Source organism: Magnolia sinica, chromosome 13 (assembly GCF_029962835.1).
Source record: "Magnolia sinica isolate HGM2019 chromosome 13, MsV1, whole genome shotgun sequence".
Lineage (NCBI taxonomy): Eukaryota > Viridiplantae > Streptophyta > Magnoliopsida > Magnoliales > Magnoliaceae > Magnolia > Magnolia sinica.
This window is the reverse complement of record NC_080585.1, coordinates 15,837,090-15,909,178: the sequence shown is the minus strand read 5'-3', so window position 1 is coordinate 15,909,178 and position 72,089 is coordinate 15,837,090. Positions and strand designations below refer to the sequence as shown.

Below are 72,089 nucleotides of genomic sequence, written 5' to 3'. Positions count from 1 at the left end.
CTGGCCCATGGTGAAATTCGTTTCATTTGGTACAAGATTTCATCACACATCAGCAATCGAGATACACATTTCAAAAGACTGAAAGCCGAATCTCCCATTATCTTACCCTTGTCCACTACCATTCCAAGTGTTAGGAGCTTGTACGAGATTTGGTTTGACTGCCCTAACTGTGGTGGAATATTTTCGGATATTAAGTGCAGACCATATAATTTAAGATGAAGCTTCAAACTTTGCCAATTGACAAAATAAGGTATCTTCTAATTGTAAGAAGTTTTCAAAGTCCCATAGAACATGCTAGTATCATGCAAACCGTCTTATCTAGAGCAAAAGTACTCATTATTGAAGTTGATACACCTTGTTCTTAATGCCCTAAATGATGAGAAAAAAAAAATAATAATAAATCTCAGTGGAGGTTACAGTATGATTGATTATAGGTAATTATAAATAGGCAGCAGCAGGCCGTAGGCACATAGGTAGTGTTGAGCATTTTTACAAATAGAAGAAGAAAGATAGTTATTAGGTCCATGTGACCTATTATTTGATTTGATTCAGGTTGAAGTTTTTAGCTAGACTCATGTTATGATTTTGGCTTTATGAATTGACTTGAGTACCAAAGGAAATTAGAGGTATCATTAAATCTCTGACCATGGATAAGAAGTGAAAAGAAATAAAAGTCAGGTCATTCACTCAAAAATCTCAACAAAGAAAAACACATACATTTGTATGAGATCTAAAATTACCAATCCAATTGCTGTTTTAATGGATTGGCTGGGAGATTGACATCTCCATGCACATGTGCATGTACAAGTTAGCTAATGCACATGCTACCATATATGCTAGTGTGGAAGATAGATACGATACCTGTTTGCCAAGCATATGTGCCAACTTGCGCATTTGGTGACTTATACAGGCGTGTGACCTTGGCAAATCTCTAGGGTTGAAAGCCATCTACTCACTATTTATTTATTATTATTTATTAAATTATTATTATTATTATTATTATTTTTTAACACACGCACACACACCCCACATACTCACGCTAGTGGAATTTCACCACCTATGGTTACTCGAACCCTCGATCAAGTGTTGAAACTCCTGAGAGTCTACCACCCGAGCAAGAGTAAGGACCCCGCCATCTACTCACTGTATTGTGAACTCTTCTAGCTAGAGTGGGCTTTTGGTAGATGAACTTTTTATTTTGGTGGGCCAAACAAAAAGAGAGTGAATTCTTCTGTGTGAATTGAAGCATAAAAGGTCATTCTCTACTAATTTTTTGGCGCTCACGCGTAAATGGTGTACAACATCCAGGCCATCTAAAAGATGGGCCTCACATGTAAAGAAATTCAATGGTGGTGAAACCAAGATGGTAACTAATTAGCAAGCTATAGCACCAAAATCTAATAGAGATTTGATGGTCTGACTCAACATATTGGTGTGGTCCACCTAATAAGTGGATTGGTCCAGATTTTTACCCAAGTGATCTTTGTTGTATGTCCTGACTTTTGTACGGCTCGGATGTGATGTTCTACGCAAGAAAGCGACATGTTACCAGCAATGAAAACATTGGATGTGAAAGTTCATATACAAAGTTGAATGTGATATTTGCAGGGCAACACATCACATGTATGGGACACCTAAGCGCTGCATATTTGGGAGGTGTGTCCCACTGCGAAGGTAACATGGGGTAAGATCAACCAGTAAAATCATCAGGTGGGCCACCCTGTACAAAACAGTGGACATCTTTGAAACTCTCCGAGGGCCCACATGACACCACCTGATCAGTTCACTAGCCGGCGTTTTCTGCAAGATCGTCTTAACTGTGGCTCCCTGCTTATGGATGGTTCAGATGTCCCACACTTCGGCCACGTAGACACGTGTCTCGAGTATCAGGGGGACCATGGGGCTGGATAATTTTCGTCCAAAATAGACCACAAGCAGATCACCAGGACATCCCGTTTGCATGGACCCGGTTTCGGTAGTGACTGGCCCCTCCATTGCCGACTTCGGTGCAGGAAAAGCTCTGTGGGCCAACCATGATCTATGCTTTAATCCACTCCGTCCATCCATTTTTCCAGATGATGTTTGGACATAAACCCAAAAATGAGGCAGTTAAAAGTCTTAGGTGGACCACACCACAGGAAACAGTGATGATTTAACACCCACCATTAAAAAAATCAAAGGGCCCACAGTGATGTTTTATTTACGATCCAACCTATTCATATGGTCACACAAACCTGGACGAAGGAAAACACAAATATCATCTTGACCCCGAGAAGTTTTTAATGGCGGGCATTCAATCACTACCTTTTCCTGTGGTGTTGTTCACCTGAGATTTCGATCTACCTCATTTTTTGGATCATGCATTAAAATGAGCTGGAAAAATGGATGGACAGCGTCGATAAAAAATAAAAAATAACATAAGTCATGGTAGGGCCCACATAGCTTTTCCACCGAGCAGCAGAGACATGGGTACCCGAAGGGTGACTGCCGAATCCGAGTCTCGTTCACATGGCTACATTCATTGCAGATTATTAGCACACAGCCCCCAGTACTGGTGGCATGCATGCAGCTCGATCCCAACCATTTAAATCATCGGGCCCATATTCATAACTAAAAACCACTAAAACTATGATCCCACCTGCTTGTTTTATGTCGATGTGGTGGATGATCTTAACGAGAAATCGTCAGCCATTCAAATTTAACAAACAACTAAAATTCAATGGGAGATTAAGATCATCCAATCGTTCTGGCCCATCTAAATTGGGACCCATCATATGGACGGTTTGTATTAGAGTTACACACGTGCTAGGTGTATGATAGTTTTGCATGTGCGTGTGGGAATCAGGAATATAAATTCTTTTGTGAAGTGATATCTATACTCCAAAGCTGATTGTGTCCTGCCCCACCTACACCATAATCCATCTAGGCAGGAGCTCTATAGGGCCCACCGTTATATATGGGTTTTATCCACGCTTGGCATCCATATTTTCGGATCATTCGATGATATGACCCAAAAAATGAGGCAGATCTAAAGCTTCAGTGGACCACACCATAAGAAGCAACAGTTACAATGACACTTTATGATGTTTATTTGCCATCCAAAACTTCTGTAGCCCCAAATAAAATTTCAATTGTTGGTATTTAATCCCCACCGTGTGGTCCACTTGAGCCTTGGAACTGACTCATTTTTTGGCTTGTAACCTAAAATGATATGTTGAAGTAGGTGGATAGCATGGATGATACCCAGACATAATGGTGGACTCCACATAGCCTGCCTGGAAGGATTATCATCAACCTCCCTTCATTTCTTACTTTGGAATAAAGTTTCTTTTAGCCTTTTCCTCATTTTCCTCTTCAAACTCTTTAAAAAAAATTCTTGTTAGGATTAGGCATTAAAGAGCCTTCTTATATATATATATATATTGCATGTGTGGACGGTTGGACTAGGCAATAAGCAAGCTGAACAACATCAGACGGTCCGTATTGCATGTGTTCAGCCCTAAAAAGTAAGGATGGGCTAAAGTAAGGCCAACAGGCCCATCTCATGAGCGGCGCATGTACACCACATGCACGTTCTTTGGCTATCATTTTCTTTACTGTCAATTTCATATTGCAACTGTAGCCACCTGTTAAAAAGGGGCTGGACAGTTGGGCTTGGGAGCATTCCCTCGTGACTACCACCTAATGAATATACTGGATATCTGGCACACATGTGAAACGCTGGCACGTGCTAGGCAATTGCATTTGGTGGACGTTGGAATTTGCATGCATGGTCTGATAAACACTACGATCAATGCTTCGGTATCCACAATGTAAATATGCTTGAAGGAGCCAAGTGGATGGGACTGGAATGTCTACCAAATCGACTAGATTGCCGATCAGTGGAGGCTGTAGAAATCCTTTGGTGGCTTCGACATTACTTAAAAGCACCACATGTGCCTTTCATATGCAGGTTTAAAACAGTTTCTTTCGTTTAAATGATGATTTTTTCATTTTTACTGTATGCACTATATCAAATAAGTGCACATGAATTTTATTTTTATTGAGTATTATATTTTTATCATCTTCCATGACAACAATTTATATGAAGTATTAATTTTAATCAAAATTCTATTGAAATATGAAATTGCATATGTATATATGCTCATGCACATACAAAAGATCATCTCAATGAAAAAGGCTTACATGGTCATTCTGATTAAATGAAAAAAAAAGAAAAAGAATAAAGCTCATATAACCTAAACTAATGTGAACACTTGTGGGACCTTGGCCGGTCTAAGTTTTGTTTCCAGCTGATTATTATTATTATTATTTATTCTGAATTTGATTTTCCCTTTATCCGCCATTCTATGATGCCCGATATACAAACCAATGGTTGAGGCATCATTTCCATTTTCTGTGGTGTCTGAGTTTATATAAGTCTTTTGGACAGCGCTTGTATATTTGAAACATGTATATAGATTTTCTTCATGCTTGATTAGTTAATCATTTGCTAAGTTGCAAACTCTTTTAAATAAATTATATATATATAATTTGATTATTTTTAAAGATTAATACTCAGATTTTTAGAGAACGAGTCGTATGCTCAGATTTTGAAACGTTACAATGTGTGTTCCCATCTCTAATGTCCCTCATGGCATAGCCCACTTGAGTTATAGATCAGGCTGGATTTTGGGATTCAGGCCTAAGAAATGAGAGTGGGCCACATAGCTGGAACTTACGATAATTACCATAAATACGTAATTACAGTAGTAGGTTGGGAAGTATGTAGCCATTTCTAGTATATATATGTGCTTTGTCGGATTATGATGAGAAAGAGATGGTAAGCAGGCTCACACATGAAAAAGCCTGCGCATGCTGGTGGCACCATCTGCCCATCACATGATGATGGCGATCGTTTAGGTCCCACCATAGATGGCCACAAGCCAAAAGTGTCGGTGATCAGAGATCGGTTGCATCAGTACAAAAGCTGACTTAGAAACAATCAACGAAAGCTGTTTCTGGTCAGCGTTTTTTTGCCACTTGGTGTCCACGCCATCTCCTCTCAGATGAACGGTCTAAATCACCACATTGTGGGGGCAGAAGAGTCCAGGGAAGTGACATGATAGAGCCGAATACATGTTATAAAAAAAAAAACTGACCACACTTCAGGACCGTACGTGCATCTAATGAATATCCGACTGTTAGTGTCCAAGGGTTAGAATTTCATCGAAAAAGCATACATGGATAGTAAAACGGGAGAGTAGATAATGGTTGAAATTAGCAGGATAAATGTGAAAGAAATCGATGGCGAGGATTGTATCCTACAATTGAGATTTATTTTTTGCCTATATACTAATAAAGGATGTACCCACCAAGTGGACGGTTCGGATCTACGCCTACCCTGACATATTTACGGTAGAAGGCATTGATTTCCCGTGGTGAATGCACAAAGCAAAAGATTGCGGACGCGAATTAAGTAGAGAGGAGCTGGCCGGGCTATAGCGTGGAGTGGATACTCTTCTGAGGTGGACCTTAATGTATATGTTTTATCCACGCCGTCCATCTCTCTCTGTTTTATTTATTTATTTATTTTATTTTTAAGCTTAATTTAGGGCTTAATTCCAAAATTAAAGTATATTCAAATCTCAAGTGGACCACACCATAGGAAACAGTAGGAATTAAATGTCCATGGTTGAAAACTTCCCAAAGACTACATAAGCTTTTGATCAAGATGATATTTATGTTTTGCCTTCGTTGAGATCCGTGTGACCTTATGGCTATGTTGGCTGACAAATAGGCATCACTGCTAACCCTAGATACATATCAATGGCGAGTGTTATTATCCCCACTTTTTTTTTTTTTTCTTTTTTTGGTGTGGTCCACTTGAACCTCGGATATGCTTAAGTTTTGGGATAATTCCTGAAATGAACTAGAAAACGTGGACATCGAGGATAAAACCTCTAATTCACATGGAGTGGCGCTCCTGGTATTTTGATCAGGATGTTTTTTGTTTTTGAACTAAATCCCGGTGAGTTACACCTAGACCAAGAGTTTGATGAAAGATACACAACGTGGTTGCTCTACACACAAACCTACCGTTGGCATCCCATCTCCATTGTTCCCTGTGGTGTGGCTCATATCACTTTCGGTTTTCCCTATTTTTTGTTGCAGATCTTAGAATCAATGATAAAATCTGATAAACGGAGTGGATTTAACACACACATCGAGGATAAAATCTGATAGACAGTGGATTCAACAAACAACGTGGTGGGCCTTGCAAGGTTGAGGTGCTTTAAGATCCATGGGATTGCTACATTGAGTCTGTTCGGCAGGCCCACCCAATCCCGTGATTAAACCTTCCCATCTCTTCCAATCCCACGAACCAAACATATCCCACATATCCCAGGCAAATTTAAACGGATTAGGGTGGATTGGATGGGATTTAAAGGTAATAATGGTGTTGCCAGTGGATTGTCTTGAGATCCATAGGATTGCTATATCCTGGGATCAGGTCACCCAGTCTGTTTGGCACGCCCAGCCAACTTCCAATCCCTTCCAATACCATCCAATCCCTTCCAATCCGCCTGGCCAAACGGGCCTTAGCGTACTAAGTAACTCAATATGCTAAGCGGACTCAGTAAACTCTGTAAGGTCCACCGTGATTTACATTGTTTATCCACTTCATCCATCCATTTCATCAAATAATTTTAGGGCTTAATACTAAAGATTAAGCATATAAATAGCTCAATTGGGCCACATCATAGGAAACAGTGTGAATTGAATGTCTACCATTGAAAAATTCTTGAGCGTTACAGAAGTTTTTGATCAAGCTGATATTTGGATTTTACCTTCATCCATGTCTGTGTGATCTTATTTACAGGTTAGTTGACATATAAACATCATTGTGAGCCTTAGAAAGGTTTTAATATTGGAAATTATTATTTTCACTATTTCGTGTGGTACGGTTTTGGGCTCAACGCCTAAAATGAGCTGAAAAGAACGGATGGACGGCTTGATAAATCAAATGCATCAAAGGTGGGCTCAACAGAGTTTACTAAGTACGATAGAAGCTTCCCGAGTAACTGAGCAGGCAATCCAATTTCAGATGGCAGCGACCCCAAGTCCGTCAAGAGTACTATCGTTGGTTTTACCTCTGTCGCAACTGAGGAGAATGCAGCGTGTCGCCGCACACTGGGACCATGTGCTGACTGGCTCAGTGATGGGACCGTCATGCTGTGATCACAAGCAGAGCGGATGATTGCGAAATCGCAGGATTGGCTACTCCCCCTGCCAACAGCCCCGTGGCTGATGGTCTGTGTTCTGTGGGGCCCACCATGATGTATGTGTTTCATCCATTCCGTTAATCCATTATTACAGATCATTTTAGGGCTTCATTCCAAAAATAAGATGGATATAAATCTCAGTTGAACCACACCACAGGAAAAAAAAAATAGTGATTGGATATCCACCATTTAAATCCTCCTAAGGCTCAATGTACTGTTTATTTGACATCCAATACATTGATTAGGTCATACAGACCCAGATGAAGGGAAAAAACAAAGATCAGCTTGATCCAAAACTTTTATGGCCCTCGAAATTTTTTAATGGTTGACGCTGAATTCATTCAACGCTCTTTCCTGTAATGTAGTCCTTTTGAGGTTAGAATATACCTCATTTTTTGTTTAATATTATAAAATGATCTAAAAAAAATAGATGGATGGCATGGATGAAACGTATACATCATGAGGGGCTCACAGAGCACTAATGGCTGGTGGCAGGGAGAGTAGCCAATCAGTTTCCTAAATCTCCGTCTATTTATAAATCTTGAATAAAGGTATAAATTTCAATGTCTTGCATCCATGCGAACTGTCGGTGCGGACACAGAAGTGGTTGAGGGGAGCCGACTAGGTGTTACCCGGGTAACAACTTAGTGGGTGTTTCAGTGACAGTTGGGCCCACCTTGATGTAAGAGTTGTATATCGGCTCTGTTCATCGGTTTTTCCAGATTATTTTACACTATGGTTTAAAAAATGAAGCGGATCCAGATCTCAGAGCGGACCACATGACAGGAAGCAGTGGTATGCGAACGTCCACTATTTAAAACTTTCTAGGGCCCACTGTAATATTTATTTGCCATCCAACCCATTCATAGGGTCACAGAGACCTGGACGAGGAAAAACACAGACATCAGCTTGATGCAAAACTTGTGGCCTCCAATAAGCTTTTAATGGTGGACATTAAATCCTTACTCGGCTCCCAGGTGACCCCTCCTGTACCGAGCTAGGTACTGGTCGAAGCTATGTGGGCACTATTATGGTGTATGTATTTTATCCACACCGTCCATCCAATTTTTCAGATCATTTAATAATACAGTTGGAAAATGAGGTATATCCACATCTCTAATGGACCACACCACAGGAAACATTGAGGAATACATGCGTACCATTGAAAACTTCTTATGAGCCACAAAAGTTTTGGATGAAGCTGATTTTCATATTTTCCCTGCATCAATGTCTTTGTAACCTTATGAACAGGTTGGATGACAAATAAACATGGTGATGGCCCCAAGAAAGCTTCAACTGGGCGTTCAATCCCCACGAATTCCTGTTGTGTGGTCCACTTGAGCTGTGGATCTGCCTATTAGGCTCATTCCTTAAAATGAACTCCAACATGAAGGGATGGAGTTGATAAAACACAAACATAATAGTGCCGCACACATAGATCTTCCTGTACCGATCAGTACCGATCTCAGTACTACCGAATTCGAGATCCTCCTTCGCCGTTCGATGCTTTTCTGCGAAAGACAATAAGCCACAGTAATAAAAGATAAAGCAAAAAGGATGGTGCATGCAGTTAAAATATGGGGGTGCAAAAACCGAGCTGGTTTGTCTCCGCTACCCAAGATCTACCTTGTGTGACCGCTACCGCTCACTGGGCTCCGCACATTGTGATAATACGACCCTTTGAACCGTCCACAATCTCATTATTACCATACGCTTGTGTGACTGCTCACTGGGTCCCACAAGTTGTGATACGTCCATAATCTCATTATTACCATAAATAAGCTATTAGCCTATAGTCACGCTTTAATGATGATCTTGATGTTTAGACGTTAATGTAATCCATTGAAAAATTTCTTTTCATCATTCTAAATCTAGTCACAATCATCCTTCAATGTTAAATTTCCTTAGATGATCTTTTTAGTATATATATAGTCCACAACATGGATGGTTTTGATCGTTGAACCACTCAACATATGGCCCATTGTGCAGCCGCACCAGTTGGATCTAAGTCACCATAGAAGCAAAACAAACAGTTAAAAATTGGCTTCGATGCAATTTGGGACATAAAAGACAGTTGATACTTTGGTAGAGTAAAATGTAAGATAAAAGAACTTAGAATATTACAAGTAATTCAAGCTAAATTATCCAAACTAAGGGTCTTAGTTTGTATGTATCATGACCTAAAATTATGCACATTTAATTATTTTAGTACTGGGTTAGTAGATATAATTAGGAGGCCGGATGGACAATAAAGGCAAAGTTGGAGCATTTTAGGTGTTTTGATTGAGGGATTTCTGAAATAAGAGATGGTTCGTGACTTCATTATTATTATTGTTTGTTTATTTTTAATGAGAGGAGAATATGGTGGTCACTCTGATCTAGCTCTGATATCATGAAGAAATTTAAAAATAGCACGAAAGAGAAATAGATTATCATACAATCTAATAGTGATATTCACGCAAATCGTCTGCCTCTCGTTTCGATGAATTTTTTATATATAAAATTCAACAATAAAAGTAGAGTGCAAGTAAAGGAAGATCAAATGAGTAATGGGAAGAAGTAAAGGAGTAAGAAAGTAGATGAGTAATGGTAGAAAAGTAGGTAAAAGAGTCTTTCATGTGACTTTCTCCACATGTGTAACCACACGTGTGTTACATATGCGGAGAACTTAAAAGTCTTCTTCCTTTATCATTTTGGTCCTATTTCAACAGATAAGCGTCCATGGACTATGGTCAGCAACCTTAAATTCTGCGATTTAGTCGGTTTAATTTGAATTTGGTTTTGCCACCGTGAATAATTCTTGAGTGCATATATATTAAGCGAGTCCAATCCAGGCGGGTGTAAATATCATTTCTCCCACAAACGAATGAAGGAAACGTTAAAAAGATGAAAAAGCTGTAATTCATATATAAGATTTTAAGTTATTTACATTTTTACACTCCTTCCTATGTATAACAAACAAAACTTGGATTACACTCATGTGAAATCATTATATCAAAAAAGAAACACATTGAGAGAGAGAGAGAGAGAGGAGATAAGTAAAAACAGGGAAAAGAAAAATGAAAGGAAAGAAAGAAAAAAGAAAAGAACTAGAAAGCTAAATAGGTACTGGAAATTTCATTCTTGAAACCCAACAGCCATCAGACCTTCCAACGGATTCTAGGGTTTTCAAGACGTCGGCCGTGGAAGGTCTGGCGGTGGGGTCCACTGCAGTGCATTGGATGGCCAGGCTCATGGTCTTCACGATCTCATTCTGGTGTCCTGACACGTCTCCTTTCATCGCCGGTTCAATCCACGTGTCGAGATGGCACTCTGAGTAGCAGTAGCGGGCCCACTCGACGACGCTAACGTGAGCGCCGAGCTCAGGATCGACTGTGCATTTCCCGGTGAGTAGTTCGATCAAGAGAACGCCGAAACTGTATATCTCGCTCTTGTCCGTGACTTCCTTGCTTTCTACGATTTCTGCCACGCAAATAAAATATTACGAAGATGTAGGGGCATTTCCGACATTTTAGCTTTAAGGGATGAAATTCAACCAAGCATGCCATAATAGTATAATTAATGCAGCAAAATGACTGGAATACCCTCTGAGAACAAAAACCATGGCGTCGAGTGGCTAGAGGTTATTATGGCCATTTCGAAATGTTTAACGATTTTACTGTGGCTGGCGTAATCACGTAGTTAGAATCCAACAGCACTTTTGCCTTCCGTAAAGTACTTAGTAGCAACTCATCCATCGTACACGTGGCATACATCATATACCGACATTCAGACTAATGATAGGCATTCCCAAATACCGATGTTTCAAACAAATTTAGACAGCTCTCTTTGACGTGCATTTCGTTACACATCCACGATGGGGTTCATTATCTGAACGGTCTGGATGTGCGTGAGTGCTGCCACGTGTAAGAGGATGGCACAATTTAGCGAACGGTAAGAAACGCATTATAAAATTTAAACTAGAGCATCCAAGGTTAAAATTTCCATCTGCAGATACCGAAAGAGCACAACTTTAAACTAGGAATGCATGTTTGATTGTCACACCATCGGCTTGGCGGATATTCATTGGACGGTTAAAATGAAAAATATCCTATGGTCCTATTTCCACACAAAAAATCGGGTGTTAGGATTATTCGACTATGATTTTGGGACTGTGACTTAGAGACAGTGCGTTCCACTGTTAAATCGGTTTAATTTGAATGAATATATGACGTGCAATTTCTGAGTGCCTGTATATCAAGTGTCATGAGCTAGAAGTGTATAAATATCCCCTTACCGAAATACCCTCAGAAGAAGTGTTAATAAAAAAGATCAGACGAGAAGGACAATTCGGTCATTTACCTGGCGCAACGTAGCCGGAGGAAACGAACCCTTTCGAATCAGATATGGGAAACCCGGGCAGCACCAGCTTTAGGTGAGGCTCGCCTTTTCCGTCGATAATAATTCTCTCCGGCAACAGGATCCCCTGAAAAGCTGCCGGAAAAGACCCACGATGCAAGAATCTCAGGCCTTTTGCTACCCCGAAGGCGATTTTCCACCGATTTTCCCAACCTAATTCCCGCCCAAAAACCCCACGTAAAACCTCGCTCAAACTCCTGCCATCGATATATTCATACACCAAAAACCCTTCATTCCCCGATTTGCATATTCCCAGCAGCTTCACAATGTTGGGATGACGGAGATTCCCAAGCCCAACGATTTCCGTCCAAAAATTCGACGAACGAGACGAAATCTCCGATAACTCCTTAACGGCGAAAGGGAACTCCTTCACGGAAGACTGGCCTTTGTACAAAACCCCGTTCCTTCCTTTAGAAATCGCGTTACCCTCTTTCACGGTCGTTAAAACGTCGTCTACGGAAATGAAATTCAACATCCTTTTATCGAATACCTGCAAGTTCCAGACTCCGTCTTCGTTCTCGACTTTCTTCAGCTGAAGCTCCTTTCGTCTTCGCAAAGCGACAAAAGCGGATAAAACCAATAACAGCAGCAGAGAAACCGCCGCGGCTGACAAGAGAAACCACCGAACCGGCCTTTTCCCGGCTTTGCATGACGGCAAACCGCTCCCGCTGCCACCCCCGCAGAGGCCGTCATTCCCCGCGACCTCGCTCGAGTTAACTGCGAGGAATGCTCCCGTTAACGGCAAACCGTCTCGGAGGTGGTTATAAGAGATATTGACCAAAACCAGAGATTCCACCTTCCCCAAATCCGGCGGTATTTGGCCAGAGAATCGGTTTTCCGACAGGTCGAGCTCGCCGAGAACCGGCATTTCCGACAACGCGGTCGGGATTCCACCGGAGAGCTCGTTTCTGTTGACGTCGAGGCTCACCAGCTTCTTACACGTGGCGATTTCCTCCGGGATGGCACCGGTGAGCTGGTTCTTACTCAGCTTCAGCTGCATCAGCTCCGTAAAACCACCGAAACTTGCCGGGATGCGGCCGGAGAAGCGGTTTTCCGACAGGTCGAGAGTCTCGAGCTTTCTGCTCCCAAAAGATTCCGGTAGGCTCCCAACGAAGCGGTTCCTCGCCAAATTCAGCATCTGAAGAGAATTCATCCGCCATCTACGGTCGTCGATCCTTCCGGACAGATCATTTCCAGAGAGATCAAGGTAGTAAACTAGTGGCAGTTTGGTAAATTCATCTGGCAATTCGCCGGTGAGGAGGTTATCCTGGAGACGAATTCGCTGCAGGCTTCTACAGGAGCTCAAATGCTCGGAGATTCTCCCTTCGAGAGAGTTTGAGAAGAGGATGAGCTTAAACAGCCGGCCAGAACTGCATAAACCTGCCGGAATCTTTCCCGTGAGATAGTTTGTTGAGAGATCAACTACCGTTAGGTTATTCTTGTAGCCGAGATTCTCCGGAATCTCGCCGGAGATTCTGTTCGACCAGAGCGCGAGGACCTGCAGGCGAGGGAGAGAAGATATAGCTCTTGGAATTGGTCCGCTGAGATTGTTAGAGAATAGCTGGAGGACCTCGAGGTTTTGCAGCTGAATTATCGATTCGGAAATTTCACCAGATAACAAGTTGTCGCTGAGATCGAGAGAGATTAGTTTTCTCAGGCTGTAGATTGACAACGGGATCAAGCCGGAGAGCTTGTTCTGATAGAGAAAGAGGTAATGAAGATTGCTGAGATGTCCGAGGGATGAAGGAATTTCTCCGCTGAGATTGTTGTAGACAAGATCGAGATGATTGAGACCCGACAGATTGCCGATCTCAGCCGGAATTCTGCCGGAAAGATTGTTGTAGCCTAAGTATATCCACTCCAGATTTTTCATCTGGCCTAGCTCCGGCAGAATCACGCCGGAAATCTCGTTTCCGGCCAACGTCAAGAACCGCAGGTTCTTGAGATTGGTGATCGATCCCGGAATTACGCCTCTCAGGGCGTTTCCGCCGAGATCGAGAGATTTCAGCTCCGTCACTGATCCGATTGTGGACGGGATCTCGCCGGAGAGAATGTTGCTGGAGAGATCTAGGGTTTCGAGGGCGGGGATCTGGCCACGAGGGATACGAATCGGGCCGGAGAAATTGTTGTTGGGGAGCTTGATGGTTTGGATGAAGGGAAGGCGGAAAAGAGAGGGAGGCAGGCTGCCGGACAAGTTCTTTCCGGAGAGCTCGATTCCGATGACATGAGAGGCATTGCTGCAGGAGATTCCATGCCATTTGCAGATATCGGATGAGGAATTCCAGCTCGAGAGAGACCCAAGCCGATCGATCACAGAAGCTTTCAAAGACAGGAGAATTTCCACTTCTCGTCCACCGATTTCAGCAGCAGAAAAGCGGAAAAACAAGAAAACGACCAGCAGAAAGCATGTTTGAGCTCCTTTATCCGCCATCTCTCGTCACAGAAGTGTCTTTTCAGAGAGAAATTCGACCTAATCGAGAAGACGGCTCTTTGCTTTCGATTCAAATAGCTTTTACTAGCTGAAAAACCAAGAACTGAAAAGAAGAAACAGAAGAAGAAAAGAGAAAAAAAATTAAAATAAAATCAATAGAAGCTTCTAGGAATTTCTATACATAATTGTAAGAAAATCAACTCCTTACCGTATTTCTCTCAATCATATAGCTCGTCGACTTCGTTTTCGGTGAAATCCTCTATACTCCAGTCTTTTCAATGGAGAAAAAGGCGAATTTCTGCGAAGATTTGAGAGGGGAGAGGAGCGAGTAACGAGAAGAATCTGAGACCGGAAAGGAGTGTTTTCACTTCTACGAGCTTTTTTATAGGAAGGATTAGAGAGAAATATTCATCGACGCTTTGGTAGGAGAGAAAACGTCGGATTCCTACTGAAATCGCTTCGTTTCTCAGCTAAAAAGCCAGAAAAAAGAAAAATCTATGGAAGCGTGGATTGAAAGAGAAGCTTCAATGAGAGAGAGAGGTGGAGGCGAGCTGACGGAGTAGGAGCTCTTTATATAGAGGTGATCGATGAGGGGGAGATAATGGACCTCAAGTTGCCAGAAATTACGAGAATACCCCTTGACTTGCTTTGAAGTTTGAACGGAGCAGAGGGTCCGCAACGGTTAAAAGGAGATGGGTGCAGGCGCAGAAAAGCTTCTTAGCTGGTCGGTTTTGCCAAAATGCGGTTTGACTGCCTTTGATAGGGACAAAAGGTCCTGCAACGGTTGAAAATGCAGGAACTGAGCTTACAGGCTTCAGCTGAGAGAATCAGAAATAGCCCCCGTGATGTACAAAATTACAGTATTGCACCTTAACACAAAAAATAGGATGGAAACATGTACGTACGGAGAAAGAGGAATGACCGTACGTCCCCATGGTTCTAAACTCATCCACCACACACGTGGCATATAAATAAGCTAATCCGGAACGTCTAAATCGTGGCCCCAGTTTGGATGGAGCGTAGGGTTGAAATCTAACGGACCAGATGGCTTTTGTAATCCAATGGACAAGATTGTCTAATTACTTTGATTTAGGTATGTTCTCTTTTCGTAACGGGTCCCACATTTGGAAGGTACAAATAGGCGTGCATGTATGTGAATAGTACACTTATTGAGTGGGTTGTACCGTTGTAGCTCCAATAATTCTTCGGCTAGAGAGGACCACACCTTACAAAAATTTAGAAATAGAAAATAACCTACAAACAAACCAATCAGGACCGTCCCGTCGGTGGGCCACGTCGTGAAAGGGGCGTAGGACTAAATTGACACCGATCCGATGACCTTACCTGTCCAATTGGTTAGCTACTATGGACTTCAAAAGGGAAATGCTTAGCCAGTGGGTGCTTGGGTTTGATTTGAGTGTTTCTTGATAGATGGTGACAGCTCATGAAAGTGCTCACATGATGGACGGTTAGGATTAATCATGGACCATTTCCGTCATAATTAATCTTGACCATGCATTTTAGCCGCTTTTGTAGAAATGGTCAGGATTGTCTCATCAAAATATTCTTCAGAGATGATAATATCATGCACACATGGGACACGGATTTCCGGCCACAGGTGGCTCATTGTGATGCTTGTGAGAAATCCACTCCATCCATCTATTTTTGGAGATCATTTTATGACATGTGACAGAAAATGAGGCATATCGAAAACTTAATTGAGACACACGATAGTAAAAAGTAGGTAGGGAAATGCCTACCGTTGAAATTTCTTTGGGTCCACTATGATATTTATATGCCATCCATACCGTGGATAAGGTCATTCCTATTGGGATGAACTGAAAACGAAAAATATTAGCCTGATTCAAAACTTCCGTGGCCCTACAAATGTTGCAACGGTAGATGTTAAATCCTCACCGTTTCCTTTTCGTGCGGCCCACTTAAGTTTTGGATCTACCTCGTTTTTCTGTCCCATTTTTCTAAAATGATCCGGAAAAATGCATGGACGGAGTGGATTTTTCACAAACATCATGGTGGGCCCCAACTTACCTTCCCGTGCAGGAACTTCCTCCAAAAGGCTTTCCAGTAAATCCGCGTCCAGTACAGGCAATAGAAGGTGGTGCCCACGTGATGGACGATTCAAATATATGGCTGAACCTTTTCGGGTTTTTTTAATCTGTAGTGTTCGTATCAGTTGCCATTGTTAGATGATTAGGACTGTCTCATCAAAATGAGATATCGGAAATCGAAGGTAGAGGCCGCAGTAACCATTTCATTTCGTAATTGATGTAAACAATTCGTTTTGATGGCCATTAATGTAATCACAGGCGTGGGCCAGATGGTGTATGGTCCATACTATGTTGTATTCAATTTGGAGCGTTTGTTTTGGTGGCCATTGATTGGAATACTAGAATCAATGGACCAAATTAATTCTCAAAAAGCTCGATCAACCAAAATGGCAAACCACAAGGTTGATAATCTACGTCCATTACTCCCACTACAATCAACGTTTGGATTGTGCATCGTATCAAAGCAATGATGTATCCCGATGCAGCTTCTGAATATATGTGAGTTTCTTGTGGTATTGGAATGAATTCTCAATGCAGCTATGATTTTGCTACCGTGCTGTGCTTGAGTCGATCCATCGATGATACACAGTACTTTTGGTGCATTCCCTATTGCACTAATGACGTTTGACTCGTGATGTTCGTATTTCATATCTGGTTGATTTGTGTTATACATCCCATCCATTCAACTACGATATTTCAGACCTTTATTAAGATGTCCAAATGGCCCACTTATCAAACGGTTTCAGTCAGCTGACCCCTTAACCAGCCAATTTCCATAACAGAATGGTTCCGGTCACGGTTCACTTGAGTCTGAGATGAATTGGCCTGATTCGGCTGAGTTGCAGGTGACTCGTGTCAAACCATGCACATCAGGTCTGACTGGTCCTAGTCGACTTGGAGGGGTCTAGAGGACCCGTGCTAGTCTTAAAACCATGGACCACAGTCCCCAGTGTGCTTTTTATGGTCTTATGGACCTCACAAGGGAAGGGCATGACATGATGGCAACAATGGTTAACTAGCATATGGACATAGTTTACACATAGGGATTTGAGCCACTCATGAGTTGGGGTCATCATGTTGTTGCCTAAAAATCAAATAGGTCCATACATCAGGTAGCCACACGTATAATAAAACAACACAGGTGTCATATCCTTGTAGAACTCCTATATTTCTCTCCTATGGGTAGGGCTAACTAGATGAGTTTTAGAACTTGCTAAAAACCTCAATTATGTCAATAGGAGGTGAGTTCTATGATATTCAAGGAGTCATAAATTGAACATTTGGCATACATTAACTTACATTAATTAACTGACTAAATTGTGGACCCCACTGTTGTGAAGGCATAGTCCTAAAATTAGATTGTTTGAACAGTACTGACCACTGATTTGATAGACGCTTGAAATAGGATCACCGGATACTTTTCAATTGGGCGGGCTCGGGCCTGAAAATGAATTTTTAAAAAGGTTAGACTGATGGGCCGGCCCGAAACAGTTCACAATCCGAGCAGAGGCCTACCTCAGGACTGACCCATGGAGAACCCTAGCGATGACCATGAGTGACGTTAGAGGTGTACATGGTTCGGTTTGGTATAGTTCTGGGGTGAAATCAGAACCGAATTGTTCCCAATGGTTCCAGGAAAAGCAGAATCAAAATTGGACTGTTTACACCCTAGAACTGAATTGGAACATACTGTAAAAAAACCAGTTCGATTCTAATTTAGTTCTACTGTTTTGGGCTTTTTTATAATTTAGTCCATTGCATAGTTTGTTTTTATAATCCAACCTAATTGCAGGATTTTTTTTCAATAACCCAATCCAATTTCATGGTTTTTTAGAGACAGAGAGAAGCCTTAAAAGAGAGGGAGAATAAATAAAGATAAGTGTTTTTTATTTTTTACATGTTTTAAAAAATTTAAAATTAAATATTTATTGACTAAGGGATCTGGCTTCAAGTTCGAATTTAAGCTTCAATTTTATGGTCCGGTTCACGGTTCAATTCAGCTCGAATTGAACCGAACTAACTAGCTCTTTGATTTTCATATCTAAAACCAGTGCACTTCATAACCAAATCAAACCTTGCACCGATCCGATTTATTGGTTTGTGTGCACCCCTAAGGGTGTGTTTGGTCCATAGAATTGAATGGTATTGAATTGTATTATATGGGATTAACATTATTATTGCACAATAATTACATATTTAGAAATACCATAGTATTGTAGCTATGTAATCCCATGTTTGGGATACAAATTTCGCTATCGGAAAGCATTTGATTAAGCAAAATCATGTTTGGTGGACTGTGGAATTATAATCAACAGACCAAATTCACAACGTATGTCGTTCACTTGTACACATGTATAACTACAATGTCACATGTAAATAAGGTACATGGATGAACGGCATGGATAAATGCATGCATCAATGTAGGGCTCATATACGCGTGTGATTTAAAAATCCATGGAAATCATACATGGGACCAAATGTAACTCCTGAGTAAATTAAATTCTATCCAACCCAATCCATCCTCCTCTCCCAATGCGGGATGAAATTAGTTGTGGGGGGGGGGGGGGCGACCTAGCGCCAAACGTCCCCCGAGCGACATGATGGGAGGCAGATTGGTTACAACCGGGTTGGACAGAGCTCTGCACAGGCAGGAGATTTGAGGGGCCACCATGATGTATGGGTTCCATCCACACCGTCCTACCATTTTCCCATATCACTTTAGGGAAAATGCCCAAAAATCAGGCATTTCCAAGCCTCAAGTGGACCACACCACAGGAAATAGCCGTGATAATGACACCAACAGTCGAAACCTTCTCAGGCCCCACCGTGATGGATAATTGTCTCCAACTTATTCATAAGGTCACATAAACCTGTATGAAGGGAAAATACAAGTATCAACTTGATTCAAAATTTATGTTGCCCCAAGAAGTCTTCAACGGTCGGCATTAAATCCCCACTTTATAATCTGCTTGAACCTTAGATCTATCTCATTTTTGGCCTTTCCCATAAAACGATATAGAAAAAATGGATGGACAGTGTGGATTAAAAAACCAATACATCACGGTTCCAATCTCGGGATGGGCGGGATAGTACCAAATGCGCGTGCATCCCAATCCACAGGGGCAGCTTCGTAAAATTTGGAAAGAAGCAAGGTCAGTCTGCATAGAAAGGCACGCTTCATGCATGTAAATGCAATATTCTCCGTACCTTTTAGCGAGAGTGCTTTGAATATTTATCCATGTCTGAGATACGAAAGGTTGCGGCAATCGGAATGGAATGGGAATGGAATGGACACATGCAAGAGACTCTGCCCAAACAGATGAGAAAAGCAAAAAAGAGAAAAAGTGGTATGTCTTTACGTTACTGCTCGTGCGCCCACACCCTCCTAGCCTGGACCCACATCCACCCTTCTTTCTCGAACGGAATATACAGTGTGCTGTCTTTGTCGCTTCGAGCATGCATGCCCCTGCCCTAATACCCCATTTTCTAGCTATTCTCGTTCTCCCCACCTCTTCTTTTTCTTTCCCCTTCCTTCTCTCAGTATATAAATCATTCTCTTTAGTACTCTTTCCTACTCCAAAGCTAATATTATTTTCTTTTGTGATTATTCCACTACCCCACTCTACTTTAGAAAGCCATTAGATCTCCACAACCTTCTACAGTCTTTTGGTGGCCCACCACCATTTTCTCCTCACATGGGGGACTCATGTTCAGACATCCACACCATACATATTGTGAGGCAACTTTGTTGATGGAGCATAGTTTCTAAATCACATTGATCAAGGTACCAGAACCATATAATTCGTAGCCACTAATTGGATGGTTATGATTTATTGATGAGTGTGATTTAAGAGATATGGTAGATAGAGTGGAATGGCGGAAGAAGATTTGTGTAGATGATCTTCATGAGTTGAGATAATGGTTAAATGATGTTAATGATGATATCAATGGTTAAAAGCAAAATATCGAGTGGGCTAACTTTGAACGGCAAAATCAGGTGGTTATTGTCATCTTCTCGGGTGTTATGATATCTCGATCAATGGTTAAAAGCCCAGTGAGTGTTACCCTATGTGGGCCCACCTTGATTTATTTATTATATATCCATGTTGTCCATCTGTTTGTTATTATTATTATTATTATTATTATTATTATTATTATTTTTAAATTTTATTTTAGATCACAAAGATGATCCAATATGAGGTATACCATACCAATAGAAACTTTGATGGATAATTATTAAAAACTATTTGTGGGCCATAAAAGTTTTGTATCAAGTTGATATTTATATTTTTCTTTAATTCAAATCTTCTTGAAATTATTAACAAGTTAGATTGCAAATAATCATTATCAAAACCTTAGGAAGGGCTCTTTGTAATTTTTAATGGTGAGTCATTCAATCCCCATTATTTCCTATGGTGTGGTGCACCTTATATTTGAATTTGCATAATTGTTGGATCGCTGTCCTAAAATGCACTGTGGAAATGGATGGATGGTACGGATATACAACACATCATCAAGGCAGGCCCCACGTTAAGGGTAACACCCACTAAGGTATTATCCGGGTAACACCTAATCCATTTCCGACTAATATTAAGTTAAATTAAACCATCTTAATTGGATAATCGACCATGGGTATGTCATCAACCATCAAAATATTTGATTGAATGGATATTTGATCATTGAATTGAAATGTTGACTACAATCCTCTATTAAACATCATCGATTATTGAACACTAAATTCGTTTGAACTTTGGTTTATGATCTAATCTAAATTAAGGCAAGTGATTTGGACGGTTTGATTTGAGTAATATGCACTCCACATGTACACTGTCTTAATACCTGAGTATGAACCAGCAAACTCTCCCAGAGTATCTGTGTTTTTCTGTTATGGAATGGCCGCATCTTAGGCTTGCAATATAGCTAGTTACTTTGGACACTTGGATGAAGAAATCATGGATCTGAACCGACCATACATTATGTAACACTACTGGAAAGACATAATGCAAAGTTCATGATACCGTTTGATTGATCCTGGCCCTTTGAATGTTGGCCATCTGTTCCGCTAGCCATAGATTGGGTGTCTAATATCATCTAATCCAAGCATATCTTTCGAATTATAAAGAATCCAAAGTGGGGTACATCCAGGATTTTACATGTTAACGGTGAGATCCATTGTTATCTACTTCATCTTATATATCCTTTTTTCATCCTATTGATCAGATGGTTAGGATTGCCTGATTAGGGCGATTCTTGCGTGGTCACTTGCCAAGAGCTATTGGAATGATTGGACGTTTCAGATTGATGGATGGATTGCCTGTGTCCAAAATCTACCAGTTGCATCGAGAACCATTAATACAATTAGTTCCATTCGATCGCATACCACGAGGAATTATATATCGAGTCCCCTTGAATGTGAATTTTGTAAAGGTGGGCCTGTTTGTACACGTGTCGACCATGATCCGGTGATCCGCACTGTTGATCTAATGGGCCCCACTATGGATGGGTTTTGTCTGAAAATTTTCCAGATTTGGATTCCACACTATGAATATTTTTCCTTTTCTTTTTTTGGCTGCATCAGTCATCCAAAGTTATGCCCCATCCAATCAACGCCCTGCATCACCCAAACAGACCAGGCTTGTGTAGAGCGACTGCGTCGAGACAGTACCCACGGGGAACGGATTGGCTACTCCCCTGCCACCCGTCAATGGCTGATGGTCGGCGCTCTGTGGGCCCACCATGATGTATGTATTTCATCCATGCTGTCCATCTATTTTCCTAGATCATTTTAGGGCATGAGACCAAAATGATGTATTTATCATTCTCAATGGACCACATTACAGGAAACAGTGTTGAAAGAGTGTCAACATTAAAAAAATTTAGGGCCATAAAAGTTTTAGATCAAGCTGATATTTTTTATTTTTTTATTTACCTTATTATAGGTCTGTATGATCTAATGAACAGATTGGATGCCAAATAAAAGTACAGTGGGCCTTAGGAGGATTTTAATGGTAGATATCCAATAACTATTGTTTTCCTGTAGTGTGGTCCATGAGATTTCTGTCCCTCTCATTTTTGGGATCAAGCACTACAATGATCTGTGAAAATGGATGAACGGAATGGATGAAATACATACATCATGGTGGGGTCCACATAGCACCGACTATCAGCCACCGGGCGAGTGGCAGGGGGAGTACCCAATCCGTTTCCGTACTCATGTTTTGATTCATGAGTACCTCGTCTGCATTTGCACATGCACGTGTGTAATATGTACACGTGGTTTGCTACAGAAGTTACGCAGCCATGTATGCAGAAATATATGAAGCTATCACCCACTTGTGAGACGAAGATGCAATCACCCACGTGTGAGACACAAGTTGTTCAGTTACATATGCGGTAATCGAAAAGATAATTAGCACGCCATGCTTACGCCATGTGTAGCTTGCTAGAAAAAGGTTTTTTTTTTTTAGTCTGAAAATTATTTTTCAAATCTTGAGTGCACTTGGTCAGTGACTTAATTAATCAATTTTCAAAAATATATTTTCAATTTTTACATGATGCCTACCTCTTTGTTTCTTGCATCGTTTATGCTCCTGTCAACTTACGAAAAGAATTCATAGAATACAAAGTTTCTCTTGTTAGAAGGTTTTGTTGGCTGAATTCAATCAAACATGAGGCCACATCTATGTTCAAAGGCCTGTATTTAGATTTAGTATGTGGTTAAAAATTGTTGGTATGCTTGAGTCATACTTAATTGACTTAATGTATAATTGAACGTTAGTGCTCCTACAGAATTTTTAGGGATTGGATGCAGGATTCAATTATCATCTCAACCATCAAGACAATACTTACCCAACATAGGCCAATAGTTCAAATATAGTGTCCTTTACAAGCATGCTTGGCTCATATTAATAGTAACATTTACAACTAGTAGCTTATTATGATACAACAAGTAAAACTTAACATCACAAGTTTAGACAAAAATAGTTCATCAAAGCTACATTGGGCGGTGAGTTTATTAAAGGATACATAAAAAATGGATAAACCTAAAAGCACGCAGGCATAAAGATCCACAAGATGGTGTGTCTACAACCTAATTTCCATTTAATCCATTCTATAAAGGGCCACTAGTGCAATGAATATCCAATAATTTCCAAGTAGCAATCCACAACATATATCAAAGAAATTCTCTCATCAATTCATTTACTCACAATCTTCAATTGCAACACACGCGTAAGATATTCTACTTAACAAGATTGGAGAAATAAATTCCATGATTTAAAGCATATTAGATTCTGCTGAAAGTAAATAGATTATCTATGTAAGTAAGCATGAATAATAGACTAAGTATTGAAGATAAAAAGAAAGGAAACTAATCTAATTATTAAAATTGGGAAAGCTTGAAGTATGATCCTCACCTTTTAATTTGTATTGCATTCTAGATGAGTGTAAGTGCTTTGCATCAGATCCTCGACGCATCCGACTCAAAATGACTAAAACGACCACGTCCAAAAGTGAAACCTCCCTGCATAAGATGTCCACCAGGTTTAATCCAGCAATTGTCAACCATATGGTTGGTATGTTTGCAATGAGTGCAAAAAAGAGAACCATGATCACAGCCTCGAGTTCCACGACCACGGCCCCAATCATCAGAAAAATGAGCATCAAGCTGTAAAGCAGACTGCATGATCGAGGCATGTGGAATCATAATCTGCTTTCGTTTTTCTTCTCTTGTAAGCTGAGCATAAACTTGATTCAAGGTCATCGTCTAAGTGTTGTAGACGATTTGTTGTCGGAGTATCTCGTACTCATTATTAAGGCCATTTAAGAATTTGAAGATCCGGCGTCGCTTCTGACATTTCTTGATAAGAATCACATATCAAGAACAGTAGGTATTTTCTTCATCATGATAGGTGAGCTCCTCCTATAAACTCCAGAGTTTAACATAGTACTTTGTGAGGCTTTTGTCGTTTTGTTGGAGAGAAGTGATTTCCTTCTCTAATCGAAAGATGCGTGACATGTTGTGCGCATCACTATAGAGTTCATAGACCATGTCCTATATTTCTTTCACTGTCTTTAAGAAAAGAAGGCCACTCTGGACATTGTCGGCCATGGAGTTCTATAACCATGACATGACAATTATGTCGTCAGATTCTCACTTTGCTTTTTTGGAGTCTCCTCGACTGGACAAGAAAGGGTCCCAATGATGTGGCCAAGTTTTCACTTGCCGCCAATAAAGATGTGGACAGCCTGTTGCCATTGGAAAAAATTGGGTCCTGTGAGAGGAGATGATGTGATCTTTAGACCTGGATTTTCAGACTGTCCGAAATCCTCATCATGAGACGAAGAAATATCGTCAAAGTCCTTTGACGATGCCATAGAGAAATATCAAGGTTGAGGGGCACCAAACCTTTTTTTTTTTGGAACACTAGACTGACATTTCTTTTTGAAATCTGGCCATTAACCGGTTCCCATTACAACCGTCCATTAAATGTCCACCAAGCAACTATTTTGGTAATGCCACATGTACAGTCTCTTAAAACTAGCACATCAACCATCGCGGAGCCGAGTATCAAGTCTCCTGGGCCCTCTCCTCTGTACATGTTCCACACACTTGCTGTGTGTACGTGTGGAACTTCCCAACCTTATTAAAAAAAAAAAAACTCAGAGTCTTGTGTATGTGTGGGACTTCCAAACCTTATTTTAAAAAATAAAATAAAAATAAATCAGGCACTTATGTACATGTGGAACTACCCAACCTTAAAATAAATAAATAAATAACTCGGACTCTTATCTTCCTAAAGGTGAGAGAGAGAGAGAGAGAGAGAGAGAGAGAGAGAGAGAGAGAGATGGTTGCTGCTGCTGCTACTGCGATTTCAAGGATTAAATTTTCATAGAAGAATTCGAATCTGTCTCTCATCTTCCCATCTTCTTCTTCTTTGAATCTTTCTTGATTCCTTATCAAGATGCAAGATGTTTCCGTCAAGAAGAAGATCTTCACTCCCCAGAGATGGTGGTGTTGCGCTTGATAGAGAAGAAAGTAGTAATAATGCAGCGGCATACAGAGATGGTGGTGCTACGCCGGTGGAACTCACGTCTCCCCGAGAACAACCTGCTTTGATACCATGTTATAAGACACGATTTGAGAATGGAGATTGTATATCTTTTTAGCCACACACAACCATATTTATGCTAGAATTGAGGAAAAGTAAAAATAGAAAACAATGAAGAAGAAAAAGATACAGAGATATAAATGAGCTGGAATGGATGCGCTCATATCATGAAGAAAATACAAATGAACTGGAATGGATGCACTCCTATCACGAGTCCGATGGGTTTGGCATCAGACTCAGACTCGTTCCTTCAACAGAATCTAAGTGTGGGAATGATACGAGAGATCGTGATCTCCTACAAAGTAATCAACTAATTATCTAAAAAAATAGATGAAATTAAAAATCCTCAAATTATTAAAGGTTGACTCACCTTAAACACCAATCTTACAAGACCCGAAACGCTTCAACTTGGAGCAAATCCAATCAAATATAACCCGATCGAATAGCTTTACGTGGGGCTTAGAGAATCTAAATTTCTCGACTTAATAAAACTAAATCCAAATAATTCTAAAATTGGAATAAAGCTCTACTCAGTACTATGAAGATTAAATTAACTTAAATCGAGTGATTCAAGTCGACTTTATAATATAATCAACTCGGACGCTCAACTCGACTTGATTAAACTAGAAAACCTAAACTTCACAACCTAATTGTTGTGTTGTTAGTTGGAACGACTAAAAAACAGCTCCCAACAAAGGCTAGACTCAGTGTAATTCATTGAGTTAACTCAACTTTCAGAATTGGATGTCACAAATAGTCATTCCATGAATAAATAGTGTCACGTAATTCATCTGATTCATGTGTTGTATCGTCTTGACGTATTTATGTAAATCCGCGGTAGTGTCAGACACACCAATGAATCTCCGTAGTTATGGGATATGAAGTGAGCCAGATTTTTATGAATTATAATTCACAATGTGGTGATTACTACGTATGATGGGTCACACACACTATGCTAAGCATGCATTCATGTAAGTTGGTTGCACGTACTGATACTATTCGTAATGTTGGAGTACGAGAAGTATCGGAACACTTATATTGTTTTACTTTGAGAAATTACTTGAACTGTATTAATATTAAAGGATAACCATCAGTACGAGTAGGGCGTTGACCCTCTCTAACCATACAGATGTTGCAGGTGATGCACATGTTAAAGATATGGGCAATGCATGATCTCCGTATGAATACTACGAGTGACGTCGGATGATGTTGCTGATGCTTTCACCTTAGTGTAGTTTCATTTACGTTTCATACTACTAATTTAGATATTTGTAATAAGATGATCAGTTGAACTTTTACATTTAAATGAAATAACATTTATAGTATGGTTGGTTTTATTCTCGTGAATGGTTACCTTCATGAATTTAAGTGAATGTAAAAAAGGGATAGGTCTATAAACTATTTCTTATTTTATTGCTTTCGTTTAGTTAATTTAATCAAACACAAGGCTACACATGTGAGCGAGGGTTTATATTCAGTTTTTATGTGTGGGTATGATGTGTGAGCGCTAGAGTCTACTTAACTCAAGGTTTGATTGAATTGTTGGTGTTTTCCTATGTTGAGACAAACAAATTGGAGACCAGACACAGGATCTAGTTATCCTCTCAACCATCGATTGCGCTCAACATTCACGCGATTTGTAAAAGGGTAGGGATTAGCCCTTCCAAATGAATTCTTTTTGCCACATGAGAGTAGATGTGCATCTACGGACTTAAAGACTTGTTCTTTTGGCATGATCTACTACTATAGTTCAATATTTAAAATAAAGAAAGAAGATATAAGTTAAAAGTGCTTTTCTATTAATAATTTTTACAATAATACGTTCACAATTACCTTAAGGGATGACTATTCGTTCGTTGTCTAATCGGGACTAAGTTTTGTAGCGAGACAGTTGTGATGTGTGGATGGTCGTCTGTTTGTTGCTCGATTAGAAATCGGATCTTAGGGTGAGATGACTGACGGAGGGTGGATCTTCAACAATTTATTTATTGCTCAGTTGGAATCAGGCTTCGTGGCAAGATGGCCGAAGAGGTGATAACATGTTTATGGTTTTGACGGGAACCAAGCATATGATAAGATAGTCTTGAATCGATAATCCGTTCGTCGTTTGGTGTGGACCAAACTTCATGAAAGATTACTTACAGAGTCACCTAGTATGTAATAGGAAAGCCTCGTAACCTTCTATTAAAAACCAAGCGATCTTACTTAGGATCCAGAGGGATGCCGTTAATGAAGGGTGGAGAGATAACCAAAGTATTAAAAACTATGGGCCCAAGATATGAGCAGCGATTGGGCTAAACTAAACCAAAATAAAAAGATTAAAAAATGTCCATGGTGAACGGATAAATAAAGCTGGATTTGGTTGTAATAGTGTGAGGCATGTAGCCCTTCATGGAGTGCTGTTTATTTAGGCTTCTGGGAGGCAGTGGCCTTAGTCTTTAGCATCATAAAGGATTTGGATGGTCGATTATGAAAATATCTTTGATTCTTCCATGTTAGCGTGGCTTGTTACGTACGGTCATGTGTACAAGAAATATACTCTCGTGTGCATAGGTTGAAATTATCATGTATCTAGACTCCCACATTAGAAAGTTGTTGTGATCATTATGTTACTTTGGTTTGACATCCGTAAAGAGTTGCTTTTGGCAAGGCTCTAGTATTTAATGTTAGATGGAGATTTCTTTCCATGAGATTCTGGCATTTAATGCTGGGAATGAAACTTGCTTTAATGAGACTCTTACTTTTTATGAATAGTATTTTTTATATAACTCTATCATTTAATGCTTTATCATATGAAGTCTCTGATTCCTCATTTTGAAGTCATTTACACCACAGATGACATGGCTGTCACGTGGCATCTTCTGAATAATTTGATATGTCAGGCCAAATGTAAATAATATTCTTGGTACACAAGTAGGATTTCGTCCATCATTTAACGTATACTGTTGAGACGTGGCGGCATCTCATTGGCCCATGTATTTGTGCCAAAAATAGGTATATGCAACTTTTCTATAAGTGTGTAAGGTGCAGAAGATCATGACAATCGTCATTGACAATAGCTTACCAATCAAGTATATATGGTTTCGATTCAATTATTCAACATTCATATAGGATGCATAATTTGATCATCTTCATTTTTATAAATTCTAGTTTACACAAGGTAGGAAATATAAAAAAAACAATCTTTTTCTCCCTCCGCATGTGTGTGCCCACACACACACACACACATATATATATAGCACTTGTCGAGGCTCACTGGAGTTTTGAATATGGTTGAAAGTTGGTGTGATCCTTCATCCAAGTGGCACACACACAATTGATGAGATGGATTTCTAATTAAACCACATCTTAGTGAGCCTTATAAATGATCACAATGGATGAGTTGTATTTCTAAACCACATCTTATTAAGCCCTACAAAGGATCACAATGGATAGGTTGGATTTCTAAATCACATCTTAGTGAGCCCGATAAATAATGGGAAGGTTTCAATGGGTGAATATCCATTCTCAACTGTTATCTATGATGTGATTACCCAAGTCATGGATTGGCCTTCTTTTTAAGCCTACGGCCCACCATGGAAGAGTACATCTCATTGATGAGGTGGATGTCCAACATACATCATGGTGGGTCCCTCACAGCTTGACCTCATGGTACCATTTCGTATCCTTAGCAGATTCGTATCCTTTTCAATCATTTACCACCTAAAACGCTGCTCTAAGCAACTTGTGTCTTCTTATTTTTATAACTCATTACTTTGAAGCCAACTTCCAGTAGAGATACCCATCATCAACCTAAGGAGTTTTAAAGAGTTTTTGTTTTTCTATTTTAATGCATTCTACATATAAACAATATCCAAAAACTCAATAAAACCTCAACATCGCTGTCACCAACTCCCCACTTCATCTCCCTTTCATACTTATAAAAATATATATATATTTTTAAAAAATTAATACTTCCATCAATCTTGTCTTATAAGGCCATTAGACATTTCAAATTAGGTTTTGGTGCCTTACACATTATTATTATTATTATTATTATTTTAATTAGCTTTTTCTAATCCATCCTTTTATTCACTTTTTCATCTAATGTGATGCTTCTTTTCCTTGATTTAGTGAGGTACGCATGACGAAAACGCATCCCGGATCCGATGGATACAGAAACATGGCTCGAACCATAGATCAAAGTACCGACTGGTCCAGCTGAATAAACCAATGAAGTTTTGCACATGTGGCATCTATTTACCTCCATCTACACCGTCCAAATCGCTTAGATGGGACATAATCGAACAATAGACTCCATAGATATCCTGACTTTAAGGTTGGTCACTAACCAAGAATGATGAATTTACATTTTGACGGTTCGGATCAAGGTAAATATATGACATGTGTAAAAATACGTGTCTGCATGTGTATGGATAGTCATACTTTGCCAGAGTATCAATGTTTTTCTTTTTCTTTTGAATGGTTACCAGTTGTTCCATCGTTCTAGATTATGTTTTTCTTTAGGAAAATGCTATGATGACTCGGCAATGAAGGTGGCCACCATGGGTCGTTGTCCCCATAATAGATGGCACATTACGCTGTTTGATTGGGACCGTTGATCTAGTGAGCCACCATTTGAATGAACCATAGATCACAAATCTTTCTGATTGGACACCCAACTTTCTTCCAACTAAAATCTAATTTTGTTTTTAACGGTCCACCGCAGGATGCTACGATGGTCGGTTAAGATTAAATGTTCACTAGATTTATGGACCTTGAATCATCTCAAAGATTGTGTGGAATCGATGGCCGAATATCTTTTGACTCGTGCACTAACATGCCGCAACTTTCATGTAACTAGGGCTGACATGCTTTGGAGCTTTCAAACCCTGGAGCAAGGGGGAACGCACGTGTCTGAATCAATGAATTAAGACCCATGTAGGGATGGACCCGTTTCATCGGGTCGGGTCTGACCTGGTACAAGTGGGTTGACCGGTGACGTTTTATTAGAATAAAAATATTTTAAGGTATAAATATTGATTTAAGGGATTTTTTTATGAAATTCTGCTGGCTTTTATGCATAATTAGCACGGGGCGGCAATGGGTCAGGTCAACTTACCTAACCTACCTTTTGAGGTGGGTTAGGGCCAAGCTAAATGGGTTGCAAGTGAGTTTTATGTTATAAATATGACCTAAATGAGTTATAGGCTTGAGTTGAACAGAATAGGATGAATCAATTCATTTATCTCATCTCTCAGGCCCGTATCCCATGGGTTAGGATATCGGTTGAACTCTCCTCTTGGACGCCACTTCACATGTGTTTCGCTTCACACTAGCTACCCACTTTACATGGGTGGGGCCTACCTTACATGGGCCACCTACCTCACATGGGCTGCCCATGCACCCTGAGTGTGTCCCTTCATTTCACAGGCGATCCCACTCAAGCCTAGTATGAAAATATTCCTACATTATGAATTCTAACTAACCAGACACAACCTATCGGCTTAGGTTGTTCAATGGGTTAAGCCACCCAAAATCCAAAACAAAATAAAGAAGAAAAGTATAGATTTATTTATTTATTTAAAGTATATGTATGTTACCATTGTCTGGGCTTTGCTGTGCATGCCCAGAGTTTCATATTCAATTCTCAAATTAACCTGAGTTGACTCCTCTTGGGTTGGGTTGGGTCAGTAGAATTGGGTCGGGCTTGATGAATTTTTAAGTAGGTCAAGTGGACCAGAGGCTAATGGGTTGTGGGTCGAGTGGATAATGGATCATGGCCCGACCCACCCATTTCTATCTTTAATAATTTGACAGGAGCTGAAGTGTACGTGCTAGTGCAGCAAAGCTCATGTACATGCCACACATGTGTCAACATGGCACCTTACATGTGAGATTTAATCCATCCACCAGTTTGGTCTGTTCTTTCAATTCTTATTTTTTAAAAAATATAAATACGGTCCAATCATCTTGTGACCCACCGGTGGAAATAGGTGTACATGTGGTTTAGAGAACTTCCACCAAGTTTTTCAGAAGAGCCATACATTTTTCTTGCAAACTATATATAGCCCACATGACCAGTGATTCAGCCTTATTCTTGGACTAGGGCTTCAATCTAGCTATTGGTGCCATTTTGATGGATGGATTAGATCTCAGCCCTATGGTGCCATGCTGGCGCGTGTGTCATATACATGAGTATTATTGTCCATACATGTAGGTAGTAAAGCTCATTACACAACGACCAATATATTTTTTATTTACATGTGAGCACCTATATCCTGAGGGTTTCTTTATTTTACAATTTTTCATCAAATCTAGATAAGGATCATTATCTTATTTTGAAAGAGAGGAAAATAATCTCATAAGTAGTGAACATATCTTTGCATATATTGATGGAATACAGATCTTTGTCGAGGATTTTGGAGTGATAGTGCAGATCACTATCCATCTGCTCTCGAACGGTCTAGGTCATTGTCAACTCTCTTGGAAATGGTCTAAATGGTTGTTCAAGTACTTTTGAACGGCTTAGATAGCAGTGCACTTACTTTTGAGCAATCTAAATCACTACCCACCTAATGTTAGAGGATATAAATTGTTGTTATAAAACACTACGTGCTTTTGAACGGTTTAGATTGTTGTCCATGATTATATTTTTAAGAGGTATTATCGTCATTTTAAAGATTAAGCTAATGGTCATTATTTTGATTTAATGGAAAGTGATAAAACAAAAATATGAGTGGTGGGACGCGGATTGCATCCTACCCCTTCCCGGATGGTAATCTGTCCGAGCATGGCTCTGTGGCGCCTAACGTGATGTAAGTGTTTTATCCAAGCTGTTCAACACTTTTCTCAGATTATTTTAAGAAATGAGTAAAGAAACGAGGCACGTTCAAGGCTTCATTGAACCACAAAGTGGGGATTGAACTTCCACTATTAAAAACTTCTCGGGAGCCGGAGAAGTTTGATCAAGCTGATATTTGTGTTTTCACTTCATCCACGTATGTATTACCTTATGAATAGGTTGGATGTTAAAAAAACAATACGTTGGCCCTTAGAAAGGTTTCAACTGCGAGTGTCATTACCAGTGCATCTTCCTTTGGTGTGGTCCACTAGAGCTGTGGACCTGCCTCATTTTTAGTATCAAACCTAAAAATGATCTGAGAAAAGTGGTGAATGGCGTGTATAAGATACTTACATCATGGTGGGGCCCACAGATCCCTGCCCGGATGGATTACGGGTAGGACGCAATCCACGTCCATGAGTGGTGACATCCAAATAAAATTTTTTTGGTAGTTTTGTGTAATTAGGCTAGCAAAAAGGTGGCGTATCTTAAAAAATCTCTCAATGTTACTAAAAAAGAAAGAAGAAGAAGAAGAAGAATGAAGAGGAAAGATAGCATGCTGTCTTTTGCCAAGCATTGAAAAGGAGAGGTGTGGAAGATCACCAAGGCTAGTTACACGCCTACAACCACCACAGCTAGTATCGCTTTCATTTTCGAATCACAAATGAGTGTACCAGGCGTCTCATCTACACGCCAGCTGATGTGCTACCTTGTTAAAGAGGCATCAGTTCAAAGCCGTCTATTTAAGTCTCTTCCATAATTTCAATGCTATAATTCAGGCCAAATACGTCTTCAGATTGACCATATTTCACAAAATAAATGATTAGTGTAAACGGTTCCGTTAAATTTTCTAAGCTAGACGGGCTTTTGACAATTTTTGAACATGATTAATATAAATGAGACGCACATTAGGAAGTTATTTTGAGGCGATTATCAAGCTTAAAGATTTATTTGAATCCCTCCAAAGCAATAAGAATGCTTGAGATTAACCTTCTTGAAGCCCAAAGCCCCTATGGCATGGTTCTATTTTGTCAAATGCGATGGCCTTATTGGCTAGCTAGTCAAATCTAAAAGCAGGTTAAAAATTAATACTTTGAATTTGGGTCTTCTTTTCCACCTTACTTTTCTTTGTATTTTTTGGGTTGTTTTATCTTTGATAGGTAATAAAATTTACTTGCCTTTAAAGAGGGGATAAAAAAGGAAAAGGAAAAAAGGAAAATCGAGGTGTTGCTTTACAGAAGATAGACGGCCTCGAATTCAGATTATTATTCTTTTATTCATTTGAGTTAATAAGTGAGTGCATATGAAAGTTCTTAGATCTACTTAGATAGAGGAAAGTGTTGGGGTTTGGTCTGCGGAATCACACATATATGAATCTAGGATAGCAATCGAAGAGCACCAAACAAACACGAGAGAACACATAAATTTAACATGAAAAATCCTTTCGAAAAAAGCCACGGCACAAAGTGACAAAATTAAATTAGAAATTACAAAGAAAAATGACTTAACCAATTCGAACAACCTTGAATTTCATCCTTATTACACCCTTTAGAAACCCTAAAACTCTTTTACGAACCCTAGGAACCCCTTTAGAAAGCCTTAGCATGCCTGAGAATGGCTATAAGGACTCCTATTTATAGATGGAAAAATCCCACTTATGCACCTCCTTAGAAACTGCCTCAAATTTATGCAGTCCACGCACAAACTGCGCACTGTCTATGTAACCCTCGACTAGTCGAGCCTGGGCTTCGACTGGTTGAAGGACCCCTTCAACTGGTCGAGCCTGTCCCTCGACTGGTCGAGTGCCCCATAATTTTCAAATACACTGTTGCTGGACTTCGAGTCGAATTGTCTTCGAACAGTCGAAGGGACCTTCGACTAGTTGAGCCAATCCCTCAACCGGTCGAGCATCATGGTGAACTAAGATTTAAGATATCTGTTTTACAACAATCTTCATTATGCCTTCAATTTTTAACCGTGTAGCTTCTTGACCTCTTCTCTTATCTCTACATCGCATCATAGCTTTAATTAGCGCTTCTCATGCACACTCCGTCCTTCTTTTACTCTATCACCAAGCCTAAAGAAGTTTCACAGAACTTGAACCTCTTTACAAGAATGACCTTGGTGATCATGTCTTCCGAATTCACGCCGGTGTGAATCTTCTCTTGTGTTACGCATCCTTCCTCAAACACCTGTCAAATAACATGAACATCCAACTAATTTCTCCACCCGCTAGTACAAACGAGTAACCTGAAGTCGACTTCCTGAAATCCATACGGCCTGCTTAATCTGAATCCACATACCATACCAACTTTGTCCCTGTCTTTCCAAAAGTAAAGACGTAGTCTTCTTACCATCTCACCGCTACCCAATATTGCTTGCGGGGGTATTTTCTCACAATGATAGCCTATGAAATAATCGATCTAATCAAGACCATGACATGCACTGCCAACCGCATTCGAATAAGGTTCATGAGATATATATGCGCAGCCTGGAGTTCTTGGAACATGAAGCACAAACGTACCTGTCGACTGAAATGAAAGAGAACTAGCATATGTATATATATACATACATATACATGACCAAAAAAATAAAAGGTCGCACGTGTCGTCACCCAACAAAATCACAAAAGAATAATATGTCCAAAAAGAATAGAGCTGAGCCCTCTGCGCAGCGATCCAGCGTGCCATCTACAGGTCCGATGAGGGCCCGTACATCGGCTGGAAGTAAGAGAACTCGTCCTCCTCCTCGAGGCTCGCGTCGTCAGGCTCCACGAAATCTGTATCACCTGCATCTATGAACGGGTCTGGTTGGGGTTTTAAAACACCGTCCCAGAGTGGGAGTGAGTGATCAACTCAGTGGGTGCTATTAGTCATAAGTTGTAACAAGCATCAATTATGATAAGAATTTAATGAAAAGGAATCAATCATAAACATCTATCTAGTCTTGTTAATGCGTATGCATGCAAGATGATATGATGTATGCCCTCGCCACAACGCTCCCTCAAGCGACTCCATGTAACGATCGCGTTTGACAACACTCCCTCAGTGCGACCTCGATTGCTGAGTCACCAACCTAGCTAATGTCATGCAATGATGATGTTAACCGGCTTCTAAGTTAAGTTCATTCATACAGCAGATTTGGGAATCTGATACACTCCACGTATCAAATGCCCTGAACTAGTTGCGAGGCCAAGGCCCCCCAATGTGTGAAGCCGAGACCCCGCGATCCTTAACCCCGTCGGATTTTCCCCATCCCCGACTTCAAGCACATGAGGGGTGCTGAATGTGGGGTCACTCGCGGTCACTACGGGGAAGCGCGTCACCCCAGCGTAGGCCGACAGCTGGGACAGTGTCCCATTCCACCATGCCCGGCTCACGAGACAGTGGATCGATATTCAATTCGTTATTATCGATGGGCTACAACGGTGGTAGGGTATTCCAGTTTTCATACATATGTGAACAAATAAGGTTAATGAACCAGGTGGGTCAGACAATGGACTAAACCGTACGAGCCCAAGCAAGTACGTGGCGGAACGACATCGGGTACAAGCGTCCTATGTAGTCTAACTACTGCCGCCCACACGCACTCGCCCAAACTCATGGGTTTAGCCTCAATGTGGTCCTACCAACAGAACCACCTTCGCTCTCCTCATGTTCCTGACGAACCCAAGGGTAGGAATAGTGATTCATAGCATGCCAACTACCAATGTAACATCAAGCATATTCAACACCATGTTCTCATGTTACTTAACATACAATTCAAATTTATCTAGCAAACAAACTATTAATATCATGAATAAGGTGTATGTGTGTGGTGTGGGTTGATGAGGAAGTTAAGCACTTCCCACACCTCAAGGGATTAAATACATAAGAGCAAATGAATCATACACAATATGAAGTAACACATATGAGAAAAAGAAATTAACCAAACATGAGCATGTAATCATCCATACACTAGATCATGAGAATGGCAAGATTAACATCAAAGAGAAATAAACATGCAAATCATACAATTCCAACAACATGTCATCCCTAGGTTCCTCTAGATTCTTCTATACAACATACCAAGCAAACAAAATCATTAAACTCCAACTATAATTGGTGCTAGGCCACCTAAGGATAATAGTCCGCACCTATGGATCGTTGAGATCTTGGAAAACGACCTAAAAACGCCAAACTCGATGTTGATCGGCCGGAATCCTAAGACAATGCACTTGCATGTTAGGATTTCATACAAATCCTCAACACAAAAGATTACAAAAAGGATGGGTGCTTACCTCCCCAATCAGATGAAATCACTTGTATTTGTGGATGTGGGATTTCTTAAGCAAAGGGAAGAGGGGTTTCTAGATCTCACCTCCCTTGGGCCCACCTTTCTCTCCCTTCTTCCTTCTCTCCTTCTTTCTTTCTCCTCTTTTCTCCTCTTTCTCTCTTTCTCTCTTTCTTTTTTCTAGGGCAAATTCGTATAGGGAGAGGGGTGCCCCAAATGAGGCCCTTTTATAATGCCAGATTTGGTGACAATGGCCCCAAGTGTTGGATTTTTACTATACTAGACCTATGAGAGGGTCTTTTTAGCCTCTAGGGCCCACTATGGGGTGTACAAGTCAATATACACCATAGAATAGCTAGCCCTAATGATGATCTACGTATGGATATGAACGGTCCGCCATTTGGATGCGCCGATCGACAGATATGATAAGAAGTCTGTTCAACGGTCACCGATAGTCGATCAGGGCCGCGGCTATACAGATATGAGCAGGGAAATATCCTTACTTCATAGGTAAAGTTTGGTCGCAAACCGACGGTCCGAAATCCTCAAGTTTGCATAAGAGTGGACGACTCAATTCACTTAAGTTCCAACTCCTTCCTTTAGGGTATTTGCACTTCTCATGCACTCGTCCTTTGGCTCAAGTTGACCGGTTCTGGACCGTACCCACGTCTGATTCCCACGATGGACGTCAAGCCCAATGAGACGGACATTATTCTATAGTTTTGGAACTAGTGGTCCACCAACGAGCGGTCTAAAGCTTGTTTGAATAACCGGGGCAATTCTAGTGGCCCTTTGACCATGAGACTTATAGGATAGGTGCTCCATGGCTCGATGAAGGGCTTGCAAAATTTGGGGATGATCAAATATGGGGTTTGGTCACAAGGGTCTGATTCGCGATCAACGGTCACCGTGCCACGATCGGGACCCAGATTTTGTGGGCGGACGTAGAAAAATACATTAGACCTTTACCGTAAATCTGGAAGAAATCCAACAGCTGAAATGTCTGAAATCTCAGTTTTATATACTAGTGCCAGATTCCAATTCTGGCATTGGTGGGTTGCATTTGGCAAGTGTCGTTGGGACGACCTGAATAGTTTATTTTTGGTTATCCACTGGGTCCGTGATCCGTGATGGTCTCCAAGCCCAGTGAGATCTATGCTCCCTTGAATTTTTATAATTTTCTGACCTTCCCGGGTCGCTGTATAGCCCGCACGGGCTGTCGCTAAGTGTAAACGGCCATCTGGCTTGGAGGCCCGCACCAGGTTCTATTAAGGCTCGTCTGGTCTATTCAATTGGGTTAATCTTAGTCTAATTTATTTGTGATACCTCACTATGAGTAGCCTAAATGAACGGTCCTGTGGCAAATCCTACGTGGACGCCCCAGGACACTGTTCTGGTTGGGCGGGACGTTACACTACACCTGATGTTCAAGTGATCGGGCGAATTCATTGGCTTCCTATGGCTGATTAATCGAACTGGTGCAGCTCTTTACTGATACCACCCCTGTATACACTGACATTGAGTGCTAATGGTCATTAAGTAATATTTAGGTTAATTAAATAAAATTTAAAAAAAATTGATGGATTTTTGGAAATCCAAAACAGTGAAAATCAAGGATGTTACAGATTGCCAGGGTAATTGCTCACAACACCAATAGCCTGTGAAATAACCGATCTAATACAGACCATGTCATGCACTGTCAACCGCATTCGAATAAGGCCCATGAGACATATCTTGCTTTTCCTCATCTTTTTAGGACATGTCCTGAGGAAAACTTGAGAAGAGACGTGTAGCGAACTGTAACGCCTCGAGTTTTCAGGACCCGAGCATACGACCCGTTTTTCAAAAACTCGAGTTTTAATTTATAAAGAGCCAAAGTCCATATATATATATATATATATTTTTTCTTTCATCAGAGTAAGCAGATGAGCGTAGTATGCACAAATCAGCATAAAGGAAAATTTTATTTACATTTGGAATATACAAGAAGTTGCCCATAATGACTTATACAAACCAATGTCCCCACTCTTACAATACAAAATGAAATAATATTACATGTGAAATAAAGTAAACTATAATAATCTTGAGATGTGAAATCCTGTAGCAACCCTGTGAACAGCATCGACTTGCTCTATACCTGCATTAACCGTTACAATTTGATAGCGTCAATGGCTATCACAGTGAGGAGCACCCTCTAAGATTACGCACTCATCATTCATAATCCAATATAGATTACAAGTCATGAAATTATATACACTAAATAGGGCATTTCATAGTCATACTCATGTTAAGAAAGTCAAACCAATCAGCAGAATTTCATCATAAGCAAAATATGTTGGCAGTCACAATACAAGGAAATATGTCCAGGTAACCAAACAATTAAACATACGATTTTCTATTACGTCTGAATCACATTGTACGTGAACTCCACAAGATGACTAGAAAATCGATAAGCGAACTTCAGATCCACCCGAAAATCATGGTACAAGTGGAATTCGCAAGGCGAATAGAAAATCATCCTTTAAACCTCTTCTTCATCTAGAGATCATGTAGTACGTGAACACCGCAAGATGGTTAGAAAATCGCTAAGCGAACACCCGCTCCACCCGAAAATCATAATACGACTGAACACCATAAGATGAAGAGAGAACAACATACTGACGTCTACTTCACCCGAAAATCATATCGTACGTGAACACCACAAGATGGCTAGGAAATCGCTAAGTGAACACCCACTCCATCCGAAAATCATGGTATGACTGAACACCGTAAGATGAAGAGACAAGCAACATACAAACTCTAGACCACCCGAAAATCAAATCGTACGTGAACACCGCAAGATGGCTAGAAAATCGCTAAGCGAACACCCACTCCACCCGAAAATCATGGTACGACTGAACACCACAAGATGGCTAGAAAACCAACATATAAACTCTAGACCACTCGAAAATCGTATCGTATGTGAACTCCACAGATAACTAGGAAATCGCCAAGCGAACACCCGCTCCATCCGAAAATCACAATATGACCGAACACCGTAAGATGGAGTCCACAACAAGTCTCATTCTATCCATTAAATGATCACAAGTAGCAACGTCTAATCAACTAGCAAATTATAAAAATGAAAATAGCATGTGAGCATGAATCATTTATACTTGCTAAATTTAAAGAGACATGTCCATTATATGAATCAATTCCACAACAGATTAACATATTCATATAATAAGGTAAGTAACTCAATAAGAGAGATCAGTGTACCATCCATATCTAGATTGATAAATTTAAGTGGGAAGCTCAAAGGGTGAGTCCTCACCTTATGTTTGAACCACCTGTACCATTGCTAAGAAGTGAGTGCTTCCTTGGAATCATTCACTATCCACTCGGTCTGGTGGTGTGCAACTATTTGTTACGTGTACCTTTACAAATGACCAGGATTTTGGTTGAGACGCGTGACTAACCTGAGATTAGGAGTTTACCACATTGAGTCTGACTATCCAAATTAGGTATGTGAATGATTTAGATAGAAGTCCCTTGTGATGAACCCTGTAGCCGGCGATACTATGTCCTATCATCCCGACTTCACACTCTAGCTTGTTCATTTCATTCGCATCGCATATTGCATTACATCTGTACGCACATGGCATTTTGGGATTGTTATGTTTCTGCACTTATATGGCCTAGATGGACTCAGTAGGATTTACATATTGCATTGTACCCTTGGCATCTGATATCTGGCTCTCTTGAACTCCTCATTTGCGTAGTTGATTTGTATTGCATACTCTGATATTGTATGACTCATGGACTTATCAGTATTTCTGCTTACTCTGATACTGTATGGTTCATGGACTTATCAGTACCTCTGTTTACTCCGATATTACATTCTGATCACGCATATACTGCTCACACACCTACACCACCTTCTAAGCTTTCTATAAGCTTATGCACGATAGATGCGTGCAGGTGACAACAGGTTACAACAGTATTAAGCTTGGAGCGTGCAACTGTCTTTTGGAGCTTTGATTTTTGATATATGTATTTTCCTTTCAGCATTGTATTCAAATGTTTATATTAGTGGATATGTGATGATGATGTTGACTTTGTGATTTGGGTAAACTTGTAGTTATGCTTATTACGAGTAAATGTACATTAAAAAATCCTCCTTGTAGGATCCCAGGATCTGAATCTGGTGTGTGGATACTGGAAGCCTAGAATGGGGTATTATGGAGGCTGTCGGCACCGAATTCGGTGATCGAGAATTTTGTGAGTCCAGTTTGTGAGTTTGGGGCGTGACAACTGCCTAAGCAACAGGTCATACCATGACATCCTGCAAAGTTTTTTATCGGCTCGTTTAAACTTCGAAGTCCTCTGGTTGCTTCATGTAGATCTGCTCTTCTAATTTTCCTTACAGAAGTTCAGACTCTACATCTATCTCTTCCAGCTCAAGATCGGATTGGCCAACCAGTGCCAATCACGAATTTAATAGACATCTATTATACCGTTGATGTGAATATATCTGAGAAGTTATTTCCTTCTCTCTGAGCATAACCCTTCTCTACTAACCTTGCTCTGTATCTATGATGTATCCTCTTGAAGATTCACCTACTTCCAAATGCTTCCCGGTCCACTGGAAGCTCCACCAGCTCCCATGTGTAAATCTGGTACAACGAGTCCATCACATCGTCCATAGTCACCTTCCACTTCTCAGCACCGGGCTCACCTAAAGCCATTTGAATAAAGGATGGATCCCCTGCGATATTGGAGTTGTCCATGTACCTCGCTGATATCTTGCGATTATGTCGTGTGATTCTTCTCATAGGTGGTTACTCCATTTGCTCTGTATCCCTATCCTCACGTCTCAGCCTTCTTGCCCTGCCCGCTTATGTGGCAATGTCCAGCATGCCACAACGTGTAGAGGTGGAATCTGCTACAGCCACTGCAACTCTACCTTTTGAAGTACTCCCGATCAACCTGTACATGTTACCGAGTCGTTACGCTTTCATGATAACCCGTGCCCCCTCAGATACTTTAAGAGCACCATCAATACTTGTGAACTTAAAGACCATTGCCTCAAGTACACTAAGAGAAATCAGATTCTTCTTCAAATCAGGAACGTGCCTGACATCAATCAAGGTACGCTCCACCCCATCAAACATCTTGATGTACACCGTACCAACAGCTACAACATTACAGGCAATGTTATTGCCCATAAACACCTCTCCACCATTGCACTTTCTGTAACATGTGAACCAACTCCGATGAGGAGTCATGTGAAAAGATGCCCCTATGTCTAGAATCCACTCGCCCATATGATCATTGTATGGGCGTTTTATCATAGACATAGACAAGACATCACCATCACATCCACTCGATCCATCTGACGTGGTAACGTTGGCCTCCTTGTACAAAGCTTCAGATTCTTCTCTCTTCGATTTAGGATTTTCACAATCCTTCTTCATGTGTCCTTCTATCCCACAATTTCAGCACTTTAACTTTCCTTTGCCCTCACCCTTGGATTTAGATCTTGACCTCGAAGACTTCGTATCTTGCTGAGAATTTCTGCCCCTCATAAACAGTGCATCAGAAGATGTCCCCATGTCGCCATTGAACTTTCTTATGGCCTTTCCTTGAATGGCTGATATAACAGTGTCGACACTCAGAGTTTTTTTCGTGGTGCACATAGTATCCTTAAATGACTTATACGATGTCAGAAGAGAATTCAACAATATACATGCTTGTTCCTCATCTTTCATCACTTCCTCCATATCCAGCAATTTACAAATCAATTTATTAAAGTTGTTGATGTGAGCCTCCATATCTCCACCATTTGCCATCTTGAAGTTATACCACTACCGTTTCAAGTGTAAGCGATTTTCAGAGAATTTTTTCATATAGACATCTTCTAACTTTGCCCATAATTTAGCCGCATCCTCTTGACATTGTAGAGAACCTCATCCGTGAGACATAAACAGATCGATGATAAGGCCTTCTTATCAAGAGTAATCCAATCATTACTAGTCATAGTAGACCTTCGCTCCCCAAGAGCACCATCTTCGCCTTGCTTGATTAAGGTACTGATCATCTTGATCTTCCACAACTCAAAAATATTTTTCCCTAAGTACTTCTCAATATCATAGTTAGTGCTTACCATTATTGTTTATCCCTCAAATTCAGATTTGTGCCCCCAACGATTTCTCTGATACCACTTGTTGGGGTTTGGTCTGCAAAATCATACAGATATGGATCTAAGATAGCAATCCAAGAATACCAAGCAAACATAAGAGAACACACAGATTTAACGTGGAAAATCCTTTTAGAAAAAAACCACAGCATAAAGCGATAGAATTCCACTATGAAAATAGAAATTACAAAGAGAAAGGACTTATCCGATTTAAACAATCTCGAATCTCAACCTTGCTACATACTTTAGAAACCCTAAAACCCTTTTAGGAACCCTTGGAACCCCTTTAGAAAGCCTTAACATGCCTGAGAATGACCCTAGGAACTCCTATTTATAGATGGGGAAACTCCACTTACGCACCTCCCTAAAAACCGCTTCAAATTTATGTAGTCCGCGCACAAACCGCGCACCGTCTGCGTAACGCTCGACTAGTTGAGTCTGGGCTTCAACTAGTCGAAGGACCCCCTCGACTGGTCGAGTGTCCCAGAATTTCTAAATACATCGTTGCTGGACTTCAAGTCAAACTGTCTTGGACCAGTTGAAGGGACCTTCGACTAGTCGAGCCAGTCCCTCGACTGGTCGAGCATCACGGTGAACAAAGATTTAAGACATCTTTTTTACAACAGAAAGTATAAAGGATCCATTTGTTTTGCTAATTATTTTGATAATGTATAAAAATAAAAAATAAAAAATAAAAAAAATAAAAATAAAAAGAGAGAGAGAAGAAAAAGTGGCATCATCATGATTTAACCATCGCCAAATCAAATATAGAAAATATTGGTTAAGAATAGATGCATCAAGGATACAACTAAAAGAATTTATAATCATTATTCTTTTTCATGCCATTACTAGGAAAAATTGAATCCAAACAACAACATATTTTTGTGATATTTTGACATTTAGATGAATGCAAAAATGCTACCATTGAGAAGGTCAAATGTAAATCTTGTCAAAAGATAGAGTAATTTGTAACCATTATATATTTCACCAACATTACTATGGTAATTGGTTAAATAAATAAGATATGTTTCACCAATTAGAAGGGTAATGTAAAAAAAAAAAAGGTACAATTATTACAAATTACTTGCCTCTTGACAAACGCTTCTATCCGAGTGTTGATTTCCATATCTATTTTATTAGCATGAAATTATAATGATGACAGCTTTACATTATTTTAATGTTAAATCGTAATCGAAATATTTGGATTCAAAATTTTGACATTAATATCAAGAAATTATATAATGATTATAAATTTCTTATTTTCAAAATACATTTACATTTGACTAATGATTTCATATATTTGGTTTGGCGGTGGTAAAATTGTAGCGATAATATAATTTCTTTGCATTATGAGGGTGATAGGCGAAACAAATAAACCCTAACATGAAATTTTTTTTTATCTGAGTGAAGAGATGAATCACAAACATAGATCAAATATTGTAGCCCACTTTAAAAAAAGTTCATATGTTCTAAATGATAGGGTATACTTGATGTGTGGCTTAGATGCGCATTCTGGTTGGAGCATGAGGATGCACCTTACAAGGTTGATACTCTGTTCTATGTGCTTGCATATTGGAGAAAATCTTTGATACTCTGGTAGAATGTGACAGTCAATACGCACCAATAAAAGTTAAATGATAAGCGTATGGTTGGAAATGAACCATCCAGCTTGTGGGACCAAATTTAGATAGTTTATCAAACATAGAGTATGCTTATTGTCTAATCTTCTTCTTCTATATATTTTTTTATTTTTATTTTTTTCTTTTCACATACACACACCCCCACACTCACGCCATAGTGGGATTTCGCCACCTATGGATATACAAACCCTTGACCAGGTGTTAAAAGTCCTGAGAGTCTACCACTGGAACAAGAGTAAGTATCCTCCTTATTGTCTACAATCTAACTTGCCAGATTAATGACAATTTAGTGATAACTAAAACCAAACTAGCAGCAGGTTTGAAGCTGACAAACAACGGTCCAATACTCGTAGATTAAGATCATAAAACAAGTCTAACCAGGAATGTTCAATGTCTAAAGTGGGTCTCTCCAGTTGAGCACTTTAGTTCACTTAATGTATTTTGCGTCCACAGTTTCTAAATGTCTGCATATCAAGTATCATACTCTAATAGAGTATCAAATAACTCTTCCCTATTTGCATGTTCCAAGAGTACTGCAACCTAGATTCTGCTAACAAGCATGCACCTGTGCCAATGTGGAACCACATTGGAAAAATCAGAGCTTTCCGTTAAATGGGCTTCATTGAAAATAGACTTCTTTACACCTCATGTGAGCCACAACATACAAAGTAAATGAAGGGCTAGAAAATTTTGATTTATCCGTGATGTACAGCAGGTTGTGTATAATTTCATGGCCAAGATAGCCCAAAAAAGGTTCGATCGGAGGTGGAAGTGATCCAGATCATCAGAAATTTAAAACGAGCATATCTCACAAATCGGAATGAATCATCCGGCGTGCCATACATGATTTTGGGGTAGGATGAGACACTTTAGCCACACTACCCTCTATGCCGTGTTGCCCAAGATGAATTTGTGAGATTTCATTGTATCGACGGTCGAATTTCTGTTTTTAAGTTTTAGTTTGATTGTAGCTCTTCATCTGTTAGACTGTAGAAGTTGCGTCCAACATGAAAAGTGTTTAAAATAATTAAGAGAATAGCATGATTGAGCCAAGTGGGACACTAATTTTGGTTGAAAACCATGAGGTCTAGTGAAAATCATGACGGTTTATAACCAGTAATTTTAGTATCTATAGTAAATCACAATTTTAAAGAGTTTTAGTTGTTGTTTAATTCCAAAACTTATTCCTATGATTTATGTTATTATTTAAGAGTTTGTAATCTTGTATTTTATTAAAAAAATTTTTTATCATCAATCAATTTATTTTAACTTTTTAGAAATTATTTTATTTTTCTTATTTTTCTCATAGATTAAAGGCATCTTGGTGACGAGTCTATAAAAGCTCCTTAGATTAAGAATAGTTATATCCCGAGCAATACGGTCCTCAACCTCAACACACCCTCCCTGCGTCAATCCGTGGCCCATCCGAGGAGTGGAATGGCCCGACTTTTAGAAAAGCAAAAAGTGAAATAGCCTCTCGGTAAGTGGGTTCACTCGCCCGGAGGGTCGCTCAACCCACGTGCGTCAGGCGGTTGGCCATTTAGTCCAAAAAACCGACCCGACCGGGCGGTCCAGCTCTAAATGCCGTGACTATACATACGACAGTCCTGGCCGTTTCATATGGTGAACTCGATCCAATCGGTCCTACTGCATGGTCCGGTCCGGTTCCGAAACACTGGCTTGAATCACGTGTCATCTTGGTATTTGGACCTATTACTGCGTGCTCATGTTAGGATCATCGACTGGCTAAGATTCTTACTTTCCTACTTTCTAACAATAATGCCCTCCTACAGCCAGCTGTAGGTTACCTACACATACAAGGCATCTCATGTCACTTTTTTCAGGATATGCAATCCATGTAAAAGGTGGGCCTCATGATGATGATCACCATATCAAAAGTGAGAATTTTTTTTTAAATAACGGTCCACTCATCGGGCAGACGCCACATTCGAGCAAGAACTTAATGGTTGTAGGTCTGATTTGAACCGCACAAGACGGTGGCCTGCCTAATGAGTGGACGAGCCTGATTTTTGGAGTGGGTGATTTTCATGGTAGGGCCAACATTTTGTACGGCTCGGATCTCCTCCAAATTGGACACATAATCACATGAGATGGATTGTGAAAGGGGACGTGGATTGCGTACTGAGAGCATCAGTAGCGAGGTGGCTACTGACAGTGCTCTGTGGGTCCCATAATGATGTATGTGTCCTATCCATTCCATTCATCTATTTTTTCAGACTATTTTATTACATAAGACCATAAATTAGATGGATAAAAATCTCATATGGACCACACCACAGGAAAGAGTGGTGATTGAACACTTACCATTAAAAAATTCTTAAAGGCCACAAAAGTTTTAGATTAAGCTTATATTTTTTTTTTCTCTTCTACCAGGTGTGCGTGACCTAACCAACAGGTTGGATGACAAATAAACATTACAGTGAGCCCTAGAAATTTTTTAATGGTGATCATTCGATATCCACTGTTTTCTTGTGGTGTGGTCGGGTGGAGATATTAATATCTCTCATTTTTCGTATAATGCACTATAATGATCTTTAAAAATATATGAACGGCTTGGATAAAACAAAAATACACCATGCGGGGCCCGCAGAGTATTGTCAGTAGCCACATTGCTACTGACGCTGTCAGTACGCAATCCGCGTCCTGTGAAAGGCTTTCGGAGGAAATCCGCGTCCACCCTACCTGCCCATTCAATGGGCCAACGCCCATACAAGCCCACTAGCTACTTGGGCAGTTAGAGATGGGCCTGGTAAGACCCAGGTGCTACCTTAGCCCTGACCCATGACGGGCCATAGAAGCTGGTCCGGGCCCTGATTGTGTAATTATATATGGCTCAAGCCCAAGCACAGAATGGCACTTTTGTGCAAGATCTGGGCTGTTTATTAGTTGTGGCCCACCATGCATGATACATGACAAAGATGCTAATGAAACCCTAAACAAGTCGGTCGGTTCGATGGGCTCCTAGGCGTAGCCGGAGCCCCACCAGATTAATAAGCGGTCTTCGATAGTAGGCCCTGCCCTATGGCGACACTAGTTCAGTCCAAGCTCAACTCAAAAAGCCTTGCCCTAAAGCCCGGCCAGCCAGCCAAGCATTTTGACCCTAATGTGTAAGCTCGTTGTTAGCTGCGTAGATGAGTAACGATGGGCCGTTGATCTTGAAGCTTAGCAAGGCAGATAATGGGCCATCCAGGCCCTGATCAGCCTGCTATCTGAGGACGTAGGCCCAGCTCTATCCCATCTTTCTAGCCATTGACACAGCCTGATAATGTTAAAGCAGATGGGCCATTCTAATATATTGACCTTTGTGGATGGTCCACTGCAGGTCCAGTCTAATAAGTTAATGGCCCTCAAAAAACTCTATAGCACTGCTCATCAGCCCAATTCCGACTCAAAGTGCTCACTTTTCAACCCACTTGCACCATGTTCATGAGATAGAACCAGCCATAAATCTAGGTTTTGAGTGACAAACCAATGGCTGATGTGCCGTGATTTATGGAACATGGCCCACTTGCATGCACTGCAAAAAGAAAACCAATTATAACAGGTGGGCTGTTAACTGCAATTGGATAGGTGGGCCAGCAGGTCATCTAGCCCAACTCACTCTGAGATGGGTTTAGGCTAAGATAAATAGGTAGTAAGGCTTAGGTTCAAAAATGTGACCCATTTACTAAATTGGTTGAGCTCAGGTTGAACCGTACCCAACCTGACCCACCCATATAGCTTATTGATAGGATGGGGTGGATGATCTAAGTCACCCAATCTGGCTCAGGACCCTAAACAAGTTACAGACGACAAGTTCAGGGGCAGAGCAGGCATACCTTTAGCCTCATATTCCATTCTTAGCCCCCAGCATGGTCTTACCGAGCCCAACCCAATTACAAGGGTCACGTCAGGCCATAGGGTAGTGATTGTGGGGGCTGTGTTCGAGCCATAATTCTGGCCTGTTTGGGTTCAGCTGAAGCTGAACCTGATCCCACCCTGACTGAATACATTGCCACCCATAATCATGATCAAAATTTCATAAATCTGGTCTTTATAACCATTCAATTTGTACGACTTTCTTAGCTATTTATTTATTTGATTATTTTGATGATGTTTATGTTTAATCAGTTATGAACTTCATATTGTTGAAAACCGGATACATCAAATCTATGCTAAAATAGGGGTCATTGATCGGTTGACAGGTCAAAGGATATCAAAAATATTCGATTTTTTAGCAAAATTCCGTGTGGTCGACCGATCGACACATTTCGACCGGTTGAATCGACATGTCCATGGTTTGCGTAGTTTGCGCGGGTTTTTTTTTTTACTTAGATATATGGGTCTAATCGGAATTAGGGCATATAGACTAGACGCGCTTAAGGGTTTGAAAGGGTTTTGGAGAGAGAAAAAGATTAAAAAAATTTCTTTTAGGGCTTTGAATCAATAACGTTTCATCTCTTGTAATCACTACAAGAAAGTGGAGAATTACCGGCTTATTTTTACTGGCAGCCATTAAAAAAAATGCCCCTAATGTTATGAGGTGGCTCTCAGTAAAAGCTCTTAATAGACTTTTTAAAAAAGAAAAAAAAGAAAAAAAAAGCCATAGCTTATACTTTTTATTTCTCTCTCTCTCTCTCTCTCTCTCTCTCTCTCTCTCTCTCTCTCGCTCTCATTCCCTTCGACGTACTGTCCCTTCATCGATCTCTCTCCAATAATCGAAAAAAATGGAAGAAAGAAGAGAAAATCAAAGGTACTCTCTTGATCCCTCTCCCTCTCCAACAATCGAAAAAAATAGAAGAAAGAAGAGAAAATCAAAGGTACTCTCTTGATCTCTCTCCCTTCATCTTTGCCTCTCTCACTTCCCCTTTTGATGGCCAGAATTTGGGTAACAGCGATAACAGCGGTAGCCATATTCATCGTTGTTCATGGCCACTGACATATGTATATTAATTGTTTGAAGAAATGCTTCAACCAAGAATCTTCTTGGATAAAACCATGCTACTGGTCATCTGCAACGACTCTCATTTCTCTCATTTGTAAAATAGGGATGGGTGTGGTTCTATGCATAGAGAAGGCCTCGTCTTAATCCAATGTAGTTGGGCAGGACGTGAACTACATAAATATTTGTTTTGGCCAGAATCCTGAGGTATTGTGGTTGCCTTTAGTCAACTTTCTTGTATATATCTTATCTGATTAGCCTCCCTATGTAAAGCATGCAGGTGATAAATATGTTTTGTTCGATGAAAGCTATTTAAGTGTAGTGTTTGTCTTGACATGCAAGATATGGGTATAAGATAAACACTATACCCAAAGCAGCTTTCATCGAACAAAATATATTTACCACCTGCATGCTTTACTATGTCACTAAGTGAGAAGGATGATTTTTACAAAGTCTTGAAGCGGTGAAAGTTTCAGATGGCTATGTAGCCAATATTTCACGTTGTGTGCATATCAAATACTATAAAATTTTAGAACTCGAAAGCCATAACTGTCATGTTATGATGTAGCAACTACTTCCATTAATTATACGAACAACATTGTCGAAGTATATAACCTCAGTTTTACTTGAATTCAGCGGTTTCTTTAGGGAATTATGTTCCAAAGTTGGTCGAGTAAGAGACTTTCACTGATTGGAATCTCAAACTGCACTAACACTGTCATCTAGAAAAAATTTTCCCCTTTGCTTTTTTTATATCATGGTGCATTTGCGCATTTATTTAGCGGGCGAGATAAAAATAGCTGGATCGGTACAATACCAATAAATGTATCCCATGGAGAGGTCATCTTAATGTTTAGAAATTAAAATTATTTATCATGCTATACAAGTCTTGCTAATTGACTATATATTTTTAAACTTCTTAATATTGGTGACCACATATATCTGCTCACATTAAAGTCATGTGTACATAATAGAAGTCGGCCCGAGGGATCAATTGTGGAAAGGTATTTGGTGGAAGAATGCTTAACATTCTACTCAAGGCACTTGCATGGTGCAGAGATAAGGTTCAATCAGCCAATACGGAATGACGACTATAGTAACACGGTTATAAAGAACAATCCTCTCTTTTCCCACAAATAGGTCCTGTATTAGGGAAGTTTGAGGATTGTGTACTGGATAAAATTACATTTGCACAGGTATATCGATATGTCCTGTTTGAGTACCATGCACTCAATTCATTATCACTATTCCCTTTGAGAACCAATCAGGGGGGATTTATGTGTGATCTGTACGAATCAGCATGGTGTATTCAAAGATCTACAAATATGTACGAAGAAGATTTCTTAATAATAATAACTGAAGCGTATCAAACAATGTCGTGTCATTATTTAAGGGATCGATGAAGAAGCAATTGTGTGAAAGCAGTTACAGGACAAATGACAAAAGAAGAAACGGAGGAAGTCAAGTAGTGTTGAACAGTTATAACAACCGTTAGAATGTAGGAAGGATTTGGAGGCCTAGATTAAAGCTACAAATAGCAAATGTGCTCAATATAAAAAATCGTCTCATACCATGCCCAATCAAACTAAATCTATATTTCAATTATCAGTCAATTACATTCCATAATGTAATTGTTTACTTTTCTTGTCAAGTAAATTACATTTCTTAGTGTGATCTTTTATTTTTCAACCTACTGTTTACATTCCATACTGTAATCCTTAGCGTTAACCTAGTTAGTAATTTTAGCTATAATATGAGTTTACGCTCGCACACTGAATTCAGTTTTTCAATTAAAATGTTATTTTATAACTGTTCTTCATTACCGAATGTAAGAATCTCTTTCACATTTTTATTTATTTGTATTGAAAAGTCATTTCGTAAAGAATATAAAGGTACAACTCATCATCAGAGGACGAACCCAATCCTCTAAATATCGTTTGATCTTGTTTACACATTGAGCGAGTGGCTGAGCACCCGATCTCATCAAATCTCGGTCATACATTACATGTCTGCCTATCTTGGTATTTGGGGTTATCGTTGTTCATTTAAATTAAAGTTGCAATTTTAATTTTGGCACGCCTGCACACATATGGTAAAAAACAATGGCAACAGGTGCATCTACGCTGCATGCCCCACTTGGCAGATAGCTTGGATCTCTCACTCAAGTGTCGTATCAGCACATGCGATGGAATGTAGATAGGTTAGCCTTTAAAACGCCTGCAGGGTTGGTAAACCTCAAGTCTGCACATTTCTCCTGCAAAATGTAGTAATCAAATTACAAAGTTTGGCTCCTCTGCAAGTCATTGTACAATGGATTACTGTACAAGGGCTGTTGATGGGCCCACTGGAGCGTCCACGGCATCCAATCTATCTCGCACTATCAGAAAAATCTAACCTTTCAAATATTAAATCATCTTTGAGCTACCAAATTTGAAGATCATTGAATGATTGGTATATTGGCTTTTCCAGAAATTTTCTAATTATTGCAATATGCTTGTCTGCATCATGGTTGACTGCATTTAATGCAGCAGCATTGACATGTCAATGATGACGTGGACCAATCATATTATAACACATAAAATATCCATGCTTGTGCTTGTTACATGCAGAGAATTAAGATTCATTTTTAAGGCATCTGACTTTCATAGTGCCGTGACCTTGCTCGACTGGACAGGTTAGATGCCGTAGACACACTGGGTGGGCTCCACGCACAATGCCTGTACAGTAAAAGTATTTTACATGGACTTGTGGAGGACCATTCCTCATCAGATCACATAACATTAATAATTAAAATGCACCACAAATACAATAAGAAACAAATGTAAATTTGAACTAAAAATGGTAAATTGTATGTCACATACACCGACTGAGAATGTTAACATGGCCCACTCTACACAAACATTTCCTTCATCCAAATCCCATTTCCCATCAACTCAATCAAGTATTGATCCACCGATATCTACCTTCTGATTACCACTAACATCCGACCGTCCATCTCCCTCATGATTCGTGGACCCATCCAATCGTTCATCTCCATCGTAATTCCCTTCACCATCCGACCGTTCATTTCCCTCATTGTTCCAGATCCCCATCTCCCTCACAATCTCCCCCATCCGACCGTTCATCTCCCTTGTGATCGCCGGGATACAACTCGAGCTCCTCGTGATCCCCACCTTCTGTGGCCCACCCCTATCCCTGGGGCTATTTGATTTGGACCTCACACCTCTACCCTCCAAACTACTCTTCTTCAAAATCTCCCTCATGACCTCAGCTTGGTAGAGGACTGGGTAAGCCCTACCAATCTTATTAAACCTAACACAAACCTTCATATGTTCATTCAAAGCCTCTTCTTTTCCCACTCCCTTCTTCTCTATCTCTTCCTTCACTGCCTCCCCACACAGTCCACATATCCACTTCCCAAAATACCCCTCCCTCACATGCCGAATGTATTCCGGCGTGCACTCCTCGCACAAGCCACAGCACTCGCATTTCACGTCCTCCACCTCGGAGATAGCTGGGAGCTTCGCACCCATCTCTTCCCGGCTTAGTTCGAATGATAGATCAGAGATGGTTAGTTGGAGGCCTTCCATGGATAGCCTGGGAGGCTTTTGAGCATTGTTCCTGATGTAGGAACCGACAAACGTTTCTCCGTTAGGTGGCGGTGGCGCCATGGAAATTGAGCTGAATGGCCACTTGGGTGCACTCAAAAGATTGGAAAGAGAAAACCCAGATGAGGAAATTGAAGTATTTTTCAAGTTTGAAGAGCTTTGTCTGGAGATGTTGGAAGGAAATGAGTTTGAGATTGTTCCTGATACATGCATGGAAGGGTAGGTTGGTCTTTAGAGCCTTATTTATGGCATTCTTTCTTTCTTTTTTAGAACCCCTTTAGTGCAAACATGTGTTTGGACTGTGGAAAGTCTCGTGCTTACAATCAATTGTTAAAAATTTATAATTAAAAAAAAAAACAAAACAGAGAGAGCTCTTGAATGCACTAGATTTTTCATGAAGCGGTTGAGAACATTGTTCTAAAACTCGGTGGATCGACTCCGGTTCTGTTCAGGTATTTTAGTTACGTTAGCCGTTTTCAACAATTTTAAATGCATTAAATAATTAAATTATTAAATTGGGGAAATTAAAGAGTCAGTCAAGCCTTCGAGCTACATATCGAGTAGAGTTTTTTATTTTTTGTACTATAGCTGAGAATGGTTACTGATTTTTTCTTAGAATTACAGCTTCTCTTTATTATATGAGGCTTCTTCCTTTCCTGCATGCAGCCATGCACGTATGAAAGTTTTTGTCTAACTACTGCATTTTATCTAACCAGATATTTTTATCCATCAGGCGGGTCCCACCGTGTGGATGCCCATCCCTGTAAAATCAGGCTGGTCTACTGGGTTGGTGGGCCACAATCTATTTCCCAAATGGATGGCTAAGAAAAGCTGGCCAAGCTTTTCTAAACCATCTATTTGTTTTTACAACCATAGACCATGTAATGAGTTGTGACCCTTTATGGCGACAGTCAGATTAAAAAAAAATAATAATAAATAAAAATAAAAAAACAGGCAACAAGCAGTAAAAAAAATGATGGACTCTTGGATTAGATCTGCACCATTTAAAGAATGGTGGTGACTCTTTAAACGTACAAATCACTGACCTAACTGCTGATGAAGTATGACCGAAAATTTGCACTGACAGATGATATTGACCATCTGATTTTGCCTTCAAATTTGGACCACTCACTATTTTTACTTTTAGCCATCCATTTGATATTTGATTAATTGGATGGTTGGTATTGCTTGATCGGTGTGGAGATATTCTCCATCCACAATGTGGCCCACAGTTTGGATGGTCTGGACAGCCGTACATCCACATGGGAGGAGAATGTAACCGCCACCATTTTTTAAACGGTGTGAAACTAACACCGAACGGTTCCGTATTATAAAAATGCGGAAATCATAAAGCAAGTTAGCTTTATTCCTCAACCGTTCACACAAGTGGAGTCTTCACGTGCTGCTATTTACGCAACTGCGTTTGCTAATTCCTCACGCGTGAGGGACCATGCAAATCCATACGCGAGAACACGTGTCTCAATCTGACAAGTGTGTACAATCTGAACTTTCCGTCAGGTGATCAACCCCTTTTTAGGTCTTCCAACATAAAATCAGGCCATTTCACACCCCAGACAGACCACAGCATATCGATACTAATCAATGTCTATAGATGAATTTTGCAACCATCATCAATTTATATTGTACACTGTGGCCCACTGAAGAGTAAAGTAATCTGATTTTTAAGGCCCGAAGATCTAAGCATTATTTCCAACCTTATGAAATGCTCAGATCTCAGACACGTGTTTGATATTTGCATGTGTGCCCACGTATGGAGATGAACGGCTCTCGACACGCGTTGAATTAGCAAAACTGCGAATCCCATACATGCCCATCTTTGTCGTCGAGCATTATCCTTTTATATGTAGAGAAAGATAATAGAAAAGGAAAGGTGAGACATGTTTGTTCCTCCACCATACATCAGAGATATCAAAAGGGCACTAACATCACGAGCACATCAATCAAAAAGCCGAGCAACAAATCAAGAGAAAGAGAGAGAGAATCACCGCAATAAATTCAATGAGAGCTTAGCTGTAAGTACATCGCGATTTATTGCTATAGCATACGTTGAGACTTTAGCCTTGGGATTTGGATTCGTATTTCAGTGATCGATACCGTCCATATAATGGGACTCACGTTAGATTGGATATTATGCCCCTTTGATCATTTGAATTTTTTTTTTTCAGTTGAAAAATGAGGGCTTGCTTAATTTTGGTATAATTGAAGGATGAAATGTTTCAATCCAAGAGTGTTTTTTTTTTAAATTTTTCTTTGTATTTTATATATCATACCCGTCCGTCGTATGAACGGTTTGGATCATTGAACAGGACCTTGATCGAACCATTGAGGTGCCGACGTATCCTAAAGGAACACATGGGGAATGTATGGAATCTTATTTCCTACTTCCCCACAGGTGCCAATGCATGTGTGAGATCAAGGCGCTCACCGGGAGTGTCCCACCAGGGAATTTCCATGACCCAGGTTCGGAAATCGGGCGAACAATAAGTGCAGGTTGAATATGTACATCTGGCCCATTCATTTATAACCGTTGATTTTTTACATACCGATTACCGGATTGGGATGATTTTGATATGTAAATTGGGTCCACCAAGGATTCTCTCAGCTCACTCGGATTTTTCAGTACGGACAACTGGAATAAGTGGACCAGTAATCCAGACCTTTGTTCTGTTTTCTCTGACCGCGGTGGGACCCAGCCCCCAAAAACCTCTTAGTTTCGGAATTTCTATCCACGAATCATGGGACTTTTAATTACATGAATTTGTACTATTATTTGAATTCTCTTTTGGACGGTTAAGATGTCAAGATTAGAAAGCCCGAAGCTCAAAGGTTAGGAAGAGTGTTGGACCCATCGCGGCTTAGACCTGTCAATGGAAAGGCTTGGGCCAGTCGAAAAAAAAATTGTGAATAGACCTGGCCTAGCCCATCAGGCCCGTTGAACAGTAGCCAACCCAAGCCCAGCTTGTTGACACCCGATGCAATAGACCAATAGTATCGAGTACCTAACAATTGAGGATTGTGGAAGATCTGACTTCACTCTGTCAGTTGACCGAGCCAATCAAAAGGAAGCATGGTTTAAGACTCGGCGACTCAGAATAACTCGTTCGGTCCTGAGTTGAACTGCGACTCGGCTGCGTCAAGCTTAGTCAGCCCTGATTACAGTACCAACTCATGGTTTCCAATTAGATCCGAGTCAACCGAGTCAGCTTCCTAGTCGACTCAGGCAAGTAGTCAATCCATGAGAACAGGACGGGCAGGTTGTTGCTGTCCCGTGCTAAAAGGCCTTCAGCTAGGACTGGAATTGTCTACAAACACCTCTTAACCCACCACGTCAAACACGGCCATATTGTATATGTAAAATCCACTCTGTCCATGAGGTGAGATCTAGTATTTATACCATTCTTGGTTCTTGTAGAAGATAAGCTTAATTAAAAGTTTATATAGGCCACACCAATGGAATCATTGTACAATTCCTCCTAGAACTGAAAAGTTCACACACCATACATATATATATATATATATATATATATATATATATATATATATAATCTTCTCTTTATCCCATTGAGTTACACCTCAGAAACAGGTTTGATGAAAGATACGCTCCATGATGGCACCTCACACAAACCCCATTGCTCTACATGGTGTGGTGCATTTGAGTTATTTGGATTTAACTGAATTTTCACCTCAAGGCCTAACATTAAGGAAACAATGTGATGGATGGAGTCGATTTTATATGAAGAGTATGTGGGGTTAAAAATAGTGTGGACTATCTACTACAATTTGCAAAAGTTTATTGGAGCTTAGAATTATAGTAAGTTATAGAGAGTGAATAGGATCACTTAAAAATATTTGCTAATTAAAAATAATTAATACTTAGACTTTCAAGTTAAATAGGTCCAATTATATAGACTACAAATGATATAACTAATTAAACAACTAATTTATGATAAGAGATGTGAAATACATATTTAATGTGATACAATTTAAGCACTTAACATACGTTCCAATCACGCATTCATGTGAATTAAACGCATTCAATCACTAGTAAGAACATACATACACATCCACATAAGCAATTACAAACATAATTGCTTCAAGAATTAAACAAGCACAAGATAAGCGGATTCAAAAAGTGAAGACACATCTCAATTATAAAGAACATTAATGGGTCTCAATCCACTAGGGGCTGCAGGGAGCACACGATAACATACGTGGGACCCACTAGGGGCAGCCATCCTAAGCCGTGACATAAGCCATCTGCAAGAGGAAATTAAAACTATTCGACAGTGGGCTTTTCTTCACTTGCTTGAAGCCAAGAAATCCCAAACTCCTCACAGATCTTATGAGTAGTGCGGAAAATTTCATAAATTCTTCTTTGGGTTAGGACAGGATGAGCCTGTGCCCAACTTAGATTATTAATTGGACCTAAAAGTCAGGCTCAGGCCTAGTAAAAGCAATCCATCTTGATGACAAATTCCACAATAACAAGAAATAGAAATTTAGCCCATTTCCTAATCCGCCTCCACAGACGAGCTTTTATTCAAACTTAGCAACTCTCCATAGAAGATTTTGCAAGATGTAGTGGGCATGCGCCAAACCTGTTTATTAATCCAGATTCAAAACCTATATCCCACTCCAACCAGCAGGCCTCTATAGGCTGCTAGGTGGGCGTTGAGAAGACATAAGAAACTCGATGGGCCACCTGGCCAACGGTTAAAAGACTCAACGCTTATTGACTCATTGGTCTCAAGTCAAGTTGGGACTCAGCTGAGTTGGGGTGAATCGGGTCAAGTCAGTGGTGACTTGTCTGGTTAACTCATGGTGTCTAACTGAATCAGGTCGGACCAGTCCAAGTAAACTCATCCTAGTCTTGAAACCATGATCCCGCCCACTGCCACCCCTAAATTTCCACAAAAAAGAAAAAAAGAACCACCTATTCGTGTCTCATCTCACAAATTCTAAGCTCCTAAAGGGATGTGAGTGCATGACTACAAAAGAAATCATAATTTAAAGGAAGTAAGATGTCAAGATCTTTTCAAACAAAATGATTAGGGCAGGTTTGATAGGCACCTAAAAATGAGTTCATGACATTTTAGTTAATCATAATTATATATTAGTGATTATACTTTTCTTTTATAAGGATTAAAAATAAGCTCGACTTTTTAATAATTTATCATAAAATGAAATAGTCTCAGCTTTATCTCCCTCTCTTCCTTTTTCGTTTTTTCTCTCTTAGCAATGTCTAGTGAGCCAACAAAAAGCATTGCTTGATGAATTAGTTTAGAGTTTTTTACATAGAACCCTTATTCTTTTTCGTATAGTGCAAAACCCTCCTCCCCCATATGTTTTTGTAACTCACACATCTTGCCCGTTTAAGTAAGAGAGAGTGATGTAGGACAAAGTTAACAATCAAATAGACGGCTAGGATCAAAAGAAATTGAGCTAGAAATTTCAAACCATAGATTTAGCGCATTAGAGCTTACAATGGCCATTCAAGTTTGTGGTGCTTTTTTGGATCAATTGGAAGTTAATTCTGAAGTTCAACTGAAATCTTATAAATTAGTTTCTTTCATTATTTTTTTATAAGATGTCTACAAATATACTAGGTCATGAGAATGATTCTTAAGAAAACGAAAAGGTGTTTAGTCAATTAGGAAGAAGTTCTATCTTAAACCACGTCAAACCAAGATCTTTATTAAGCATCTGAACCTATTTTATATAATTTTATTGCCAAATACCTCAAAATTTCTATTATTACCGAACATTTTCTTTTGACACTTTAAAATTCCCAGGGCAGATGAAATCACCAAAATTTCTATTATTACCTAATATTGATGTGGGATTGTATGCTGATTGGTTGGGGTGGATTTTACATACACATCATGGTGGGCCCCTTATAAAATCAATCTTCACATAATCACGTATACTCCAAATAAAATTCATCTCTATACACAAACATCCGTCCAACAAATGCTTCTTATAACTGCCCTAGTAACATGGAATCCCGAACACGAACGGTTCAGATCATGATGACATGCCTTTACGGCCCTCCTAAAGTAGCATATGATTGTGGCCCAAACCCAGTTTTTATTGTATGTTTGGATGTACTTTCACAATCCCTATCGAATCTCTAACCAATAAAAAATGTTGCAATCCCTGACCGAGACATGATATAGAGGTTCTTGTCTCTATCTACGCATCACCTTCTTGATTTTTTGCTTGCCGTGTTTAAAACTTTCTACGTCTAGGAATGATGTAATCCTCCACTAGAGCTTTTCAAACGTTTTCAGTTCTAATTGCTTGCCGTGTTTAAAATTTTCTACTGGAGCTTTTCAAACGTTTTCAGTTATAACAAGTGGGCCATGGTTAAGTAATCCAAACCACTGGTCCACTGCATCCAACGCTACAGTGCATTGACCATGTCCCAAAAATCTCCCAGCGTAGGGGATCTCAGCCACTACTCTTCAGATTTTACCCATCGATCATGGATTGTGCTGTCTTCCTCTTGTTAACCATCTATCTACAGGTTAGGCTTGTTGTTTATGGCTGATTTTTGGGACATGGTTGGTCTTGATTATCGAACCATGGGTCCCACATGTTAGAACTCAAATGTAAAAACCTGAATACACTGCATGTGAAAAGCATGTGTCCGGCGATACAATAATTCAATCCACATATTGCATGGTGTAAATTTCCAAGTCATGATCATGTGACCACATTTTCAAGGTTAGAAAGCTACGTGACCACAACCATCCATGACCACCAAGTCAATATCTACCAAAAAGAACTAAATCATTCAATTCAAACAGGTTATTCAATGAATGAGTTCTTTGATACTCTAGCAGAATATGACTTTCCATACTCATGCACTCAGACATCATGTGTACGGCATGCATGTAACTTGAATTAAGCCGTCCAAGTCACTATACCAGGTAGATGGGCCATGACCCAAAAGTTACTCTGAACTCGTGACTCATTGGTGTACATCTAAAGTAGAATTTAATGAAATATAGACAATGTCCAAATTCTAACAAAACTAATGTCCGTTGATCAAAGTTATCAATGTCCAACCCATCTGGTTCTAGGATTATGACTAATCTATAGTAGACCACACTATTTGGAAGGTTTGATTAAGGTTATAAGAATGGAATGTGTACGATTTTTTAGTGCATGTGTGCGTATTTTATGTCTGAAGTCTGATTTTGTCTTTTAAGCCTTGTCATTGATATCGACCCATCCTTCAATTTCTCACCGGCCAAAGCCAATTTGTAAGCCCTAAAGGTGTAGTATTATTCGATGAAAGAGACTCAATCATAATGTGACAAATGCTGGGGAGATTAGAAAATCTCCCAATTTCTAAAAAAAATTACCATGTTATCTTTTAAATCTTAACTATATTTTTTTGTGATTTTACTGAGAAATAACTGTTGTTTTTATGCATAAATTACTTAAAATTTTCAATAACTAATCATATATATATTTGTGCGCGTGTGTGTGTATTTGGGGTATGGCAAGTGCAACATATATGGAGCAAGCAGAAAGGTGGAGGAAATGTTGAAGCTACACACAAGTGCATCCACACACAGAGGAACAGCTCATCCTCGTTGTTTCCCTCATGGTGGTTCACTTAAAGTCATCTATCAACCTAATTTTTAAGCTAACATCTTAATATGAGCTAACACAATAAACATAAATATTATATGTCATATATTCATAAAATCTTTGTGGCATAGTTGATCTAATAAGATGCGCTAGGGGTGAGTGCAGACTATGCACATTAAAACAAATTGAAAAATAATAATAATAAGTTCTAAGCAGAGGTGTAGTACAATCAGTATTGTTCCTTACCAACTAGCTACATTTTAATAACAGATTTATTTTCATATAACTATAGTTTTAAAAATGTCCAAAACTACTATCATTGTATCTTAGATGGATATATTTTAAATTTTAAATTTAGTTATTAATCTATAAAAGTGGTATTTTATTATAATGATTTTATTGCACACAGCTCTCTATATCGTGGAGACAGCCAGTGAAGTCTGTGAGCCTATGCCCAAGTCCATTACAAAAACATAAGCTCAAGCTCGTGGGCCTAAACAGCCGTTACAATGACACACATACATATACACACACACACAAAACGGATAATGAAAAATAGCTCAGGTGTTGCATCGGCTACCTACAACAGATGTTGGAGACGATTATGTCCTGGGCGCAGCTTCAGTAGATCCCTCATTGTGGGGTCCACCGTATTGTATGTGCCTTACATGTACGCTGTCCATCCGTTTTGGCTTCTCATAAACATCACATTTTAGGATATGAGTGCGTAGGTGCGTGTGGGGGTGTGAGTATGAAAAAAGGATATGATTCTAAAAATGAAGCAGATCCAAGTCTCCTTTTGAACACACCGCTGCAAATAGTGTTGATTTACCATTAAAAGCTTCTTGTACTCCACAAAAGTTTTGGATCAAGCTGATATTTATGTGGCCCCTTCGTCCAGGACTTTGTGACATTATCAACAGGTTGGATGGAAGATAAACATTCCAGCATCCTCATAAAATTTGTTAATGGTGGGTATTCAATAACCACTTTCTTGTGGTGTGGTCCACCTTAGATTTAATCTCCTTCGTTTTTTTAATATTCCCTAAAATGAGCTCTCAAAATGGATGAACGGCATGGATGTAAGGAACATACATTAAGGTGGGCCCAACAGTCAGGGATCCACCGGAGAGGTGCCCTTATGTCCTATGACAACCCATTTTTAAAAGCATTTTGTGTTGAAAACTTGTGTTCAGTAATATAAAAATTTTAAAATATGTGATGAGATCATTCAAGGTATTTCCCCAGTCGAGAAAGGGAGCTGATTGACTATGATCCCGGGGCTGTGTTGGGTCCACAGATATGTCGGTGACAAATCCACTCCGTCCATCTGTTTTGAAATACCACAATAGAATAGAATCATAAAAATTAGGCAGATACAAAACTCAGGTGAGCCACACCAAGAAAACAGTGGGAACAACAAAGCCCACCATTGAAACCTTCCTGGAGCTTACCATAATGTTTATATGCCATCCAAACCGTTCATACAATTATTAACACTCAGATAAACTTTAGGAACAAATATCATACTGATACAAAACTTCTGTCACCACCAGGCGTTCAATCCCCACTGTTTGGTGTGGTATGGCCCACATGAGTTTTAGATCTGCCTGATTTTTAGAATCATATCCCATCGTGGTCTTTCAAAACAGATGGACGGAATAGATTTTTCACGGACATCTCTGTGGTCCTCACACAGCTCCAGGCGAGGTTACAGGCAATCCGCTCCCATCCAGCAATACCAAAGCTCGGTCAATGAGAATATAATACACGACCGGGGGACTGTCTCCGTTCCTTCAGCGCAAAAACGTCTTATCTTTGCGCTGAAACTTGTTGAATATAAAATGCAAAAACCTCTTCTTTCCGTGCACCCACACGGAAATATTATAGTTAGCTTCCACGGAAACTTTCCCACGCGCTTGGATAGTTGGTGTCCACGTCACCTATTTAGACCATCATTAGGTCCAGTTAACTTTTCATTGGCTGCATTAAAAAAATAAATAAATCATACAGATTAGATGATCCAAGCCATCCAGTCAACGGCATGCAACAATGGATGAATAGGATCGTCGTAGAATGTAAGTCTGGTCACAGATGTTTAGGGATTCGATTGCCCAGTAGAGAAAGAAGAGTAGGCTGGACTTGATGTATTGATCAGATACAACATGTGAATGCCGCCAAGTCCAAATGTAACTACATGCATGAAAAGGTTTCATCCACAGCCCATTATCACTTTAGCCAGCATGTCCCAGTCCCGGAGACGGATTGGCTACTCCCGTGACACCAGCCCCATGGCTGGTGGTCGGTGCTACGTGGTACCCACCATGATGTATGTGTTTTATCCATTTTTACGGATCATTTTAGGAATTGATATAAAAAATTATAGGGATATAAATCTTAGGTGGACCACATCCCACGAAAACAATAGTGATTGGATATCCACCATTAAAATTCTCCTAAGGCCCATTGTACTGTTTATCTGACATCCAATCTGTTGATTAGGTCATACAGGCCTAGATGAATGGAAAAAAAAAAAAAAAAAAACAAAGATCATTTTGATCCAAAACTTTCATGGCCCCAAAAAGTTTTTAATGGTCGACGTTTATTCAACATTGTTTCCTGTAATGTGGTTCACTTGAGATTGGGATATACCTAATTTTTGGTCTCATACCATAAAATGATCTAAAAAATAGATGGAGAGAATGGATGAAACACATAAATCATGGTGGGGCCCACGGAGCACCAACCATCAGCCATTGGCTGATGGCGGGGGAGTATCCAGTCCGTTCCCGATTATTTGCTGTTGAGCTGTAATCCAAGGAAGCAGATCGCGTGGTGTGCCACACAACACTGACTTCAGTGGTGTGTTTACGTCACCAAGTTCTGTAGGTCCCACCTATATGTATGTGTTTTCCAATGTTATGGGCCCAAAAAAGAGGCATATGTAAAGCTCCAGTGCCTCCGTGTCATTTCTAGACACGCGGTTATATTGATGGAATCAGTGCCGTTCATTCAGTGGGCTCAATAATTTTTAGGCTATTATAAAAAATCCCAATGTTTGAACAATCCTGGCACGAGGGAACACTCATTCCCCAATGCACTCGTGGGACTCCGTTTGTTTTGCTCGTGATCCTACATAGAAATTGCTTACGTCAAGTAACTCAAGACCCAATGTTTATTGTGTCCATGGTCCCTATTTCAAAGGAAGCGATTGAGCCCTCTCCATGTGAAGCCCTCCATGATACATGGGTTTTGAAGAAAGAGCTATGTGAAGCTCTCCATGATATATGGGTTTTGAGGAAAGAGCTATGTGAAGCCCTCCTATTTTTCTTTTAGAACATTTTAAGATGTTTGCCAAAAAATGAGGCAAATTTGAGGATCAAATGAGCCATAACACTGGAAGCAGCAGCCATAATATCAACACCCACTATTAAAAACTTTCTTAAGATTCACTCTAATGTTTATCTTCTATCAAATTGCTCGTAAGGTAACGCAGATGTAGATGAAGCCAAAATAGAACCATCATATGCATAAAAGTTTATGCCACTGCTAAGAAGTTTTTAAAGTGTTTGTATTTATTATGTGGGCGTGTCAGAATTGATATAGTGGTATAATTTAAACCAATCAACTTTGGCCTCGAGCACTAAAATAGTCAGGTATATCAAACTTATTAATATATAATTAAATTTGAGGAGATTTGTTACCTACTCAACCCTTCACAGAATATCTGTAATAATCAAGTGAGAATTAAATAATAGAATTCTTCCTCTGAAGATAAGTTACACCTTGCATTTCACAAAAAATAATATTTTAATATATCAATGCAATCAAACTAAAGGAAAAGAGTTTTGTGAGTTATTGAGGAGAACAATCACAAGAATACTTTTTTTTAAAGAACTGTTTGTATTGAATAAGAATCAAGTCCAACGTATGAACATAAACTTGAATTACAAACTAAGAGCTATTAAATAATCACTATTTTTAATGTACACTAAGTTAAAAATAAATTGATAGACTTGTTTTGTTTATTCGATGTTATTATGTTGTTCTACTCCACTAATCTTTTTTTTGTTTATAAATTACTTCATAGTTATTTTTCAAACATATTTCTTTTTCATCGGATAATTATGACAATTGAGATGTCATCATCTAAAACTTTTTCTTGTTATGTTTTTCAGTTTTTACCGTTCATTTTCTCCCGGTCAAGTTCTATTTATCTCCATCGGGGCCTGCTTTACGTATCTTACGTCTCTCTTACAAAGCACATGTCACATCTCTATTGCTTTTTTTTTTAATTTTTTTTTTGAATTGGTCAAAAAATAGAATATAATATAATAACGATTGTTGAATCTTCATTGTGTGGTCCAATTAAAATTTCGGACCGGTCTACTTTTTGACACATGCAAGTGTAGAAGCATCACGGGAATGACTGCGTGCAGGGACGGCAGGAAGAGGATTTTCCGCCAAAGCCTTTCAGGTATGATGGGGTGGGGCCCACTGCAATGTACGTAAGAAATCCATTCTGTCCATCCATTTTGTGAGCTCATTTTAAGAAGTCAGACTAAAAATCAGGTGGATACAAGACTCAAGTGGGACACACGAGAGGTAAAATTGAGGAAAGAAATTCCCACCGTTGAAACCTTCTTAGGCTCCACCTTGATGTTAATATGCTATCCAAATCGTTTATAAGCTCATTTCCAATGGGATGAGGTGAAAACACCATAACGATGGACTGATAAATGAATGTTTCAACGGTGCTCACTGAATTCCCACTGTTTCCTCTCTCGTTGCCTACTTGTGTGTTTGATACACCTCATTGTTTGTTGCACATCCTAAAATGATATAATAAAACGGATGAACGGGGTGGATTTCTTAGTGGCCCCACACATCATCCTTGCTTAGGAACTTCCTTCGAAAGTCTTTTGCTAGAAATCCGCGCCCAGACGAAATCAGCTACCTATAGGGCTACCATTGATATTTCAATCAATCTCATCGTGGGATTGTAAGCAGCGGATTAGGTGTGTTACCGTGTGGGGCCAGTTTAATGATCTTTTATATATATCCACGCCGTCCATCCGTTTTTCTTTATAATTATAGATTGTAATCCCAAAACTTAAGTACGTACAAATCTCAGGTAGAGCATACCATTGGAAACAATGGTAAATAACAATTTATAGTTTTTTGTGGGTCACAAAAGCAAGTTGCTCTTTACGTTTGCCCTTCATCCAGGTCTGTTTGACCTTATCAACGGGTTGGATGAAAATGAAACATTACAGCCGGCACTTCAGTTGTCCCTATGAAGTTTTTAACGGTGAAAGTTCATTCAACACTGTTTCTTTTGGTTTGGTCCACCTGAGATTTTTGATATACTTGATTTTTGAAAGAAGCGTCCTAAAATAGCCTGGAAAAACGGATGGACGGTGTGGATATATAACATATCGTTAATGTGGGGAACACTGTAAGGGTAACACCCACTAGTAACTCCTAGACCGCTCCCGGATTGTAACTGGTTTCCACGATTTTGTTGATGTGCGGATTATGTGCGGCCCAGCCTCACCTAAGACGATGCGGCCCTTATTGTCGGGGGGCATCTTGATATATGTATCCTATGTCAACACCGTCTATCTATTCTAATTTTAAAGCACTAGCCTAGAAATGAAGTAAATACAAATCTCAAGTGAACCGTACCAAAGGAAACAGTTGTGAATAACCATTAAAAACTTCATTTGGGCCACAAAGGTTTGCATTTTTTCTCCTTTATTTACGTTTGTGTGACCTTATTAACTGGTTGTCGCAGAAAGATTACCACAGGTCCTAAGAAGTTTTTAATGGCTCAGGAGTTTCAACACCGGGTCAAAGGTTGAGTACACATAGGTGGTGAAATTCCACCACGGCGTGCGTGTGTGGGGTGTGAAAAAAAATAAATAATTCCCAACTATTTCCTATAGAATGGTCCACCTAAGATTTTCTCCTGTTTCATTTTTGGGTAACGCTGTAAAATGAGCTGGGAAAAAGCAAAAACGGCGTGGATAAAGAATAAATACATTAAGGAGGGCCCCACGGTAAGGCCGTATCATCTTGTTAAAGGCCGGGGCCGCACCCAATCCGTTCCCATTTTGTTGGTTTAAACCGAGTCAATATATGCCACGTGTGCAATGTACGAGTGCGTGTCTAACATGCTCTCCGGCGTGGGTAAGAAGAAAAGATGCTCGTATTCTTTTTTGATCTCCAATTTACGATCAGTATCAATTCTATCTGACATACTTGCATAATAATTCCTTTGTGGGGTCCATGTAACCCATCTGTGGTCAGTAAAGACGGTTAGATTGAATGAATTTACCAAGAATTACAAAATACTAAAAAAATGCAAAAATTGGATAATGAGAACCATGAGATGAAGGGCATGTAAAATGGACTACGATCATGAAAATGATTTGACCATCCATTCTGCATGCCCTTTCTTGAATCGATTTGATTATTTATTCAAGTTGACATTGGATATAATTTCAATCCATGTTTGATTCCTCTAATTAAACGGTCCACTATAACTATAGATTGGTTCACTTATTCCACACGTGTCAATGTGCACCATAACAAGTTACTAACTATAGGCACTGTATCATGGCTTAAATGGCATCTCGCATCGCAATCCGCGTAAATCATTTTATGTAGAAAATCCGTTGCTGCGGACGACAGTTGCGTGTAACACCTGTGACACGTATCCCGTGGGACCGACCAGATGTCCTATCCGTCCATGAGATCCGTCCGATCATTTTAGAATGTAAGGTCAAGAAAGAGGCAGATTTAAAACTCTCAGGTAGAAAACACCATCAGAAGCAGTGGATTTGAACGCCTACCGATGAAATCATATTGGGCCAAAAGGTTTTTATAGAGTGATACTTGACAATACCCTACATCCTGATGGGAATCACGTTATGAATGGGTTGGATGGCATATAAAAGTGATGGTGGGCCCCTAAGGTTTCCGTGGTCCGTGTTTCCATCTTCACTGTTCATGTGACGTGGCCGAGCTGAGTTTTGATTTTTTTTTTTCTCAATTTTGGTCTCACGTCCTAAAATAAGCTGGAGAAATTGATAGACGGAGTGGATTTTCAAACTGACATCGTGCTGGCCCCATACATCTTTGTGTCACACAGCCGTGTAAAAGGCGCCACGCAAAAGATCTGCCGGGTGCTCGTTAGGGAAAATGACACGTGTGAGAACCTCGGCCACAGACGACAGAGAAGTGAAAGGGACCGTAATCACCATGTTATATGTATATATGAAATTAGTTTTGGATGAAGCTGAATTTTCATTATACCCTTCATCTTTGTGAGTTGCATCTGATGAACGGTTTTGATGAAAGATAAAAAGAATGGTAACCCCACACAAATCTACAGATGACATCAGATCCCCACCGTTCTCTGTAGTGTGACCCACATGAGTGGCGCATCTGTATGAATCTGGCGTTAAGGCCTAGCATCGAGTAGCTTATCTGATAGACCGGGTGGTTTTTACATATTCAACTGGTTCCAAAGAGCTTGGGTGTTTCGCGGTAGACGATACCGGTCCAAGTGAGATGCTAGGAAGGTCCGTCGACTTTCAACACCGTCGATTATCCATTTGCTGGGTTTTTGTCATAGTTCAGTCGTGAGGCTTTCACCACACACGTAGCTTCTCGGTCATATCCGAACTCCCAGATATGGATTGGAACAGAAATATTTATATAGAAATTACGGACTTCTAAGGAAAAGACTAGTGAACGGTCCCAATTCGACGAAAAAGAATCCATTGTTCAGATATGAGGTTAAGATTGTCCGATCAATCTGATTTTGACCATGTATTAATTTATAGTGTTTCTCACTATTTGAACGGCTCGGATTTTAATATTGTGCATCATGTAGTGCAGAGAGAATCACCTGAATCCTGGCCCACTGCGCCATTTCAAAACATATAGTGAACGGCTCGGCTCCGGTCCGCTCGATCTGATGCCTGAAACTACAAAATTCACCAGCGCGAGTGCACTTTCAGGTTCTAGCTTCCTCCACGTGTAGTTACGATGCACGAGTAAAAGATCCAAACCATTAAAAAATTCTGCAGGCAGGGTATAGATTATCTGGGTGAAAAGTAGGTTGTTTGATCATCGGTTTAGCTACAAATGTACCAAAGGAAAGGACGGTTGTAAGACATTGAAACCCTGGCCCACATTCAAATTACTTTTGTTGACCAACTGATATGGGACCTGCTTGATTTTTTCCCAGCCGATCTACACGGTGGTCCCTCGTGATGATGTGTTTAGATGTCACATGCGTGGTATAATCAGCACGTGTGGGATTGAGTAAAGTAAAAGGCACTTGCTTCAGTTCATTTCGTATTTTTGAAGCGGAATCCCTAGCAATCTGCTTGCTTTTTTACCGTCCAATTCTGCTTTGGAGATTGAATATTTTTTTTTTTCTTCTTTTGAGGCGTTCTAATTACACACGTTGAGCACCGTTCATCCACATGCAGTCACACGTTCTAAGAAAAGCAGATCTGAAAGATCTGAGTTTTCCATCCAGCTCAAGTCACGTTTGATCTTACGCTGAAAAATCAGATGGTTTTACTCCACACGCGCGTGTCCCACAAACGGACGGTTAAAAAAATTGTCCGTATATCCGCTTGTTTCCGTATGCTATGGCCCACCTAAGATATGAAATGGCCTGATTTATAAATTAGGCAATCAAAACACTACAGCCAACCTGATCGAAAGCTCGGATCCCAGACACGTGTCATGATTTGTTGCGTGTGGCCGCATATGGATGTGCAGGTCTCCCATGGAACAAGCAAACCTCTTTTTCTTTACCAAGGAAATATGACATGCTTGGACAACATAATGTCGTTTCCTGCATGCCGAGCAATTCTACCGGTGGGGCCCACCATAGTTAGTATTGCATGTCCCCATCGTCAATAAATATATGATGGGAGCGTACGAGTGGGGCCCATCCCTACATGTGGCGAGTAAATTGCAGGGGTAGCCACTTAAGTATCGTCCGAAACCGGTACACATCGCCTGATACATACTGACATCGCCCATGAAAAATACCGGTGTAGCAGCCTTGCATGTGGGGCCCTCGTTCATTGATCTGGACAGTTCGCATGGCAGTTCCATCGTAAATGGCAGAGGTGCAGATGAACTTAACCTGCCCCATTCAATAATTGGGTCTAGAGTTTAAGTTGGGTGCACCTAATAGCTAGTTTTGGGTTTTTATCATGTGCCCGCCCTTGTGCTTTTAAGTGTACTTTTAGGTCTTTTAGTAAAACTAAATTGTAGCAATTGAAAACAAGTGTGTGTGTGTGTGTGTTTGTGTGTGTGTGTATATATATATGTGTGTGTGTGTGTGTGTGTGTGAGAGAGAGAAATGCTCACACACAACTAGTTGGACAGTTAATTAATTCAAGGACTAATCAATGCTATTTAATCCCAAGATAGAAAAGTTAATCTAAGAGGAAAAGTAGCCAACAGTAGTAGCCCTACTATAGAGTTAAAGTGAAATCCACCCCAACCATCAGCTGAGTCACCCTATATTAGAACAGTGGATTAAAAAATCAGCCTTATCTATAGTTCAAGTAGACCACATGATTGAAAACAGTGTACAAGAACTCACCTTCCATATTATTTTCATTGGTTTGGCCCACAAGAATCACGTGTGCCCCTGATTTTTAGACATTAGGCATAGATTTTTAGTGTGTCATCTTAATAGTTGGAGTGGATTTCACATGCTTGTCATGTTGAGCTTAATAAAATCAGGGGTGGACGTCTCTCCCAATGTTTCCATTGCTGTGGCTGAATTGAATCAAAGGTTAGCATGATTTTTTTGGCTCTAGGCTCATAATGGGATTACGCATCTAATGATTGGAGTGAATCTTACTTACACATCATGGTGGGCCTGTAAAAATAGGAGGGTGTGTTTTACGACACTTGTTCAAGTATTCGTCTTCATCAAAGGTCATATCTTCAGTCACATGATTGGTCGTCCAGCCTTTTCTTGCAACTTTCATTAGAGTCCAGATCCTCTGTTATCAAGTCAACAGAGAATTCCTGATACCCAAATTCTCATTGGTCCACGTCACCACTCACTAAAAAAATAAAAATAATAAAAAACAGCTTCGGACGCCAAACCATTAGGGTAACAGGAATTCTCTGTTGACCTGATAACAGAGGATCCCGACTCCTTTCATTAATGTCTTTTTGGACCTCAATTTATCTCTTATTTTCATAATATTACAACAAATATAATAACTATGATTAGTTATACATTGTATATGTATGGAAAGAATTCATATATATTATAACGTAACAAACACAAGAAATTTTAGAGTCCTCTAGATGATTTTCAATATATATTGCTTTATCCTAGTAGGATTTAAATAAGAGACACGTGGAAGATAATAAAATTAGAATATATGAAAGATGCAAAGATTATACATAATCTGAATTAGCTATACATGAATAGAATATATATATATATATATATATATATATATATATATATATATATATATATATATATATATATATATATATATATATTATATTAATTATCAAATTAAAGTTGAATAAATTAATGATGGTAATAAAAGTAGCTTATTTAAGCCAAGTTGTCAGCATTTCTATTCAGGCAATACATTATGAGGTCGACTTAAAAGAGGTTCAAACTAGATATGTCTTACAAATAAGACTATATATTCAAACCAACTAGTAGTTCCAATTTGATACAATTCTGGGTAGGGCTTGGGTCCTCCCAAAATCAACCCAATCCTACTGGACCTTAACCCTTTTTAAATGGTCTAATTTAAGCCATGTTAAAATAGTTCAAAGTAGACCTAAATCAAGGAAAAAGTAGTTGATTTAACCTAATGGGGCTTCTTTTTTTTTAAAAAAAAATATTTTTAATTGCGAGATGGACTGTAATGGTTCACCTACTTTACCTAAAACATGATTACAATTCATAACAAAAAGAACCATGCAAATTGTAGGCTCTATTGGAACACTAATTTAACTACAGTTTCCATTGATACCTAATTAAGCACGTTCTTTTTGGCTATATTGCATTTATGGTTCACCCATGGTTCACTACTCATGACAAATAAGAACCCTGCAAAATATAGGCCTTATTGCTAATAAAGAATATACCAAAGATCACAATAACTTGATTATCGTAATCATTTAATTTTACCCATTGAATTTGGACTATTGATTATTTTATTAATTTGTGTTTACACCTTGCATAGTCCACATAACTTAATGGGGCACCTCCACATGTCAACACTATTCTACAAATGACAGGAAGCAAGATCACACTCGCACTTCAAGAAATCTTCAATTCATACCAACAGGGACACATAACTTGCTAAAAACAGCATAACCTAGAGTCGAATGCATGTTTGCAGTCAAGAAAAGAGAGGCATTGCTTGAAGGACACGTGACCATCGTATGAGTGTCACGTGTGACCGAGCAATGTATGCAACAAGCCACATAAAGCCCTGTAAATGCCAGATATCTCACAATTCAGGATACACACGGCAATGCCATCTCGCACAATCATGCTAAAAAGAGAAGTGGTTCAAAGATGAATGATGCTCTCATGGAAACTACATAGGGCTAATAAATAGATTCTTCTAGAATTAGATGGAGATCTACTCTTGATGACCTAAAGAATCTGAATCCTACTGGGACATGGCTGAGAAACTT

At 39.8% G+C, this 72,089-nt stretch overlaps 2 protein-coding genes across 3 annotated transcripts; both read right to left on the bottom strand.

The window, feature by feature from the left end:
• Positions 1-10,150: 10,150 nt before the first annotated feature.
• Positions 10,151-14,638, bottom strand: LOC131222961 (leucine-rich repeat receptor-like serine/threonine-protein kinase SKM1). 2 transcript variants are annotated; one of them, XM_058218221.1, is made up of 3 exons: positions 14,303-14,638; positions 11,607-14,197; positions 10,151-10,727 (listed from the first exon to the last, which is right to left on the bottom strand). In XM_058218221.1, exons 2-3 carry the CDS (start codon positions 14,092-14,094, stop codon positions 10,363-10,365), a joined length of 2,853 nt encoding a protein of 950 aa, XP_058074204.1. In that variant the 5' UTR covers positions 14,095-14,197; positions 14,303-14,638; the 3' UTR covers positions 10,151-10,362. The 2 variants fall into 2 exon arrangements, with proteins under 2 accessions (XP_058074204.1, XP_058074205.1); XM_058218222.1 differs by having other exon boundaries at positions 11,607-14,638.
• A 37,115-nt stretch (positions 14,639-51,753) lies between these two features.
• LOC131224044 (uncharacterized) lies at positions 51,754-53,056 on the bottom strand. The gene has a single exon (XM_058219623.1). It carries the CDS (start codon positions 52,947-52,949, stop codon positions 52,062-52,064), a length of 888 nt encoding a protein of 295 aa, XP_058075606.1. The 5' UTR covers positions 52,950-53,056; the 3' UTR covers positions 51,754-52,061.
• Positions 53,057-72,089: the final 19,033 nt, after the last annotated feature.

Excerpts from the sequence above, each read along its gene's own strand:
- LOC131222961 (XM_058218222.1), bottom strand. The coding sequence starts at position 14,094 with ATGGCGGATAAAGGAGCTCAAACATGCTTTCTGCTGGTCGTTTTCTTG. Across the intron at positions 10,728-11,606 it reads CTCCGGCTACGTTGCGCCAG|AAATCGTAGAAAGCAAGGAA; the intron begins GTAAATGACCGA and ends TTTGCGTGGCAG.
- LOC131224044 (XM_058219623.1), bottom strand. The coding sequence starts at position 52,949 with ATGCATGTATCAGGAACAATCTCAAACTCATTTCCTTCCAACATCTCC.